General features: G+C 37.5%; 7 protein-coding genes and 1 pseudogene across 11 annotated transcripts in view; 4 read left to right on the forward strand and 4 right to left on the reverse strand.

The window, feature by feature from the left end:
* Positions 1-1,665, forward strand: part of LOC109724348 (sodium/hydrogen exchanger 2) — an 8,147-nt gene extending 6,482 nt beyond the window's left edge. The window contains exons 13-14 of the mRNA XM_020253141.1: positions 424-507; positions 957-1,665. Of these exons, the coding sequence (XP_020108730.1) occupies positions 424-507; positions 957-1,283 (411 nt within the window). The 3' untranslated portion in view covers positions 1,284-1,665. The remainder of the gene's footprint in view (positions 1-423; positions 508-956) is intronic.
* Positions 5,863-13,372, forward strand: LOC109724349 (tubby-like F-box protein 6). Of its 3 annotated transcripts, XR_002219897.1 has the most exons (7): positions 5,863-6,763; positions 8,238-8,325; positions 9,262-9,391; positions 9,822-10,001; positions 12,054-12,528; positions 12,705-12,872; positions 12,962-13,372. XR_002219897.1 is itself a non-coding variant. In XM_020253143.1 (6 exons), exons 1-5 carry the CDS (start codon positions 6,407-6,409, stop codon positions 12,520-12,522), a joined length of 1,224 nt encoding a protein of 407 aa, XP_020108732.1. In that variant the 5' UTR covers positions 5,863-6,406; the 3' UTR covers positions 12,523-12,528; positions 12,949-13,372. The 3 variants fall into 3 exon arrangements, 2 of the variants coding, with proteins under 2 accessions (XP_020108732.1, XP_020108731.1); XM_020253143.1 differs by lacking the exon at positions 12,705-12,872 and having other exon boundaries at positions 12,949-13,372; XM_020253142.1 differs by lacking the exon at positions 12,705-12,872 and having other exon boundaries at positions 5,864-6,763.
* Positions 14,832-33,750, reverse strand: LOC109723945 (inactive beta-amylase 9-like). Of its 3 annotated transcripts, none has more exons than XM_020252479.1 (5): positions 33,620-33,750; positions 19,042-19,328; positions 17,677-17,916; positions 16,691-16,945; positions 14,832-16,103 (listed from the first exon to the last, which is right to left on the reverse strand). In XM_020252479.1, the coding sequence occupies exons 2-5, from the start codon at positions 19,270-19,272 to the stop codon at positions 15,207-15,209; spliced, it is 1,623 nt and encodes a 540-aa protein (XP_020108068.1). In that variant the 5' UTR covers positions 19,273-19,328; positions 33,620-33,750; the 3' UTR covers positions 14,832-15,206. The 3 variants fall into 3 exon arrangements, with proteins under 3 accessions (XP_020108068.1, XP_020108067.1, XP_020108069.1); XM_020252478.1 differs by having other exon boundaries at positions 19,042-19,327; positions 33,552-33,750; XM_020252480.1 differs by lacking the exons at positions 16,691-16,945; positions 33,620-33,750 and having other exon boundaries at positions 17,422-17,916; positions 19,042-19,481.
* LOC109723776 lies at positions 25,017-37,604 on the reverse strand (annotated as a pseudogene).
* On the reverse strand, positions 29,999-33,571 carry LOC109723946 (inactive beta-amylase 9-like). The gene is made up of 3 exons (XM_020252481.1): positions 33,316-33,571; positions 31,705-32,199; positions 29,999-31,134 (listed from the first exon to the last, which is right to left on the reverse strand). Exons 1-3 carry the CDS (start codon positions 33,538-33,540, stop codon positions 30,238-30,240), a joined length of 1,617 nt encoding a protein of 538 aa, XP_020108070.1. The 5' UTR covers positions 33,541-33,571; the 3' UTR covers positions 29,999-30,237.
* On the forward strand, positions 43,903-47,731 carry LOC109723831. Its single transcript, XM_020252319.1, has 2 exons — positions 43,903-45,168; positions 46,888-47,731. Exons 1-2 carry the CDS (start codon positions 44,041-44,043, stop codon positions 47,584-47,586), a joined length of 1,827 nt encoding a protein of 608 aa, XP_020107908.1. The 5' UTR covers positions 43,903-44,040; the 3' UTR covers positions 47,587-47,731.
* LOC109724479 (divinyl chlorophyllide a 8-vinyl-reductase, chloroplastic) lies at positions 48,117-49,765 on the forward strand. The gene has a single exon (XM_020253320.1). The coding sequence runs from the start codon at positions 48,267-48,269 to the stop codon at positions 49,500-49,502; it is 1,236 nt and encodes a 411-aa protein (XP_020108909.1). The 5' UTR covers positions 48,117-48,266; the 3' UTR covers positions 49,503-49,765.
* The window catches only part of LOC109724145 (zinc finger protein CONSTANS-LIKE 13-like), a 13,287-nt gene continuing 376 nt past the window's right edge, over positions 58,055-70,965 (reverse strand). Inside the window, exons 1-4 of the mRNA XM_020252860.1 lie at positions 67,427-70,965; positions 59,449-59,661; positions 59,040-59,329; positions 58,055-58,487 (exon numbers count right to left, since the gene is read on the reverse strand). The exon at positions 67,427-70,965 is cut by the window's right edge and continues 376 nt beyond it. Of these exons, the coding sequence (XP_020108449.1) occupies positions 58,385-58,487; positions 59,040-59,329; positions 59,449-59,661; positions 67,427-67,579 (759 nt within the window). The 5' untranslated portion in view covers positions 67,580-70,965 and the 3' untranslated portion in view covers positions 58,055-58,384. The remainder of the gene's footprint in view (positions 58,488-59,039; positions 59,330-59,448; positions 59,662-67,426) is intronic.

Genomic DNA, 70,965 nt, shown 5'->3' on the forward strand with positions numbered 1-70,965 from the left:
CGTAGTTAGAATAGGATAATGATAGGTCATCTACATTTCCAAAACTTACGATAATTTTATCTTAAAGCAAATCACAGTTTGATGAATATGAAAGTCAACCGCGTTCATCGTCACTACATATCTTCCTGGAAACTTACGGATCGTGTAGACAACATCAAGAAACTGTGTTATGGCTGATATAAATCTGGAGTTATTTTCCCAGTTCAGAAATTGAAAGATGTCCAAGCAAAACCATTTGAAAGACTTTCTTTTTTTGTTTCTTTTTAACTGGGAAATTTCTTATATTTGGTGCACTTATCCTTCAGAAGGTGCTCTTTTACGACCATTTTTTCATCACGTTTTGTTGACTGATTTCACTCTTCGTTCAGAAATACCTAATCATTTTCTTCTTTTGATAATTGACATGCTGGTTTACACTTGCAGTTTACAAGATCAGGGCATACGCAACTGCGTGGCAATGCAATCATGATCACTAGTACGATTACAGTTGTTCTTTTTAGCACGATGGTAAGATATCTCATACCAGCAGATATTTCTTAGCAGTGAATATATGATTTGTTAACTTCGTTTCTGTTGCAAGGTTGCGTAACTCGCTATTTTTCTGTAAACACCAACATTGAAGTCCTATATGTCATGCTGACCTTTAGCAAGTAGCTAATGTAACAGGAAAAAAAAAAAAAGATTTCAAACTATTTAATCACTTAAAATGTTTGGAAAATTTGCATTTATACCACTCAAAAGACCTATAATTTCATAGATGCCCTCCGAAAGTCGATATCATAAATCCATTTTTTGTATGAGAAATACCCTCAATTATTTTAATTCCCCGTATAAATTAATTAGTTCCCTTTAGGAAAGAGCACCTTTGTAATAAATTCTGTTTACATTGGCATGCATCTGTGATTTTGCGGGGAAAATTTATAATTATCCTAACAATTTTAATGCTGCCGCCTTAGGTGTTTGGATTGTTGACAAAACCTCTGATAAGGCTTCTTTTGCCTGCCTCTTCACGGAACTGCGTGATCTCCGAGCCCACAACACCGAAGTCCCTCCTCTCCCCTCTCCTCGGCCCTGAGCAGGGCGGATGGGAAGCCGAAACCGGCGGCCATTCCATAACTCGGCCTTCCAGCCTGCGAATGCTCCTCACCAAGCCGAGTCGCACTGTCCACTACTACTGGCGCAAGTTCGACGACGCGTTCATGCGGCCAGTATTTGGCGGGCGGGGTTTCGTTCCGCATGTGCCAGGATCGCCCCATGAAGACACACTTAACGGGTGGCGATAAGCCACCGGAGAAACCGAAAAGAAAAGAACCAGAACAAAAAGAAGAGCATGGAAAGAAAACAAAATTCGGGTTTCTTAGATTCGGTTGCGGCTGCTTCTAATAGTGTTTAGGTAGTGCTTTTGTTGTAGCACAAGTTGTGGTTGGATTGTTGTTGTATCTTCTACCTCAGGATATGTAAATTATTTTTCTTTGTGTGTGAGCTTCTTGAGTGAGCTAACATATTTGTAAATTTTTGTAGCATTTAGCGCCGGATTTTTATCTCAATTACAAGCTTGTATGTCTTAGGGCCTTTTCAGTTGAATCTGTAATCTTTCTCAGAATATATATATATCAAGCATGAAATCACAAATAAATCAGAGGAAACTTTTGGGCCTTTTCTTCAGTGTGTGGTACTGTGGTTGTTTATTTAGTTTTGATTCAGGAAATGTGCATGTAGATCCTTGAGGTGGTGTTGATATGTTGTAGCAACTTTTATTGGGTACCATATTTTGGTGAACAGGGGAAAATGTACAGAAACCCCTCCAACTTTAGCTCTTTTGTAAACAGACTCTCGAACTTTTAATTTTGATAATTAGACTCCAAAAACTTTATCAAATAGTTCAAAGGAACCATCATTACGCGGTTGTTCTGGTACTATATATATATAAATATTTTTTAAGAGATAGGTAGCACGTTATCCGCTTTATTTATTTCATTTAGAAATAAACTTAACTAGAAATGTGAATCAACTAGGATTCGAACTTGGGTCTCGGATATCAACCACCAAGCCCTTTGCCACTTGCTCTAGGGATGGTCGGTTCTGGTACTATATTTTGCATACAATCTTGTAAAGCTTCAAAATATAAACAAATTTATTTCTTGTATTCTAACATACAGAAAATAAAGAAAGTCACAAAAAACTAAGATTTATCTTATTCTTCAATACTAACACTTTTTTTTTTGAGGAAAAGATAGCACGCTACTCGCTTTATCATAGAGGAAGTGAATTAGGTTACAGGGATGAGGCATCTGAGGCCTCAAAAAAAAAAAAAAAAAAAAAAAAAAAAAAAAAAAAAACTAACTAGATGTGGTGGAGCTAATTTACAGGCCGGAGATGTTCCCAGAGCTTCGTTAGGGACTTCAACTTGCTGGCACCTAGCAGGGAGTTCGGCCGGTCGTTTCGAAAGATCATCCCATTTTTGGCTTCCCAGATGACCCACCAGCATGCTACGAGAGTTGAAAGCCTGATAGTTAATAACTGCGGTCTATTTTTGCTCGACCACCTGTCCCATGCAGAAGTAATATCATTTCCTAAGTCCTCGGGCAGGACATCCTCTACACCACTCACTAAGAGGTATTTGGCAAACAAATGGTCTACAGTTTCTTATTCGGATCTGCACAACACACAAGCCAAGTCTCCAGTCCATCCTCTCTTTAGGAGATTATCTGCAGTAGGGATCCTCTTCTTGAGGATGAGCCAGGAGAACACTTTGGCTTTACGAGGAATACGAAGATTCCAGATCTTGCAAGAACGGTCGTTCCTCGTACCACCGTCACACAGCATGGAGTAGGCCGATTTTACCCTGAAGTGCCCATAAGTACTGGAGGGTAGAGGGTCACGTCGCTTCCTAAAATCTTGCTCCAATTCCAACCGTCACTCTCGCTCGCCCAACATTCCCCGACTTTGATATTCTTGTGGTCCGTTTTATCGTAGGCTTCCGGAAATGATTGGTGTAAAGTGGTCTCCCCACACCAGTGATTTGTCCAGAAGTCTACGGAACTCCACACTCTATCTTCAATACTAACACTTAATTCTCAAAACGGGAAGAGAAAAATTCTAACAATTTTAAGCCTCTTAATTTTATGTACAAGACATATCACTAAAACGACCGTATAATTAATAACTTCAATTGAGAAGAGGATAACCAAAATTAAAAGTCTAGCTCTTTGTAAATTTTTCCCAGAACAATAGTTGCTGATGAATTATAAGTTCTGCTTATTTTGTGTAGGCAGATAAAAATAGTATATATATTACTGTTTCTTTGTTATTATTATTTTATCACATCATTATTGTCACCTTAGTTGTAGGTGATGCTTTTCATATTTATCTGTTATGGAAAAACACTTCAATGGCCTAGGATTTGCTTCATGTCATATCCATATTTAGATATTCAGGTGTGCTTTAGAGAGCTCCACCTAATCCCAGATGCTTCTAGAATTATAGTTACTTTTTTTTTTTTTTTTTTTTTTTTTTAAGGTTCAATGATTGAAATGATTTACTCATTTTAGACAAACTAGGATCTAGTTTTCTCAATAATTTCATAATCAAATTGCAAATTTTGGTATAAGATTTTTTTTCTTTTTTTTTTTCATGGTTGACAAAAGTATTTTGTAGCGTGTTTAGCCCTATCTGATAGATTATTTTTTAAAAATAATAATTGAAAATTCTGCTATTTGATCTATATGCTTGTTTTAGAAAAGGTAAACTTGAAATATCACTCATGTGATTTCGCACTTTCTCACTTTAATACCTTGTGGTTTAAAGTGTATCAAGTTAGTGTCCTCTGGTTTCATTTTTATCTTTTCGTCAGCTTCTCCTTCTCCGTTAATATTTCGTTAAACTATATACAGAAAAACTTCAGATACGCCATCTAGGTTTATCGAATATTCACTTTAGTACCTTTTAGTTTTAACTTTGTCACTGATTTAACGAAAAAATTTAGTAGAATTAAAAAGATAAAAATAAAATCACATGACACTAAATGGATACAGTTTAAACCACAAGATACTAATATGAGAAAGTGTGAAACCACAGGAGTGGTATTCGAAGTTTTTTCTTTCGGAAAAGAAGAACCTCATAATATCTCTCTCAAAAAAAAAAAAAAACAACCTATTTGGCTAAACTAGATCTCCTAAAAAATTATTCCAAAAAAAATATAGATTTTGTATTAAATATGTAAACCATTTCTTGTTATAGCTAAATATGGAATCTTGAAGTTGGAATATCTGTTTTGAAACCATAAAACTTATTTGAACTTCTCATCAGTATTTTACAAAACAAAATAACCAATTTTTTTTTTTTGGAAATCCACAAAATCACCATTATAACCCTAATATTTTAATCAAATAAAAATTTTGTACATTAAAAAATATAGGAGTGGACAGTAAATTGCTGACAATCCTTTTATCCAAAGTATTTGCTCGGAAGCAAAAAGAAAAAAANCAAAAAAAAAAAAAAAAAAAAATCTCTTTTCAAACACATTAAATTATACAAAATTAAATTATAAAATGCGGCGTTACCAACCGAGGCCTAAAGTATCAATTAGAGAAAAAAAAAGAAAAAAAAGAGGAGGATCAAGTACATAGTAGAAAAAAAAACTTTGCTTGTTTTTATACACATTTGCTTGATCCAATTAATTAGTTAAAAAGAAACACAACAATGCTTAAAAATTAAAAAATAAAAAGGCATCTAATGTAGTGCTTGGACATGTGGGTGGACTTCTTGTTGACCCTCCCACCCAAATTAATTAGATTTTGTTTAGATAACAATAATTATTCATTAAGACATTCTCTTTGGTCTAAATTATACTTTTTGATCCTCAATCTATGATGAGATTCGGTTATTAAATGTTAATTTATTATAATTTTTTATTCAAATTTTATAAATTTTATAATAAGGTCTCATAGCACAATTTAATTGAGAAGTTATTGATATAAAGATAATATAATATTTTATTTGTTATTATCTCATCAGTCATAATATTACCATATCACTTTTGTATTAATATACATATTTTTTTTAAGGAATAACACCTTAAAATGATTTTTTTTATTAATTAAGAGATGACACGGTAATATTTAGTCAAATAAATTATAACAATTTAAAAAATTCGAATAAAAAATTATAATAAATTAAAGTTCAAGGGCTTTATTAATAATTTCTTAATATGATATCACGTCACTAATCACATTAATATTAAATTATTTTCATATTAATGGCGAATTCATATTTAGTAGAATTTGATTGCGATAATTCCAAAAATTAGAGCAAAAATTATAAATTAAAGTTTGAGGACCAAAGGTCACAATCCACATAGTTTGAAGGCCAAAAGTATAATTTTGCTTTCTCACTGTCTCAGTGCTCTTTAATTGCGACATTAATTAATTAATTAATTTTTAAACCAATACTTCTCATTAATCTTTTATCTCCCCACTATTCTTTTTCCACACACCCCCTTCTTCTATTCTGAATTTGCAAGTCACTATATTTATTATTATTATTTGGTTAACATATTTAAGACCCATCAACTTTTTTTTGATACTCTCTCTAATTTACAAAATTTTTATTCGAGTTATTATTGCAGTAACATAATTTTTTTTTTTTTGAATTTAATATTTTGTTAGCTATTGGTTGTTGATCATTCTAGTTTAATTTGATGCGGTTATTAGTATAATAATAATAATAATTTTTACTTTATTTAATACAAATTACTTTATTTAATAAATTAAAAAAATTAAGGAGGCGTCAATTGAAAAGAAAATAAAGTTGAGGGGTCTACAGACATTTTTAGCCTAAAAGGAAAAGAGAAAAGGAAAAAATGGATTCGTCTCCTCTTTCCCATCCCATCGTTGTTGTCCGAGCAAACGAAAAAGAAACCCTAATTTTTTTCCCGACTTTTCCTTTATAAACAAACCCTAAATTTCGCATCTCCTTTCTCTCTCTCTCTCTCTCTCTCTCTCTAGAAATTTCCCTTTATCTACTACTCAATTTGGGATTTGGGAACTTCTAAATCCTCTCAATCACTTATCCTCTCCCATAACTCCCTAAGTTTTCCTTTTATTTTTTTGATAAATGGTAGGAGAAATTGGAGGAATTGGGGGAATTGGGGTGGATTAGGGCTCAAAATTGCTTGTTTTGGGCGTAAATCGAAGCTTAGAAGCGATGGTGAAGGTAACAGTGGTGATGTCCGTGTCATTTTTAGGGTAAAGATGGGAGCTTTTTTCCAAAGTTTCAGATCCATGGCTAATATCCCCCAAATTTGGGTGTTTTCCGAATGTGGCGGTAGCACCTGATTCATTTGTAGGTACAGGGATTTGATTCTAGTGTTTGGGAGTGTTGGGAGGTTTGGGAATCGAATCGTGAAATGTCGTTTAGGAGTATAATTCAGGATATGAGGGATGAGATTGGGAATATCTCGAGGAAGGGGATCGAGGTGAAGATCGGGTACGGGTTGCGATCGCGGTCGCATCGGGCGGTGGTGGCGAATGCGCCGCCGCCGCCGCCTGTAGATGCCCTGGGGCAGAGCTGCTGGGCGAGCATGCCGCCGGAGCTCCTCCGTGACGTGCTGGTGAGAATTGAGGAATCGGAGGGCGCGTGGCCGCCCCGCAGGGATGTGGCAGCGTGCGCGGGGGTTTGCCGGAGCTGGCGCGATATCATGAAGGAGATTGTGAAGACCCCCGAGGTCTCCGGGAAGTTGACCTTCCCCATCTCCTTGAAGCAGGTTAGGGTTTGGGAGACCTCCTCTTTTCTCTGAGTTGCGCAATTTATTATTATCATCATCTTATTATTGTATTTGATGTCGAAATAGGTTCGCATGATTAAATAAGGAAATTTAGAATAAATGCTTGCTATGATATGCAAAATAATGACCTTATAATGTTTCTGATGTGATACTGCCACAATTTACCAAATTCCTTCGTTAGGAAGAGAATATGTTGAGTGTTTTAATTATTAAAGTAAAATTGTTGGTTATTTACCAAAAGGCTATGTTTATTAAATTAAAATGAATTTTGTAAAGAATATAAGATAGATTTAATGCCTATGTATCACGGACACTTCTATAAACCTCACGTGTTCGTGTCAGCCTCGTGTACGACATGGACATCCCATGGACGTGCATTTAGCGCAGGTCCTTGGCGCATCCAAATTAATATATATACTATCTATATATGAGAGTTGTGCTTTGGTTGCTCCTGTAAAACACAAGACTTGTGCTCTTGGTAAATTTTTTTACCGTTAGATCTATGTCCTTTGATCATTGTTACCCGTTAGATAATATCTATTCAAACAACCACCCACGTCAACCCTAGGGGCCCACATCATCCAACCGCACAATCCCTTAAAACAAGGTACTAAAAACTTACAAGCCCATGAACTTGATACTATTTAAAAAGCATAGGACTCAAGTTCTATCCAATATGATAAATATATACTATACTATATTATAAATATATGTATAATCTACACTTTTATATTAGTATTATTAACGTGAGTTCCATCTACCATTTTACCTTCTTTTTTTTGTGCATATATAATGTAAGATAATAAATATTTTGGCTTTTTGATGAATGCATGCAATTGTATGGTGGAGAATTTCTTTCTTTAAAATATATGAACTATCAATGAGAATTTTATTAACTTTCATTCGTATGAGAAATATAACAATATTAGCAAAATTAATATTTTAGATATAATAAATATACTATTACAATAATAATAATATTTTATTAGTGTTCATGTTGGGTCCTGTCCTAATTTTCGGAAGTTGCCTAATCGCCGTGTCCGTGTCGTGTCTTGTCCCATGTCCATGTCCATGACACCTAGTTAAATGCTTTCCCCAAGAAATGTAAAAGTCAGAAAAAGATTCTCGAATTTCAAAATAGTTTTGAATTGTTTGAATCTTTACGTTTCTTTATTAACGCTTCGCATCGGCATGATATTTCAATCTGAAAATGGTAACCCAAATATGCAACTTCAGGTACTTGTCAATAGTTTATCTTCATGCGGACATCTTGTGCTTGGTCTTCCTGCTCCCCTAGCTCTGTGTACAGTCGAATGTTTTCAAATAAAGATAGGTCTCGGTCATATCTAGATTTAGATGTATTCTCAGTTTGTCACACAGTATGAATTTGTAACTATCATATTACGTCAATATATTCACTACATGTTTCTGAATCTTTTTTTGGGATGTGCAGCCTGGGCCTAGGGACTTTCCACTCCAGTGTTTCATAAAAAGGAACCGAGCTACACAAACATACTATCTTTACCTTGGTCTGACCCAAGGTATGACCCTAATTTTCTCTTTAATAATTCATTTTCTTAACTAAGCCTGAGCTATAGTCATATCTTTAAGTTTCATGCTTATTAGATTGTAGTTATAAGTATTCTATATTTATTACTTGTATTAGCAAGCTAGCATTGCAAATTCATAACTCTATTTGTACCAAAGTATCCATTTCAACATGATTTGATTTGGTTATGGTTATGAAATTGAGATTTGTAGTTGTGGAATCACTTTTGAGTCTTGACACAGGGAAAAGTTCCCAGAAGACTAAATAGAGTGTATTGGGGTTATCATTCCTTGAAAACTATGTGGCTTGTGCACAAAGATGTCTGATTATTGATGTAATATGAATAAAACAAAATGGCAAATAGGGAGTATCGTAAAGAGAGAGAATAATTTACACAGAAAATCTCAAATAGGGTAAATTTAATGGGAAACACAATGGAAAATAGGGGAATGCGAAGATGTATGTGGAATCTGCACTGAGTAGTTTTAAAGGTAAACTAATTTTCAGAAAATATTTCATCTAACATGTAGTAGTGATTTGTGGGATGCATTATTGGGAAACTGTATGCTTTAATTATATATTTTGTGAAAATATAACTATAAATATGTGCTTCAATGCATTGGACTAATGTGATCCTCAGAAACATATCTGAATTCAATACTAGTCAATGGAATAAATAACAACTTCAGTATCTGTGTTTCTCTTGCAACTATTCAAAAGAGATACTTCGATAAACAACCATCAGGTTATCATCATACTACGCTATAATACTAGATGATAATTCGCTATTGTTCAGAGAGGGCATTTGTTTATTTCAAGCCATCTTCATACCCTCCTCTTTCTCAAATGGGTATACATTTTCTTGCAGATTTTAGGATTGCAGTCTACAATTTTCCATGCTTACTGTTTTTCATAATTTCTTTTACAGCATTGACAGATGATGGCAAATTCCTTCTTGCTGCACGCAAGTGCCGACGTCCTACATGTACCGACTATCTCATTTCTCTTGATGTGGATGACATGTCGAAGGGAAGTAGTACTTACATTGGGAAGCTAAGGTTGGTTGTAGCTATTATTATATCTGTTGCTTTTGATTTCTGATGCCTTATTGAACTAGAAAGTTATTGACATATTTTTCTGATTCATGGTATAATCTATCATATGGTCTGCACTGTGATTGGACTTCTGTCGATATTTTTCCCTTTGCATTTTGTAATAACTATGCTAATTGGATTTTTTTTAATATTGGGAATAGAAGGAATGACATTGTTGCATATCCTCAGGTTACATATTACTTTAATTTCAGCTTACGCTTAGGAGCACCTAGAAACACTAGATTCCCCTACCTAGGACAACTTTGAAGGGTATTCGTTTCATTTATTAATCTGGAACTAAATATAGAAATATTTGCTGTATGTTTATTTCTTAAAAAGGTAATGCAAAGGGTGAGAAACTAACTTATTCGTCTTCCTTCTGATTTCTGAACAGATCGAACTTTTTTGGAACCAAATTTACAGTCTATGACGCTCAGCCTCCGTATGATGGAGCTATAATTGCAAAATGCCGGTCCACACGTGTGGTTGGTTCCAAGCAAGTCTCCCCTAGGATTCCAGCTGGAAACTACCCTGTCGCACACATTTCTTATGAGTTGAATGTGTTGGGTTCAAGGTATGGTTAACGTTTTTCTTTGTCTTCATACAGTCCATGGACTTCCGTTTTGTTTACTATGGGATTTGTTATACCAGCTCCTTAAAATGTGTATAACATCATATTGTGCTTGATTGTACATTTTCTCGGAATTGCATCTGTTTACTTATTTCATCATAGGCTTTTGATGCCGAAAATATATTCACTTTTTTCGTGCTTGATTGCACATTTCATTGCTCCGATCTCTGAATAGTTCCGTAAGGTTGCATACAAAATAGTTCCATAAGGTTGCATACAAACAGTAGAATAATGCATGTTCATATCTCTGTCTTTCTTTTTCAGTTATGTTTTAGCTTACTGCCGAAATTACTAAAATGTGTGCGGATGCTTGCCATTACCTACCAGTTAGTCTCTTGGCAGTTGATGGAAATCAGAAACCTTTGACTTGGCAATTATAAAAACTTTTGCATTAATTCTTCAAATTTAGAAATGAATATTGAATGTGAATTAATTATGCTAATGTAGGCATGTTTTAATTACTGTGATGTAGTCATGTAGCATTTATATAATAGTCTGGCTGTTCAATGGTAATTATATATAGTGAAGATGCTTGAATGATCGTTATAAGAGTCGAAGTAGGGCAGTACAAGTTGAGGAAGAAGAACCAGAGGCATAACTCAAGTCAGTACTGGTTGGCTTTCAAGTCGAAGTAGAAGTCGAAGGGAATTGGGCTGGCACAGTCAAATCAGTACACAATTTCCTTCTTTCAGAACGATTATGATTCCCCTTGCTTGTTTCCGTACTTCAATTCAGTAGGGCCTGGAAATGTGAAGTGAATTTGGAGTGTGCAAGAGCTGAGAAATAGCTTTATAAAGTGAGCGTCTCTAGATCTGAGATTTTTCAGGAAGAATTGTTTTGTTTGGTGGTTCAAAATAACAACGGAATGACTCATCGATGAGAATTTTTAGTGCGATGATTAGGTCCCTCTCCCAGAAAGAGAATAATCATACGCTGTTATTCGGGTTTGGTGGTCCTGTGTTTGCATCTTGGACCTACCTAATTGGCATTTGATTTGGGACTTATCACACACCCATCCCTCCCAAATTTTGGTGCTAACATATCATCATCTCGCTTTTAACCTCTCGCATTCTCAGCAAATTCTCAGTATAAGTAGGATCCAATTTCAAGCATCATAACCAACATGCTCTTAGCACAATTACAAACACCACAAATTTGTCCCAACTAGTGCCCTCTACGTACTTCAAATGTGGTCGCTAAATTTATTTGTTGCACCCGCAAACTCTTGAAAAAACATTAATTGTATGTTGTCACATAGGTTTCTTGGTTCTTCAGGCAAGATCGTATGATCCACATCTATGTCTAAACATAAAAGGGGGCTTGGCCTCGTGGATTTCATTTGCGAGTGCTGAGCTCTCATCTTTTTCCTGTTAAGAGCTCCCGTTATGTTCTCATTAGAGTTAAGATGATTGACTATGTTAAAGAGACAACTTCTATACAGCGATAAAATAGGTTAGGTCAAAAAGTTCCCAAGGTAAATAAAGCTAGGGAACCTTTGAAGCATTTATAAACCCAAAATTCTTAAACAAAAAAAGCCAAACAAATCAAAACAAATGATGGCTGGCTCATTTTTGTCCTGCATCATAGAGCATGGAAAATAGTTGCTCATGCATTGCTACGCTTTGTGATGTCTGTATATGTTTGTACACACTTTACTTGGACATGAGCTTCACAGAAGCAAAGATGCATGCACAAACATATACACTCTTAACTGATTTTGGAGATAATCAATCTGGCGCTTAGAAGTGATGGAGGTGTGTATTTCATTGTATTATGAAGTCAGTTCTTATCTTTTTATCTGCAAAACTACCAAATTACAAATTGGAAACCTAATCAATTTGTTATTCGATGCATTAATTAACTTTCTCGCCATCATATTTATTTGCAGTAACTTTTTTGTTATTATGTACTTTAAACCCCTAATCTTGCAAAGATCTGCACTACAATTCAACAGAGTGATAATATTGTAATCTATATTTTCGCTTCATGAAACAGAGGTCCTAGAAGGATGCACTGCGTGGTGGACTCAATCCCAGCCTCTGCAATCGAACCGGGAGGTTCGGCGCCGACACAAACAGAGTTCCCTCTTAACAGTCTCGACTCTTTCCCCTCTATTCCATTCTTCCGATCCAAGTCAGCCCGCATAGAAAACTTACCATCGCCATTTTCCGGTCAAAAGGAGGCGAAATTAGTTCTGAAGAACAAAGCTCCGAGGTGGCACGAGCAACTTCAATGCTGGTGTCTTAATTTCAGGGGAAGGGTGACGGTTGCTTCCGTAAAGAATTTCCAGTTGGTGGCCTCGGAAGAGAACGGCCCTGCTAGTCAGGAGGAGGAGAAGGTGATCCTCCAGTTCGGAAAGGTGGGGAAGGACTTGTTCACCATGGATTACCGCTATCCCATATCGGCATTTCAGGCATTCGCTCTCTGCCTCAGTAGTTTTGACACCAAAATAGCCTGTGAATAAATTGAGGTATAATTCTTCTCGTTTCCTTGAAATCCGTAGATCACAAACTGCAATGCTGTGCTTACTCGAATCGTATTGGTTTTCTCACATAGTTTTATTTGTGTTATATTAACAGTCTCAATCACCCTTCTGTTCTGTTATTGCTATAGCATTATTGCATGCATTAACATCGTTTTCTGCAGGACTTCATCGTGGCAACAATCATCAACACCAAAAATGTCTTTTCGGTTTTTCTCATCATGTTTTGTTGGCTGAAAACCCAGGTGTAAAGTCAGAAAATGATTTCAGAAGTTTTTTCATGTCTCAGGGATTATTTAGCTGTGGGATTATTATAGACACTTTGTTCTGATGTAAATGGTTTTTCTCCTTATCGATTTGTACAAAGCGCTCAGTATTAGAAGAATATTTTTATCTCATTTTGAGTAGTTTTTGTCCTCAGGTGCTTCGAAATGCTGGGCCATCTAAATAAACCTCAGATGCGAATCGACGGCTTTAGGTCTTTTGCGGAAATGGAAGAGTTTGTCCAGCTTAAGCTCTTGTATCTGTAGAATTCAGTGTATGGTGTACATAAACTGTTCTCAAATTGTGCTAATTCCCGGTTGTGCTCCACAGCCTCTTCTGTGTCATTCATCTGTGGGAAAAGCGAACATTGGATTTAATTTACTAAGCTTAACTTGTTTCTAGTGAGATCGCGCCATTGAATTCGATGACATTTTTGTTCTTTTTTTATTTAATTGTGGTGGAGGTGCTGTTTTAACTTGCTTGTAATTCTGTGTACATTTGCTGTGTTGTAATCAGATGGTTCAGATTTATTGAAGGCTCTTGATTTGAGGAGTGTGACTGTAATAAATATGATGAATTTGTATATTTTCTTATGGTCACATTGTTAACGGCGAACAAGTAGCGCTTCGGCCCGTAAACTTTAATTTTGTATGATATCTGGCTCAAATTTCTTAAATTATTATAATTAAGTCTCATAATTCAATTTCCTTGATTAGACACTGATATGTTACTCATGTAGCAGTGATGTCGTATGTTAGTTATTGCTGCGTCGTTAGTAATAACGCTATCACATCACTTTCGCATTATTGATGCATCAATTTTCAATAACTTAATGAGGATGTGGGATTTAATTGTAACAATTTAAAAAATTTGAGCTAGAAATTATAAGAAATTAAAGCTCGGGGAGCAAAGAAAAGTGTAATTTAGCCTGTATTTGAATGTTCGCAGTTGTAATTTTGGAGAGCTCAAAACAATTTTAATTGATATCCTGAAATAGTTTCGAGTGAAACTTTGGTTCTTGTATGTTTGTTACTGGTGTTGCTTTTCAAATGTTTCTGGCTAAAGAAGATTCAAATTTTGTTTTCTTCTGTAGGTAAATATTATTATCTCGTTAAGCGTTTAAGGATTTTGATGAAATCATTTGAGAGATGCAAATTTCCTACTTTCACCAACACATGTAGATTTTGAAAAATAAGGTAAACTCAATTTGATTCTTTGGTCCTAACAATGTTGAAGTTATAGTAAGCAAAATTCATTGGAAAAAGCCATTCCTCTCCCCTGTTTCTCAGTTATTTTTACAACTATTGCTTGAAGTAGTGTATTCTCTATTTTCGCATGATAGGTTTTCGGTTCGAATTATCCCGTAATCAGGAATGGGTGAATGGGCAGATGTATGCAGTCTGCTGTTATCTTAGAAGACACTAATGCATGAACACGCACTCCGTTTTTTCCGTCTTTTACATTAGTAAGGTCTAGGTAGATTTTTTTGCATACAAATTAGCAATCTTATAATTGAAATCTCTGCAGTTGAAGCTCCGACTCTACATGAACTTTTCAATTTTCTACCTAGCCAACTCATTCTGTCGAATTAATATAAATATAAAAGTAAAAAATAAAAATAAAAATAAAGAATAAAGAAATAATATATAATGCGTCTGTTGTGACATGTGTGATCTAATTTCATAAGAAGCTTAATCAGTCACGTGGTGCTGTGCGATACGCACCTGACATGATTACTATGAAACGCTTCTTATGAAGCGGGACTACAGGATAGTCTCATCAGATACCTGATGACATTTTACAAGACGCATATTATTACATGCTTCTATCCTACGTAGAGGCGGAGTTTGGAGATGCGGATGTGCTTACAACTTTTGGAAGTCTACATGCTTTTCTGGCAGAGCAATAGAAAACAGCTTTTCAGCTAATAAGTTGCTTCTTGTTTCTGACATTTGGAGATGAGCAGTGATCAATCTAAAACCTTTTCAACTTCAATAAAGTGATTGTATGAGCAATAGCAAGAACCATTAACTAAACAATAGTAGCCATTTGAGAGCTTCAATAGGTTCTTTCCAACTGAAATTTGTACAAAAAAGACCCCTTTTGAATTACACATGTGAAGTAGCAGACTCTAAAAAGCAATAATCTTCGACGGCACGAAGGTGCGACATTCGGAGACTCCGAAGAAACAGCATCCGAAGTATGAAAATATGATAATCACAATTACAACATGTGCCTCAAAAAAGAAAATATAAGCAACACAATACAAACTTATGATTCTACTTAAAATCTCTTAACTATGACTTATAAAAGCCTCTCTGGTGCTCTCCTCAATTCCACTGCTTACCAACAATACACAATGACAATATTTACAGTAGACAATAGGCCATGAATTGATTGCCTCAGACCGCCTGCATCTCCCGCTCCTTTTGCGATGCCGAACCGGCCGAAGGCGACAACATGCCCTTCTCGTTACTCGGCAAGTCGTCCGAATCCATCTCTTCGTGAACCATGCTCCTCATGAATGCTGTGAACTGTGGCCAGTGCTCAGGCGAGAAGAACTCCGCGCCCATCCGGTTGTAGGTGAAAGATTTCACTTTCGAGTTACCTGCAGAGATATTCGCTTTGATTTGGTCGAATCCCCCTGCGGGCGCCCTAACCAGCGACGAATTCTCCCCCAGTACCTTCACCCCGTGCTTCCCGCACGAACCGACTATCTCAGAGAGTAGAGATTCCGGGCTACATCGCAGCTCCCGCGGTTGCTCTCGATCTAAGAGGTCCATTCCGGGAATTACCATCGCACAAGAATTCCTCGCGAACATCTTCGCGACCGCGTCGTACCCATTGCGGCCGTCGGTGTTGTAGAACCCAGCTGTCAGCTCGGCTGGGTGCGACCGGGTGCCACGCCACCAGTGTAGCAGCGGCACTTTGCCAGATATTTCTACCGGCAGTTCACCGAAAATGTTAGATGCAATCGAAAGAATGCGATCCCCGTGGTTCACGAGCTGCTGCGAGTACCACGAGAGGAAGAAGTCGGCATATGGCGTCTCCCACGAGCCGCCGTGGTCTCTGAAGAAGTTGGCGGAATCCGGTGATTGGTTGTATCCGGGTGCGTCGTGGGGGCCCGAGAGGCCCCACAACGGCTGGCCCGATTGCTCAGCGTGCTGTTTTAGTTGCGCGAGCATGTACTTGTCGTAGCATTGGAATTCACCGACGCCGGTGAACTGGTGGCCTCCGGTCGCTGGCGGGAACGACGGGTACCGGAGCTCGCCGTTGGGCCCGAGGCTGACAGTAATGCCCTGAAGATCAATGGATACGAACATATGAGAACCAAGAACGACCCATTTCAGATGAAACACACTGTTATTCTACAACAAATAGCATTTCGGAAGCATGAATATCTTATTTGATATATTTCTTTTCTATTTACTCGAAGACTTTCTCAAATACAATTTTACCGTGTTTATATATACGATCGTTTAATCATCTTCTCTAAAACATGCTTAATCACTATAGAAGTTTACGTTCGTATAGGAACATGCAATAATCGGTAAATAAAGAATATGATTAGATATCTAAACTAACATAAAATATTCATCCTTCAAGTCATTTCCACGAAGTCACATTGTGTTATAGGTGAAATGCATTATACTAACAAGCAAGGATTGCCGACAACTTGCAAACAACTAAAGATATAATATAATCCTAAATAGTAATAGTGATATATGGCTAGGAGATTGATTCTAGTCCGTTTCAAGGACTCGTTTCATTATTTTTTTTAAATTATTTATTTCAAGTACGAGAAAAAAATATACTGAACAACGTATTCATGCATGCAAATAAACTTCCAGACATGTCATGAAACAACAAGGGAGAGCAGCAATACCGTAATGGTGGAGCCGAAGAAATCCGCAAAGGCCGACCGGAAGCTCCGGAAGAAGTCCTCAAAGGCCTCAACCGGCTTCCTGCCGCCGAGGACGGGCAATTCGTCGACCGCGAACGAGAGGTACTCTTCATGGTGCCGCCCGTATCGATCGGTGAAGAGAATATCGGGGTCGGCGGCGGCGGCGCGGGCGACCCACTCGGGGAGGGGGACTCCAGGGCGGCGGTGGGAGCCGTGGAGGCAAAGGGTGGCACGGACNTCTATTTACTCATAGATTTTGTCTACAATTTTACAGTGTGTGTATATATATATATATATATAATCATTTAATCATTTTCTCTAAAATATGCTTAATCACTCTAGAAGTTTACATTTGTATAGGAACATGCAATAATCGGTAAATAAAGAATATGATTAGATATCTAAACTAACATAAAATATTCATCCTTCAAGTCATTTCCACAAAGTGACATTGTGTTACAGGGGAAATGCATTATACTAACAAGCAAGGATCGCCGAGAACTTACAAACAACAAAAGATATAATATAATCCCAAATAGCAATAGTGATACATAGCTAGGAGATTGATTCTAGTCCGTTTCAAGGACTCGTTTCATTATTTTTTAAAAAATTATTTATTTCAAGTACGAGGAAAAGATATGCTGAACAACGTATTCATGCATGCAAACAAACTTCCAGACATGTCATGAAACAACAAGGGAGAGCAGCAATACCGTAATGGTGGAGCCGAAGAAATCCGCAAAGGCCGACCGGAAGCTTCGGAAGAAGTCCTCAAAGGCCTCCACCGGCCTCCTGCCGCCGAGGACGGGCAATTCGTCGACCGCGAACGAGAGGTACTCCTCATGGTGCCGCCCATATCGGTCGGTGAAGAGAATATCGGGGTCGGCGGCGGCAGCGCGGGCGACCCACTCGGGGAGGGGGACTCCAGGGCGGCGGTGGGAGCCGTGGAGGCAAAGGGTGGCACGGATGCGGAGTCCGGCAGCGCGGGCCATCTCGACGAGGGCCGCGTGGCTGGCCCAGTCGAATTGGGCCGGGTCAGAATCGGGCTGGGCCGCGGCCCAGAAGATGGGGAGCTCGACGCCGTAGGCGCCCAGAAGCTTCAGGGCCCGCAGGCCCGCCGCGATGGCCTTGGCGTGGTTCACGCCGCCGTGGGCCGATGCCACGTCCATGGGCAGGCCCACGAAGAGCTCAACCGGACCGGTCAGGGCCTAGAAAGAAAAAACCGAACCAAAATAAATAACCAGAATAGTGAGAGAAACTGTGGAAGATCGGGAAATAGGAAACCAAAGTTTATAGAAAGTGTATCTTGACTCTTTTTATTACACATAGAAATAAACATCATTTAATCAAATATCATCACAAAATAAAGAACAAAATTTTGGGTAAACTTCAATTTGCTCTTTTGTGGTATAGCGTATTTTCACTTTGCCTTATCGTGATTCAAAAAACTATACTTAATTATTCTGTGATTTAGCTTTTATTTCAACAAAAAACTATCGTCAAATAAAACAGTAAAGTAATTTTTTTTAAAAAAAACCACAATGACAATACAGATCCTCATAGTGAAATAAAAATAAATATATAGAATTATTAAGTGTAGCATTTTTAACTACGGGATGGTAAAGTAAAAAAATATGCTATATGACAAAATAATTAATTGTAACTTTTTAAACCATCATTTAAATTTAACATTCTCATATTATATAAATTACCATTCAACATTAAAAAGTATGATATCGGTTTGTAATATATCCTATCTTCTGACCATATACTATCTGCTGCGTTAGAATCAAACAATATTTGCCAAGTTTTTTCCACGGCAATTTTTATCAGACGCATAAAAAATAAATAATAAAAATTAGAGATCTGGTTACAAAAATTTATAGTTAGGAACTAGGTAAATAAATGTAAGGGACCAATTTTGTAATTACCTATACTCCATTAACATAATTGCTAACAAATTTCTTTTTTCTTTTTTGTCGGTAAAAGTGTATGGAGACCCCTCAACATTTCGACCCTATTTTTAAATCATTAATTTAATCACTCTATTAGTTATTAACCATTAACTAATTTAACTTGCTAGAAAATAATTAAAACTATTAAATTAGTGAAATTATCAATAGATTTGATAAAATTTCTAAATCATTTTAACTAAAATCATTCAGTTCCAAAAAAAACTTAAAAATTAAAAAGAGCCTCAATAAAATAATAGTTGAGAGCGCAATTTCAGAACGTAATTACAACAAACCGAGAATTAAAATTTATCCGAAATATCCAAATTTAAAGTTAATTATTTTTTTAAAAAAAAGAAGGCATATAGGGATTATTATTACCGAGTTCGTCTTACGCGGTGACTCGTTCGTCTCCTTCACCAACGCCGCACGGAAACCCCCGGCCCCGACTCGGATCGCCCGATTCCTCCGCATCGCCGCGTCGAACCCGACTCGCCAGATCCCCGACCCCACTCGGACCGATTCGCCGAACCCGAGTCTCCTCGCCGGAAACGCCCCGCCCTTCGCCGCCGCCGCCGCCGCCGCCTTTGGCCCCGTCAACACCGCCTCCATGGATCGATCGATCGATTCCGAAAAGGAAATCAAATGTGAGAGAGAGAGAGAGAGAGAGAGAGAGAGAGAGGGATTCGATTAGGGTTTTGATCGCTCTCGATCTGGGGATTTGGAGGGAGGAGAACGAGGGAGTCGATTAGGGTTTGATCGATTTCGAATTTGGGGATTTTTTGGTAATGGATGAATGGGGAGGAGGAAGAAGAGGGAGAGTGGGGATAAATAGCGGAGGGGCAACAAGGACAAAAATTGGGTAAAATTGAATGGAGACCCCTCAACTATGGGAAACTTTGAAAAAGGCCCCTCAAACTTTGTTTCAGACCCGCTTAATTTTTTTTGATTTTTAAAAATTAAATAATTTTAATCCAAAAGGGTAAAATATCACTAAATTTAATCAATTTAATTTACATTTAACAAATACAACCAAATTAAATTAATGACTAAATAATTCATACGGTCATTAAATTTTGTTCAAAAATAAAAGCAGAGGGGCTTATCTCAAAAGACATTATAGTTAAGGGGATTTCATGCAATTGTTATCGCCACATGGCACTCTTATCCACAGCTAAGAGTGTAAACGAGCCGAATACGAGCGAGCTGGGTCGTAAACGAGCTGAACACGAGCTAACTCGTTAATCGGCTTGTTTGAGCCGAACACAAGCTGACTCATGAGCTGACCAACGAATAATAAATTAAAAAGAATTAGATTAAATATATATAAAAAATAAATTTATAAAATTCTATCTATTAGACTTTGATCGCTTTACGTATAAATAAATTTTTTTATAATTAAACTCGTATTTATATTTTTATTTTATTAAAAATTAAATAATAAAAATATATATTATATAAAATTATTTATTTATATATAAAAATATAAATTAAATAAATTATATAAATATAAAATATATATATTCTGGTTGTTATCGAGCCTAACACGAGCAAGCTGATCCCAACTCGCGTTCGGCTCGTTTATTAAACAAGCTAAAAAATTCAGTTCGTGGTCGACTCGTTTACTAAACGAGTGATTCGATCTCGAACTCGTTTCGAGCGAAATATGAACTTGCTCGCGAACAGCGAGCTGAATTGCCACACATACTCACAGCCGCAAATAAATCGAACGGCTACTGGTTTAATTTAAATCCCAACCAGCTGTTTTCTTCTCGTCCACAAATGCTCGCCCTTCGACCTCCCACTCTAAACTAACGCCATGGCATTTTCGCGAAATTACGGTCCGTACCACGTAACCCGTGGAGGATAAGAAGGGACTTTTTGGTAATTTCGTGGTTATGAGGAGCGCGTCATTTGTATTTTGAGGATAAGAAGGGGCTTTTTGGTAATTTCGTAGTTACGAGGAGCACGTCATTTGTATTTTTTTACGGATAAAGAAATGGAGATTAGCTGAGCGCCGCGTGGCAGACGGTTCGGGTGGAGGAGGACGAAGATTCCGATCGGTTTTGGACGCACACGCGTGCCACGTGGCATACCGACACGTGTCCTGCACTTTATCCCCGGACTACGTGGCGAGGCACCGGCGCGTTTTATCGCTGTTGTGTGTTCGAGCCTCGTTGTGGATTGATCCTGGAGACAGGGGAACGTGATGCTGTGGTGTAGGTTTGCCACGTGGAGTAATATGATTGGTGGTGACGTCATCAGGAACTATTGGCGATTGGTACGCGAAGGTATGGCGTGTTGGGTTACAAAGTGGAAAAATTCTAGGAGGCAACGGGTATATTGGTGACGTTGCGTAACAAAATAATCAAATGTCTCCTTTCGGGAATATATGTTCTATCATGATTATAAAAATATATTTTTATTATATACTTTTATTTAAAAAGAAGAAATATGATTGACTTGTTATTGATGACATGGTGCAAATATGACTGTGTAGAATTCCTCAAAAGTGGGCCCGGTTAGTACACGTCAGATCAGATTATACTAAAAAGCTAAATTATTTGGGTTAAATTTCACCGTTAGTGCCCCAACTTTAATCTGTATTTTATTTTGGTGCTCGAAACATTCAAATTGGATTAGATCATATTTTAAATTAGGCCAAATTGCATAAAAAATTCACTAGTTTTGCGCTTTTGCAAAATTAAACCATCTTTTTCGATTTTGCAGATTCGGACCGAATTTTTAGTAAACTGAACAAAATACACTTATATATTTTTCTCTTTTCTTTTTTTTTTCTCACGTTCTTTTTTTTTTCCGCTGAAGAAGGCGACGGAGGCGAAGGCGGAAATGGCCACCATCGTCTCTGCACCTCACGCCCTCACCCCTACCCTCGCCAGTGCACCCCTCGCCTTACTCGCTTCCGATCCAGCCGAAGCCACGCTGCAATTTTTTTTTTTTTTCCTCTCCAACCCTCCTCCACTGCCTTCGCCTCCCTCCGCAATAATAACAAGGACGGTAACGTGTCCTCTTCCTTCGCCTTCGCCCTCCACCTTCATTGCAGCAAATTTTTTACCCGCCAAACAAACCCGCCGTCCCCACTACCGCTGTTGCGCGAGGAAGAGAAAGTGCTTCTCGGGGCTGAGAAGCTCGCCGGCCAGGGAAGGGGCACGCGGCCGGCCCACCCACTTATTCCAGAGGTCGGCGGCGAGCGCGGCCTCGACGGTGTCGGAGGCGAGAAAGGCCAGAAATGTATAGAAGAATTTTTGGATTAGCACTTTTCTTTGTTTAAAACAAAAAAAAACTAAAAGGCCAAAAATTAGAGAATAATAAAGAAAACCAGAGAAGAAGGAAGTGCAAAATGAATTTGCACTGTTAAAATTCAATTGTACTATTTTAAAAGAACGTTGCACTATTATGGACGTAAGTTGCATTCTTTTAAATCTAAACTGCACCCTTTAAGATAAAAGTTACACTTTTTAATCGAAAATTACACTCTTTGAGAGATATTTACACTGTTTCTACGCTTGTTACACTCTTTAAGAGAAGATATTTATATTTTTTTTTCCTCTTGTTGTACTATTTCTCATGTTAAAGATGCAGTTTACACATTAACATATCAAAGAAGAAATAATGCAATAAAAGAAAAAATAGTGCAACAAAAAAAAATAGTGTAAATATCTCCTCTTAAAAGTGCAACAAGAGGAGAAACAGTGTAAATATTTCTCAAAAAGTGCAACTTTCGTTTAAAGAGTGTAATTTTCATCTTAAAGGGCAGTTTACATTTAAAAAAGTGCAACTTACGTCCATAATAGTGCAACGTTCTTTTAACACAGTGCAATTTAATTTTAATAGTACTAATTCATTTTCTTCTTCATTCTTCTCTGGTTTTCTTTATTATTCTCTAGTTTTTGGCATTTTAGTTATTTTTTTTATTTTAAACAAACAAAAGTGCTAATCCAGAGATACTCCCGTGCATTGTTCGCCCTTCTAGCCTCCGACACCGTCGAGGCCGCGCTCGTTGCCGCCCTCTGGGGTAGGCGGGTGGGCCGCGTGCCCCTTCCCTCGCCGACGAGCTTCTCGGTCCGAGAAGTGCTTTCTCTTTATCGTCGACGGCGGTGGCAAGAACGTGAGTTCCCAGAAGTGGGTTTGGTAGGTGTAAAATCCGCTGCAATGGAGGTAGAGGGTGAAGGCGGAGGAAGAGGACGCGTTTCCATTCTCGTTATCGTCGCAGAGGGCCGCGGAGGCAGTGGAAAAGGGTCAGAAAAAAAGAGGATCGTAGAGCGAGCTCGGCGGGGTCAGAGACGAGTAGGGCGAGGGGTGCGCGGGCGAGGGTTAGGGGAGAGTGTAAGGAAGTGAATTCTCGAAATTCGAGAGTTGAACTTTACTCAGAATAGACTAATTGTCGAGTGGGTATGCTTCGGAAAGGCCGAAGAAGTCAAAAACTCAAAAAGTGCATTGCAACGGACCTCGAAGAGCAAACTGGTGAAAATCTGCACTTGGCAGATTTTTGCTCTCGGGGATCGGTCTCTGGTATGAGGGACTGGTTCCCGTAAGCATTGTGTGCGGCAGAAAATCTCTGCGCACAAGTATTGCTCTCGGGAACCGGTCCCTGGCGGGAGAGACCGGTCCCCGTACGCGCAGCTAGCGAAGAGAAGGAAAATTTGGCTAAGTTCTGAGAGTTCTGCTCTCGGGAATCGGTCCCTGGCTGGACAGACCGGTCCCCGTACGTGTAGGAAGCTGGGCACAACCCTCTGCCCGCATGGGAGGCTCTCGGGGACCGGTCCCTTTAGGGACAGACTGGTCCCTGAGCACGAAATTTGCCCAGTCTGGGCAATATGAGAGAAGCAAAGTTGAGGGGCTTGGATGCAATTGTTGCATTAGTGAGGGGTATAGAGAGGAGATCACTCTCTCTCCCTCTCATTTTCTCACCCAACCAAATATATCTGTCTCCCTCTCTCTCTCTAAGCTCTCTCTCCTTCTCTCTTGAAGTGAAGAAGGAAAAGAAGGAGAAGAAGGTGGAGAAGAAGGAGAAGTAAGCTTGGATAAGGGCTTTGGTCATCTCCCTTTTCCTCTCCTCACCATTGGAGCTAGCTTAGAGGTAAGCTTCCAAGCTCATTAATGGTAGAAAACTAGGGTTTGAATTTTTAGCTTTAGAAATGGTTTAATTAGGATTCTAGCATACTTAATAGTTGATTAATGCTAGAATCTAGAATTTTGTTGGAGAATATTATATAGATGCAAACCTAGGGCTCCAAATTGGGGCTTTGCTTATTAGTGAGGTTTGATTGCGATTGATGGCATCTAAACCTAATTGTTAGGTGTCTAAACGCGTTGGCGAAGACGGATTGAGCATTCGTCGAGCTGGTGAAAAGTTATCGGCAAAACAAGACCGATTGGACTTCGTTTTCACCTAAGAGGTCGACGCGACGTTGAAGCAAGTGCCGAATAGCGTTCTTAGAGCCTTGACATCGTGGAAATGTGGGTGGTGTCATCCCGAAGCAACTGGGTTCCTCTCCATATCTTAGTATATCATGATCTCGCATCTCTTGCATGTTGCATTGTAGGGTTGCATTGTTTTCCATTCCTTATGCTTTGTAATTGATACTAGTGTAGTTACCCCGCGCGATGCGGCGGATAAATATTGTTGTAGTAAAATTTTTTCTTCGTCAAGACTTGAAGATATATAATGATTAAAAAAAAAATCTAAAAATACCTCATAAGTTTGCGAAAAAAAAAAGCAACACATCCTATCAGTGCATAAATTCCTAAATAAAGAGGGCTTAAAGCAATTTAATCAGCTTACGTACAATAGGCAAAAAGGAAGAAGCATTTGAAACTTAAAACCAACCAATATAACTGCAATGATACATAGACAAATCAAAACGTTCCTACTCAATATATATATATATATATATATATATATATATATATATATATATATATATATATATATATATATATAGCATGTGGTCTAGGCTCAATGATAAATAAAAAAATTACCATTTTACAGCATAAAAAGTTCAGATTCAGTAAACTACGGATGAACAGAAATAACAGAAACATAGCCGAATTAGCAAAGGAAGGTTTTAGCTTTGACCGATAAATTGATTGGTTGAAAATTTGTTCGAACCGAAGTAATGATAGACTAATACGATAATTTGATATTAATTGAATGTATAATCAGCTTAAAAAGTCAGATTACTATGACAACTTGAACAAAATTCAACCTTGACATCATCAGATTGGCACCGACCAATAAAAATGCATTGATACATAGATAAATCAAAAAGTTCCAAATGAAGTATTTTAAAATGGCAAAGGTATGACAGCTAAAAAATGTTAAAGTGCAGAGATATAAAAGCAAATTCTATTGTATTAGTAAGATACACACTTCAAGAATGTCTGAGAGATCCAAAATTGGACTATTAACAAAACACCTTGAGAGAATGAGATCTACATGATCAAGTTCCACAGAGAAGCTCTTTTTACAGTTTCAAGTGAGCGGTTTGAAAGCATTATGATTAGCAGCATTAAGATGTTAAAAAAAAAGAAAAATGTTGTGACCTCTTCAACTATAGGCTATTTTTATAATTGTGAGGAGCATCAAAAAAGGGATCTTTTTTCACCTCCAAAACATTCGGTTTCGTTATAAAGAGGAACCACGATCGTGACGACGCAATCGGCGAGCATGGTAATGATGAACCAGGCGTTCGCAAGCATGAAGGCATATGGGTTAATCAACAAATATTATATTATCAAAGCACTCTAAATCGATGTTTATACTTAGATGGTGTTTTGATTTAATTGTGTGCAGGTTATATTGGTCAAGCATAATCCGATTATTCGATTAGCAGACTTAGTTAACAAAAGTTATACATAAAACCAAAGAGATATATAATCATTAAGATCAACTAAAATAGTTACCTTTATTCCATTAGCATGCCACCTTCTAAGAGCCTCAGGAACATCATCATAAACAACCCCCTGCAGTTTCTTGTTCTAAAATCTTGTCCTCTATATATGGCCCTGCATGTCAGCATGAAAATAAGACATCTCTAACAGCTGTCAGCTATGTTCTACTGAGACCAAGTTACATTTGCTACTACCTGCAGTTGTTTAAGTGATGTGATTTTTCGATCTGCTTTGATCATGGCTTCGACATTAGCGACTAAGGAATTGATCACTTCCTCTTTTCCAGCATCATCGGGTGGAATTGGAACTGCCCCCGAAACCCCTCGCTTCAAGTCGTCCTCAACCTGTCGAAAATCAGGCCATAAACACAAAAAATGATGAAAAGTAAGGAGATTATTTATCAATTTATGAGCTCCTATTGATTCTCCAACATGGAGTTGATATGTCAGAATCTAAATACTCAACAGAGAATTAAGAATTCGCAGCATTTGACACAAAAATCATAGCTCACAACTTCGATTCAGAAAAAACATGAAGCACAATCAGGTCGTAAACACAAAAAATGATGAAAAGTAAGGAGATTACTTATCAATTTATGCGCTCCAATCGATTCTGCAACATGGACCTGATATTAGAAATAATACGTAATTATATCAAAATTGATGATGAAACAAATTCGCAAACTTGCATAATTTGGCTAGTTCAAACTATTGATGGTCATTAAAAAAAATTTAAAAACGAAACTCTTAAGGGTGATGAGAGAAACTAAAATGATAAATTATTAAATAGGGATATATACAATCCAAGGACAAAAACTTGCTGAAAGTTGCAAAACCAACAGAAGTTGGGTTCATTGCAAGAATGTTGAGTAAAGTAACATGTTTGTAGAGTTATACATGACCAAAATAAATCAAATAGGATTAGTATTATTTGTTGCAAAGATAATATAAAAGAAATTCAATACATATATACAATTTATTTTGCAAACAAATCATATGCGAAAGCATTGTGATATATAGCATGCGGTCCAGGGCCAATGATAAATCAAAAAATTACCACTCCACAGCACTAAAAAATTCAGATTTAGCAAACTGTGGATGAACATGAAAAAACAAATAGAAATATACAGCTAATCCGCACGCCTATATAGCTTCTTACCATTATGCATCGTGTACAGTTCTTCTCTAGTTAGGAATTGTATAGTTGGTCCAAAGTAATTATATGTTATAAATATATTTTAACTGTTTTGTAAAAATAAGAGTTTAAAAACCAGTATATAGTGCAAAAATGAATTAAAAATTCAATCACCATTTGAGCACCTTGCAGGGTGTCCTGACGAAGAAGAGCATATTAAAAAACAAAACAAAACAAAACAAAACCTAACCTTTTTAGAAATTAAATACACACAAAACTCTGAAAATTCATATATATATTCAACTATATGCCATTTTTATAATTGTGAGGAGCAACAAAAAAGGGATTTTGATAAAATTGTTTAAATTCTACAACCGAATAGCAAAAGAGGAACATCAAAAGAGGGAGCTTTTTCCTTTTCTCACCTCGGAACCGCTCGGCCTCTTGATTGTAATCGAGAAGCTTCTGCTCGATTCGCTTCCCGGAGGTGAAATCGAAGCCCGCGGAGGTGAAATCGAAGGCCGCGGAGGTCTCGCTACCAAATCTGAGATGGAAAAAATCAGAAAGAGAGAAATTGGGTTTTTTTTTTTGCAAATAAAATTTTTACAGAGGCATACTATATAGGCAACAGTAAGGGACCACGGAGGATGAATCCGAGCAATTTTCGCGACCGAAGGGAATGAATAAGCCGAAACGAAGCGCCGCCAACAGGAACGACGCGACCGGAAGAAGGGACGACCATGAACTCGGCCCAACACTCCATCCAGAGAGGGAATAGGAGTCGGAGCGGCATCTAGGGGGCGAACGAAACGAAGCGTCGCCAAAGGGAACGGACGCGACGCCAAGAAGTCCAGCCATGAACCCAGCCCAACAATCCGTCCAGAGAGGGAACATGAGTCGGAGCGGCACCTAGAGGAGCGAGCGAAGGAGCCGAGGGTGGAAGACGAAGCAAGGAATATTAAATGGGCACTAATTACATAATAGAGTGCCTTAAGATGACAGGTAGGGTCCACAGAAAATTAGATTAAGCTAATGTTGCCACGTGGACAAAAGGAAACGGGGATTCATTAGAGTTTATAGATTATAGTGTGAGTTCAATGCTTGGTATTATGGATAGATAAGAATTGGGTCATGACATTGAATCCTATAGTGCCGAGGAAATGAGATGGACTCGATGGTTCCTAGTGACATAATGAGTGGCATGTGGTTGACAAATGAACAGAACGAGTGGCATGTAACTTAGTGTAAAGTGATAAAAGAGGTTTGTGAACTTAGGGATAGATGGACTCCCTAGTGATGACTCGTTGAACAAGAATATATGTAGTTAAACACTTACACATGGACATTGAGATAGGTGGATTCCCGAGTGATTTCTAGCCCTAATTGATAGGGTATCCTCGAATTGAGAGGATGGATCAAGTTCACAGTCTGTTTATACTTGTAGTGGTCGCGCCACACAAGTCGTCGTGCACTCCAAACTATGGTACGAGAGGGGCAGAGTTAATGTCACGCAGACAGTCCTGGGTTTGAGAGCGAGGTGAGTCTCCTTACCATACGGGATGGCGAGGTGAGTCGAGGGTGAACCCAAGGGATCGCCAAAGATTGGACAAACAAGAGAATATCACTGTTATTGAACATTTGCCGATCGGACATTGTAGTAGACATAGTGGCATGTTAGTAAACCATTTACTATATGATGCATGCATACATTACACATGATTTGGGCATAGTAGCATAGTTTTCTTACTATGTCATTTACAGTTTTCGTATCTATCTATCTATCTATCTGCTTTTGCCCACTCGGACCTAGTGGGGAGATCGGTGGAGTCTGCGGCCGAACCCACTTGGAACTATGGACAATAGTTCTCACCCCACTTTATTGCAGGGCCTAGTTCGAGCGCGCCGTGCGAGAACCGCGGCAAGGGTATAGCGCCCGAGCAGTAGTACATAGTAGCTTTCCTTTTTGCATTAGCATTACCCTATGTATTGAGAGACTCATGTAGGTGGGGATTGGAGAGCTATTGATGTATTTTGGGATAATCTAGTAAACCATGTATCCATTTTAGAAAAGATGTAAATATAAATTGAGGTAAATGAATGCATTGTGATGTAATAGCTAGTAGATCTCTCTTTCGTTCACTTGTATGCACATGTGACTCTTGCTCTTAGTTGTTGGCACTTGTGGTGCTCTTCGTTGATTGTGTATGTATATAATTTCTATTCCTGGGCAAATTCTTGTATACGATCTGATTGTTTAGCCTTGGGCGGACAGAGGAGGTGCTGTCCTTTCGGCGTCTGTTCGACGCCCCCGAACCGGACCAAATTGGTAGCAGTCTCGGGGCGTGACAGAGGGTGAGGGCGTGAGGTGCAGAGACGATGGGGGCCGTTTCCGCCTTCGCCTCCGTCGCCTTCTTCGGCGAGAAAAAAAAAATGAACGGGAGGAAAAAAAAAAAAAAAGAGAGAAAAATGTATAAGGTTATTTTGGTCAGTTTACTAAAAATCTGGTCCGAATTTGTAAAATCAAAAAAGGTGGCCCACTTTTGCAAAAGTGCAAAACTAATAAATTTTTTATACAAATTGGCCTTTAAATTATTAATAAAAATTTACTAGTGAAAATATATAAAATTTGTCTGTATTATGATTTGTTTTGATCCGACCTGTTTAATTATAAGATTTTTTTTCAGCTTATTTGATTCCAATCATTTGGTGACTTTATTATTACAAAATTTACACATGATGCTTGTTTTGATGGAACTATAGCCATATAAATCCCATCCATTAAAAAAATGTATATTTAAATTCGGGCCGGTTAATTTTTATTTTATTTTTTGCCTTCTTTTATTGCTCCATTTATGAAGGGTCGAGATAAAAGCAAAATTTTGATGAATCGGATCGATCAAATGAAAAAAATAGTCCCTCCTCTTCCACTCTATTTTCTTAACAAATCGTGGAAAATTCAAGACGGGATTTTTTGAAAAAATTTTAGCTTTTGCTTACTGCCAATTCGAGGCGAATCAGGATGAGAGTTCCATCAGCCCGAATTCATTTGCCTCCCTCGCTTTGTTAATTTGAATGTCGAATTCATTTGCCTCCCTCGCTTTGTTAATTTGAATGTAATTACAAATGTCGTAGTTGGAAATATATGCGGCTAAAAATACAGAAAATACTATAAATAATTTTATTTTCGTCCTCAAATTTTGGTTGTATGTAATTCTAAAAGAACCATAATTGTAATATCACTAAGTAGAATGTTCGATTTAATTTATTTAGATCCGACTATGACAATTGAAACTGTATACAGAGACTTGATTACACTAATTAAAATTGTGTCAAAATTGACAGCTAGATAGAGTAACTTTTCAACAAGACATAAGCTTAACTATATTGGGAGTAATTTTATGATTCTACTTAAAATCTCTTAACTATGACTTAAAAAGAGCCTCTCTGGTGCTCTTCTCAATTCCACTGCTTACCAACAATTCACAATGACAATATTTACAGTAGACAAAAGGCCATGTATTGATTGCCTCAGACCGCCTGCATCTCCCGCTCCTTTTGCGATGCCGAACCGGCCGAAGGCGACAACATGCCCTTCTCGTTACTCGGCAAGTCGTCCGAATCCATCTCTTCGTGAACCATGCTCCTCATGAATGCTGTGAACTGTGGCCAGTGCTCCGGCGAGAAGAACTCCGCGCCCATCCGGTTGTAGGTGAAAGATTTCACTTTCGAGTTACCTGCAGAGATATTCGCTTTGATTTGGTCGAATCCCCCTGCGGGCGCCCTAACCAGCGACGAATTCTCCCCCAGTACCTTCACCCCGTGCTTCCCGCACGAACCGACTATCTCAGAGAGTAGAGATTCCGGGCTACATTGCAGCTCCCGCGGTTGCTCTCGATCTAAGAGGTCCATTCCGGGAATTACCATCGCACACGAATTCCTCGCGAACATCTTCGCGACCGCATCGTACCCATTGCGGCCGTCGGTGTTGTAGAACCCAGCTGTCAGCTCGGCTGGGTGCGACCGGGTGCCACGCCACCAGTGCAGCAGCGGCACTTTGCCAGATATTTCTACCGGCAGTTCACCGAAAATGTTAGATGCAATCGAAAGAATACGATCCCCGTGGTTCACGAGCTGCTGCGAGTACCATGAGAGGAAGAAGTTGGCGTATGGCGTCTCCCACGAGCCGCCGTGGTCTCTGAAGAAGTTGGTGGAATCCGGTGATTGGTTGTATCCGGGTGCGTCGTGGGGGCCCGAGAGGCCCCACAACGGCTGGCCCGATTGCTCGGCGTGCTGTTTTAGTTGCGCGAGCATGTACTTGTCGTAGCATTGGAATTCACCGACGCCGGTGAACTGGTGGCCTCCGGTCGCTGGCGGGAACGACGGGTACCGGAGCTCGCCGTTGGGCCCGAGGCTGACAGTAATGCCCTGAAGATCAACGGATACAAACATATGAGAACGAAGAACGACCCATTTCAGATGAAACACACTGTTATTCTACAACAACTAGCATTTCGGAAGCATGAATATCTTATTTGATATATTTCTTTTGTATATACTCGCAGATTTTGTCTACAATTTTACGGTGTATATATATACAATCGTTTAATCATTTTCTCTAAAATATGCTTAACCACTCTAGAAGTTTACGTTCGTATAGGAACATGCAATAATCAGTAAATAAAGAATATGATTAGATATCTAAACTAACATAAAATATTCATCCTTCAAGACATTGTGTTACAGGTGAAATGCATTATACAAACAAGCAAGGATCGCCGAGAACTTACAAACAACTAAAGATACAATATAATCCTAAATAGTAACAGTGATATATGGCTAGGTGATTGATTCTAGTCCGTTTCAAGGACTCGTTTCATTATTTTTTTAAAATTATTTATTTCAAGTACGACGAAAAGAAATGCTGAACAACGTATTCATGCATGCAAATAAACTTCCAAACATGTCATGAAACAACAAGGGAGAGAGCAGCAATACCGTAATGGTGGAGCCGAAGAAATCCGCAAAGGCTGACCGGAAGCTCCGGAAGAAGTCCTCAAAGGCCTCAACCGGCTTCCTGCCGCCGAGGACGGGCAATTCGTCGACCGCGAACGATAGGTACTCCTCATGGTGCCGCCCGTACCGGTCGGTGAAGAGAATATCGGGGTCTGCGGTGGCGGCGCGGGCCACCCACTCGGGGAGGGGGACTCCAGGGCGGCGGTGGGAGCCGTGGAGGCAGAGGGTGGCACGGACGCGGAGCCCGGCAGCGCGGGCCATCTCGACGACGGCCGCATGGCTGGCCCAGTCGAATTGGGCCTGGTCAGAACCGGGCTGGGCCACGGCCCAGAAGATGGGGAGCTCGACGCCGCAGGCGCCCAGAAGCTTCAGGGCCCGCAGGCCCGCTGCGATGGCCTTGGCGTGGTTCACGCCGCCGCGGGCCAACGCCACGTCCATGGGCAGGCCCACGAACAGCTCAACCGGACCGGTCTGAGCCTAGAAAGAAAAAACCGAACCGAAATAAATAACCAGAATAGCGAGAGAAAATCGGGAAATAGGAAACCAAAGTTCACAGAAAGTGTATCTTGACTCTTTTTATTACACATAGAAATAAACATCATTTAATCAAATATCATCACAAAATAAAGAATAAAATTTTGGGTAAATTTCAATTTGCCTCTTTGTGGTGTAGCGCATTTTCACTTTCTCTTCTCGTGATTCAAAAAATCCAAAAAGCTAAACTTAATTATTATGTGATTTAGCTTTTATTTCAACACAACTATCATCAAATAGAACAGTAAAGTAAATTTTTTAAAAAAAACCACAAAGCGAAACTCTGTTTAACAATATAGATCCTTATAGTGAAATAAAAATAAAGATATAGATTTATTAAGTGTAGCTTGTTTAACTACAGGATGGTAAAGTACAAAAATATGCTATATGACAAAATAATTAATTGTAACTTTTTAAACCATCATTTAAATTTAACATTCTCATATTATATAAATTACCATTCAACATTAAAAAGTATGATCGGTTTGTAATATATCCTATCTTCTGACCATATACTATCTGCTGCGTTAGAATCAAACAATATTTGCCAAGTTTTTTGCACGGCAATTTTTATCAGACGCATAAAAAATAAATAATAAAAATTAGAGATCTGGTTACAAAAATTTATAGTTAGGAACTAGGTAAATGTAAGGGACCAATTTTGTAATTACCTATACACCATTAACATAATTGCTAACAAATTTCTTTTTTCTTTTTTGTCGGTAAAAGTGTATGGAGACCCCTCAACATTTCGACCCTATTTTTAAATTATTAATTTAATCACTCTATTAGTTATTAACCATTAACTAATTTAACTTGCTAGAAAATAATTAGTGAAATTATCAATAGATTTGATAAAATTTCTAAATCATTTTAACTAAAATCATTCATTTCCAAAAAAAACTTAAAAATTAAAAAGAGCCTCAATAAAATAATAGTTGAGAGCGCAATTTCAGAACGTAATTACAACAAACCGAGAATTAAAATTTATCCGAAAAATCCAATTTTAAAATTAATTTTTTGTTTAAAAAAAAGAAGGCATATAGGGATTATTATTACCGAGTTCGTCTTACGCGGCGACTCGTTCGTCTTCTTCACCAACTCCGCACGGAAACCCCCGGTCCCGACTCGGATCGCCCGATTCCTCCGCATCGCCGCGTCGAACCCGACTCGCCCGATCCCCGACCCGACTCGGACCGATTCGCCGAACCCGAGTCTCCTCGCCGGAAACGCCCCGCCCTTCGCCGCCGCCGCCACCTTTGGCCCTGTCAACACCGCCTCCATGGATCGATCGATCGATTCCGAAAAGGAAATCAAATGGAAGAGAGAGAGAGAGAGAGAGAGAGAGAGAGAGAGAGAGAGAGAGGGGGATTCGATTAGGGTTTTGATCGCTCTCGATCTGGGGATTTGGAGGGAGGAGAACGAGGGAGTCGATTAGGGTTTGATCGATTTCGAATTTGGGGATTTTTTTGGTAATGGATGAATGGGGAGGAAGAAGAGGGATGGTGGGTATAAATAGAGGAGGGGCAAAAAGGACAAAAAAAATTGGGTAAAAATGAATGGAGCCCCCTCAACTATAGGCAATTGTGAAAAGACACCACAAATTCTGTTTCAGGCCCGCTTAATTTTTTAGATTTCTAAAAATTAAATAATTTTAGCCCAAAAGGTTAAAACATCACTAAATTTAATCAATTTAATTTACATTTAACAAATATAACCGAATTAAATTAATGACTAATAATTCATACAGTCATTAAATTTTGTTCAAAAAATAAAAGCAGAGGGGCTTATCTCAAAGAACATTATAGTTAAGGGGATTTCATGCAATTGTTATCGCCACGTGGCACTCTTATCCACATCCGCAAATAAATCGAACGGTAACTGGTTGTTTTCTTGGTCTACAAATGCTCGCCCTTCGACCTCCCACAGTCCCACTCCAAACTAATGCCACGGTTCGTGCCACGTAAACGGTCGAGGATAAGAAGGGGCTTTTTGGTAATTTCGTAGTTACGGGGAGCACTTTTTTTTTTTAGGGATAACGAAACGGGGATTAGCTCAGCGCGACATGGCAGGCGTTTCGGGTGGAGGAGTACGAAGATTCCCATAAGTTTTGGACCCACACGCGCCACGTGGCAACCGACACGTCTCCTGCACTTTATCCACGGACTACGTGGTAGGGATGTGAGTGGCTACGAATACCTAAAGTTTTATCCGATTTTAATAAAACGGATATATTCAATGCAAAATAAATACGAATTCAGGTATGAATATACAAAATAAAAATACTACCAATATGAATTCGGATATAAATTTTGACTGTACCCGATCCGAACTCGAATCCGAACTCAAATCCAATCTGAACCCGAATTTATTTTGTATTATATATAATATTTATATATAAAATTTAATATTATATTTGAATTTGTATTTTAAAATTTTAGATTTAATATAATATATTTTGAAACATTAAATAAAAAAATAATTATTTCAGATTCAAATTTTCGGATTCAGGTTCGGATTTCGAATTTTTAGCCGGGTTCGAGTCTCGGGTTTGGAGTCTGGTTCGGATTCGGGTTTTTGAAAATCCGCTCCGAATTCGACCTGTTGACATCTCTACTACGTGGCGAGGTACCGGGCCGTTCTATCGCTGTTGTGTGCTCGAGCGCTGTTGTGGATCGTCCCTGGAGACAGGGGAACGTGACGCTGTGGTGTAGGTTTGCCACGTGGAGTAATATAGTGACGTCATCAGGAACTATTGGCGATTGGTACGCGAAGGTATAGCGTGTTGGGGTTTCAAAGTGGGCCCGGTTAGTACACGTCAGATCAGATTATACTAAAAAACTAAATTATTTAGGTTAAATTTCACCATTAGTGCCCCAACTTTAATCCGTATTTTATTTTGGTGCTCAAAACATTCAAATTGGATAGATCATATTTTAAATTATTAATAAATATTCACTAGTGAAAATATATAATTTTTTTTCTGTATTATGATTCGTTCTTATCCGACTATTTAATTTTTAAGAATATTAATTTTGATTTTTTTTTCAGTTTGTACGATTCAAATCATTTGATAATTTTATTATTATAAAATTTACACATGACGCAAATTTTGACATAACTATAGCCATATAAATCACATTCATTAAAAAAATGTATATTTTAATTCAGGGCCAGTTAATTTTTATTTTATTTTTTGCCATCTTTTATTGCTCCTTTATGATGGGTCGAGATAAAAGCATATTTTTGACGAATCGGATCGATCAAAGGAAGAAAATGATCTCTCATCTCCCGGTCTATTTCCTTAACAAATTGTGGAAAATTCAAGACGGAATTTTTTATTTTTATTTTTAGCTTTCGCTGACTGTCAATTCGAGGCAAATCAGAATGAGAGTTCCATCAATCCGAATTCATTTGCATCCCTCGCTTTGTTGATTTGAATGTAATTATAAATGTAGTAGTTAAAGATATATGCAGTTAAAAATACAAATATACTATAAATAATTTTATTTTCGTCCTCAAATTTTGGTTGTATGTAGTTCTCAAAGCACCATAATTGTAATATCACTAAGTAGAATGTTTGATTTAATTTATTCAGATCCGACTATGATAATTGAAACTGTATAAAAAGACTTAATTACACTAATTAGAATTGTGTCAAAATTGGGAGCCAGATAAAGTAACTTTTAAACAAAGACATAAGCTTATCTAACTAATCATTTCTGTATAGAAAATATTATTTCTTTCTATATTGGGAGTAATTTTATCACTTTATGCATAAAATGATAAAAATCATAAATATAGTTCATAACTATATGTAACATTTGGGTCCTTTGGGGACCGTTGATTAATACCCCCGAGCTGTGGGAATAAGAGTTTATCTTATTTATTCAAATGTTATGAAAAAAAATTTTTTAATTTCGATATAATCCATTTAGAGAGAGAACTAATAGTTCAATGACAGTTTCTCAATCCGAATCTGTAAAATAAAAAATCTTTAAATCTTTAAAATGTTAAAGATCGAAAAAAGGTATAATATTTAGGAGGAATTCAGTTGGAAAAAATTTCAATTCTTTTGGGTGGAATTACTAGTTGTTTACCTATAATTATAAAATGTTATTAATTAATGTATTATATATTAATTTATTTACTAATTAACTAGCTAATTAATTAATCACTTAATTTAATAAATTAATAAGTATTTAGTTAACTATTTGAGCAATTAATTTATTATATATAATTAATTAGCTAATTAAAAAATTAACTATTTGATGAGCTTGTTCACTAACTAATGTTCATATTAGTTAACCACTTAATATTGTAACTAATCTAGTTAATATTAACTAAGTATGCTAACTAATTAATTAATTTGTTAACTAATAAGCTAGCTTATTTTATAGTTAATTGATTGATGCGTTTCTTTATTATCTTATACAGTACTTATGGTTAATTAATTCTTTACGAATTTCAATTATTCCAGCCTAGCTATCCAAAAGCTATTTCATATATTCTTAGGAATAATGTAACTTGTAAGCATTACGTTCATGCATTACTTCCATACCAAGGTTAGCACGATTGGAGATATCAGCCCAAGTGTTTTTTTTTCGCTTCGTTTATTTCATTTAGAAATAAACTTAGCTAGAAATGTGAATCAATTATGTTTCGAACATGGGACCTCGGATACCAACCACCAAGCCTTTTGCCACTTGCTCTAGGGACAGTCAGTAATATCAGCCCAAGTGTTGATAACAGATCCTGAATATCAACTAATAAGTTGAAATCGAAACAATCTAGGTTGAAAAACATAGTACTAATACCTAAAACAATGAACCAGAAACCTACTACAGGCCAAGCAGCCAAGAAGAAGCGTGAAGAACAAGAATTGTTGAAACTGGCATATTAGAAGATTAATCAGGCAAAATAACCATGAGCAATCTATAAGCTTAGTAGACTTATTTTCAGTAGTTTTCTTAATCAAACTAGAGGTTACCAAGGAACCATGCATAGCACTGAATAGGGAGCCGCCGAATACACCAGCTACACCTAACATGAGAAATAGATGCGTATGGATATTGTGTTTTACTTGGAATACAATCATAAAGTTGAAAGTACTAGAGATTCCTAAAGGCATACCATGAGAGAAACTTTCTTGGCCAATAGCGCAGATCAAGAAAAGGAGTTGAATATGCAACAGCAATCCAAGAATGCATACCCAGACAAAAACTAAGTTCCTATTCACGACGCGTGTGACAACAAGCTACACTAAGCAAAAAGTGTAGAACAATTAGCTTATAAGGACTGCCATTGTGTAACTACTCATCAACAGATACTGCTGGCCAGATGTTGTAAAATCAGCCAAACATAATACTTAGCTAGTTCGTGCATATCTTTTCTCAAAAAAAAAAAAAAAAAGCTAGTTCGTGCATATCCTTAAAATTATATCAGTACCATGAATAAAAAATAATTATTTATTTTCGAACCAAACGATACCATAGTGGGGAGGGGTGAAGTGATTTTCGGCCATAAATCCTACTTTTTTTTTGTTTGGTTTAAAACTCAATTTTTTTCAAATACTGTAAACTAATTTCGGCCCACCTGAGGAATGAAAAAAAATAATAAAATATTTATGATAGAAAGTTTTAGCTTTTACATCATTCATTTCCTGCGAAACAAATAATAACACCGAAGGAATTTTAACTCCACAACTACAAAAAAAAACAACAACAAAAAATAATTTTCATATGAACTCTAGTTCACGCGAAAGTTTGCTTCAGTCTAAAGTTTACTTTTGGTAAAACAAATAGGCCTTAGGTGTCGTTTGGTTTGATATAATTATAAATATAGTATATTCGAAAATACATACAGTTGGAAATGCAGCAATCATAATTACATGCATTTTATTTTGTTATATGTAGTAGAAAATGCTGGTATAAATATTTTATTTGGTTGCATGAGGTTGAAAAGTATATTTATGAATTTCTATTATTTTACATATGCTAAGAAAAAATAGCTATTTTATTTTTGTTTAAAATTATTTTCCAAGAGCCGCAGTTGAACCTCCTTGTACAGTTACAAACTAACTTACAATTACAGTATTAAATTCAAATACATTAAAATAAACGTCAGATTTAGAATTGCAGTGCAGTTATAACTACGTGCAACTAAATAGCCACTTAGGCAGCATTTTTGGTTCAGGAACGAGAGGGGAATAAGCCCTTGTTCCTCTCTCTCTTCCCAAACGTAAATTTTCGTATCTGAAATTAGTAGTTCAGTCTCTAGAATAAGCTGGTATAATTCCGTATAAGACCGAAATTCTTTTTCCACTCTTTTCCTTGAAACAGGCTTATTTCCAAGTAGAAATAAGGTTAATTAAAGTTTGAATTTAATTTTAATTATAGTATTAAATTATTAATTAATCTAATTAATATATTTTAATTATTATCCATTGCTTTAATAATAAAATAATTAATTAGCTTATTACTTTTAAATAATTAGCTAATTAATTATTAATAATTTAACGTGTTTACCTATAAACTAATATTTATATTGATCAACTATTAATATTTTTATTAATCTAATTAATTTTTTTACTAGTTATCTAACTAAAATAATTTACTAATTAATTAAAAAGTTAAAATATTTTTTTATATTTAATCAATTAATTAATATACTTTCATTATATAATACAATATTTATAGCTAATAAATTTATTAATTTATTAAATTACTTTTAATTAATATTTTGATGTTAATTAATTAGATAAAATATTTTAAATTTAAAATCATAACTCTTATTACTCACGTTCCAATCTGAGAATCCAAACAATATTTACGTTTTTTCGAGGAAGAACCCAATTTTTTTTCAAAAACAAAATTGGTATAGTTTAAATTCTACTTATATCTAAAGTTGTAGTTATTTCTGAAATAAGCAGTTATTAGTTATACCCGAACCAAACGCAACCTTCGAATATTTTACTTGTACAGTATTCTCGACACAAAGGGGAAGAGTTTGGATGAACACTGTTTTTTTTTTTTGGGAAAACTTCAAAAACCCACCCTGTGGTTTCACACTTTTTCATTTAGTACCCTATGATTTAAAGTGTATCAAGTTAGTACCCTGTGGTTTCTCACTTTATCACTTTAGTATCCTGTGGTTTAAAATGTATCAAGCTAGTACCCTGTGGTTTCGCACTTTATCATTTTAGTACCCTGTGGTTTCACACTTTATCACTTTAGTACCCTGTGATTTAAAAAACTATAGGGTACTAACTTAATACAAAATTAAAACCATAGGGTACTAAAGTGATAAAGTGCAAAACCACAGGGTACTAACTTGATACACTTTAAACCACAGGATACTAAAATGATAAAGTGAGAAACCACAGGGTACTAACTTGATACATTTTAAACCACAGGGTACTAAAGTGAAAAAAATTGAAAACACAAGGGGGGTTTTTGAAGTTTTTCCTTTTTTTTTTGACAGATAGGTAGCATGCTACTTGATTCGTTTATTTCATTTAAAAATAAACTTAGCTGAAAATGTGAATCAACTAGGATTCGAACTGGGGATTTCGGATACTAACCACCAAACCTTTTGAGAGTTTGGATGCACACTGTTGATTGATTTCTAGGCTGCGTTTGATTAGGAAATATTTCCGTAAGAAGTTAGATAGATAGGTAGATAGATAGATAGATATCTACCAACTAATGCTATGGAATAAACCAAAGTAGTCGTCGTAATCGTCGTCGCCGGGAGCACGGGCGGCGCAGGCAAAGCAGCCCATTTTGGTTGTTTTCGCTGCGTGATGACTGATGAGAGGAGTGGCGTGACAGACTTCCCGACCTCTGGGTTTAGTCCGCCATCACCGGAACCGGCCAGCACACGGGGGGCCCCTGGTCACAGATTGCCGTCTTCCGTTCGAGTTTGATCTGATCTAATCCGTGTGAATTACACCTTTTGGTCCTCAAACTATGAGCGCGTGACATTTAGTATAATTTTTAATTTAAAATTTTTAAATTATTAAAATTTAGTCGCTCAAATTTTAATAAATTATTTATATAAAAGTGGTGTAATATTTTAATTATTAAGCTATATTATACAAAAAAATTATAAATATTTGCTTTTTTTATTTTTTCTTTCTAATTTTTAAAAATTTATATTTTATCTCATCAATATTTTAAGTTGTTATATTTAGCACCTCTCCGTCGGAATTCCATCACTCTTCCATAGGGGTGGAACTGAACCCGAGCCTAAACAAGGCCCGACCCGATGGGTCATGTCTGAGCCAGGTTTTGGGTATTAAAAATATAACTTTGGATTCGGACCGGGCTTAAAAATGTAGGCCCGAAAAAAATTGGGCTTATTTGGGCATGTCCAAGTCCGGCCCGAATCCGACCCAAAAGCCTGATATATTAATTATCAAAATAAAATATTTAATTTTATATATATATATATATATATATATATATATATATATATATATATATATATAAAATATTTATNTTATATAGAAATATATATACAATTCATTATATTTACAAGAATTTATATAAAATTAACACTAAAAAAAAATACTTATTAACCTGAACCCATGTGGGTGTCATCTATTAGCCCATTTGTGATAAAACTTAAGTGGAAAACTCTCCAACCAAAGAGCTCCCGAATAATGTTTCGCTGGAGAGCTTTCGATTTACTGTCAAGTGATAGTTTTATATTTATTCAAAGATTTGCTGAATATTTTTAGAAATTAAACTTAAAAAATAATTTTTTTAAGCTGCGTTTGGTTAGAGGAATATTTCAAAACAAAACGGAATATCTCTCTTTATCTGCCCAAACACAATGCAAAATGAGACAGCAAAATTATTCCGGACTTAACGGGTTGTTCCGAGAACAACCCGTTAAGTTTGTTCTCCCAAATATGGAGTAAAGGAAAGAGTTATAACTCTTATATTAAAATAAAAAAGAAAAATATGGTGACACGAATTAAGGCTCCTTACCGAGGCATCATTGGAAGCGCCACTCTGAAGGTTTTTCATTTTTTTCCTACTTATGGTTATTATGTATAATAAAAACGGGTGTAGAGAATTTGAATCCCCATCGAAACAGCTTATATCTTAAAAACTGGAAATTCAATGGGTCGGATTCGGAATAGATTTTTAAAAATCTGAACTCCGACCGAGCATNTTTTTTTTTTGAGAGAGATAGGTAGCATGCTACCGGATTTGTTTATTTTATTTAAAAATAAACTTAGCTGAAAATATGAATCTACTAGGATTCGAATTCGGAACCTCGAGTACTAACCACCAAGCCCTTTAAGAGTTTGGATGCACACTGTTGATTGATTTCTAGTCTACGTTTGATTAGGAAATATTTCCGTAAGAAGTTAGATAGATAGGCAGATAGATAGATAGATAGATATCTACCAACTAATGCTCTGGAGTAAACCAAAGTAGTCGTCGTAATCGTCGTCGCCGGGAGCACGGGCGGCGCAGGCACAGCAGCCCATTTTGGTTGTTTTCGCTGCGTGATGACTGATGGGAGGAGTGGCGTGACAGACTTCCCGACCCCTGGGTTTAGTCCGCCATCACCGGAACCGGCCAGCACATGGGGGGCCCCTGGTCACAGATTGCCGTCTTCCGTTCGAGTTTGATCTGATCTAATCCGTGTGAATTACACCTTTTGGTCCTCAAACTATGAGCGCGTGACATTTAGTATAATTTTTAATTTAAAATTTTTAAATTATTAAAATTTAGTCGCTCAAATTTTAATAAATTATTTATATAAAAGTGGTGTAATATTTTANATTGCATCAACAATTATAATACTTCTACCTCACTTCTATATTAATAATTTGAGTTTACTGTATAGTTTTTTATTTTACTATACAATCTTTTAATTTTATAAATTTGAGTTAGTCGATACCATGTTCACTTTTAAACTTAAATGCACCGTTTATCTTTACAGATTTAATTACTATATTTATGCAATTCTTATAAGTACAAATTCATTAAAAAAAGTAATTAGTTTAAAATTTTAAAATCAAAATGTCATTAACTAACTCAAACTAAAAAAAAAAAAAAAAATTAAATAGTAAAAAAAAGATGGGATAGTCAACTCAAAATTCTTCTTAGTTCATGTAAGTTTTCTAATTTTTTATCTATGAAATATAAAACTCGAATAAAGGTTTAGAGTAGCTTCCATCAGAGTAGCTGTCCTAATTAAAGGTTTAAATTCCCTATCAAACCCTATTTGCATACAAGGTCTTTTTTTTTTTTCTTTTTTTTTTTTTTTTTTTTTTTTTGCGAGATAGGTAGCACGCTCGCTATCCGCTTCGTTTATTTCATTTAGAAATAAACATAGCTAGAAATATGAATCAATTAGGATTCGAACTTGAAATTTCGAATACCAGCCACCAAGTCTATTGCCACTTGTTTTAGGAACGGTTGGTATGGTTATTAAAAAATTAGGCTAATTTTATAGGGGTCCATGTAAATATAATGAATTATAAATATATTTCTATAAAGTTCAACTTTTATATATTGTTTCCGTCAAAATTATAATGTTTTCAAATATGTCTGTGTTGTTAGGATCTGTTAGAAAAAATTAGTTAATTATAGGTAAAATACTTAACTCTATTAGTTAATGAGGTGAATTAACTTTTTTACCATCTTCAATTAAATATTAGAACGTTTGAAGGGACATATTTGTGATGGCAAAAATAGGGATATATTTGAAAATATTAGAATTTTTACAGAAACAACATATAAAAGTTAAACTTTATAGAAATATATTTGCAATTCACTATAATTACAGAAATTTATATAAAATTAACTCTAAAAATAATACTTATTACTCTTAACCCATGTGGGTGTCTTCTATTAGCCCATTCGTGGGATAAAACTTAAGCGGAGAACTCTCCAACCAGGGAGCTCCCGAATAATGTTTTACCAGAGAGTTTTTGATTTACTGTCACGTGATAGTTTTATGTTTATTCAAAGATTTGCTGAATGTTTTTAGAAATTAAACTTAAAAAATAACTTTAAACTTTAAAAGGAAAGAGTTATAACTCTTATATTAAAATAAAAAAGAAAAATATGGTGACACGAATTAAGGCTCCTTACCGAGGCATCATTGGAAGCGCCAGGTTTTTCATTTTTTTCCTACTAATGGTTATGTATAAAAACGGGTGTAGAGAATTTGAACCCCCATAGAAACAGCTTATATCTTAAAAACTGGAAATTCAATGGGTCGGATTCGGAATAGATTTTTAAAAATCTGAACTCGGACCGAGCATCAAACCTAGAATCATCCGAATTCGAATATGACGAATTTTAAAAATTTATATTCAAATCCGAATCCGATTAAAAATTTGAAATCCGAATCCGAAATAATTATTTCTTTTTATAATATTTTAAAACATATTACATTAAATTTAAAATTTTAAAAATACAAATTTAAATATAATATTATATATATATATATATATATTATAATATAAAATTAAAGAATTCGGATGGAGTACAATCAAAATTTATATTTTGAATTCAAATGTGCCAAATTTTTATTTTTTAATAGTCATATTTGAAATTATATTTATTTAATATCGAATAAATTTTTCCAGGAAGAATTTTAAACTGAGATAAAATTTTAGGTATCCGTATCCATGGACGTTCCTGTTCGAAACATTTGTTCAGTTTTGAATATTGAGAGTTCCCTCTTCGCCTCTTTTCCTCCTCGTCTCCTCACTCTATCTCCTCTCTCTCCCGCACCCTCAAAATCCCCAAAATGTCCAGGAAAATCGCCATTAATGGCGTCGCCAATGGCGTAGAGCCCATAGGTCGACGCCTCCGCTCCCGCCACACCCCTCTCCGGAGGTCCCCGCGGCTCCGATCCAAGAACCATGGCGAGGTCCCGATGGGAAACCGACCCAATTCGAAGAAGAAGCCTCGGGGAGCTTCTTCGGGGGAAACCCATCTCAAATCTCTCCCTTTCTCATTGGAAATCGAGGGGAAGCGTCCAGGATCCATCAAAACCGTATCTTGCGGCCGAAGAAGGTCTCTCAGGTTAGCTTCTACTCAATCTCCGCTTTCGGATTCCGAAGGAATGGTTGGTGGAAGGAAAACCCAAGTTGGATCTTCTTCGGAAAGCCGGAAGAGCCGTTCCGGAGTTCGTAGTTCAGCGAGCGATGATTCCGGTTGCCGAAGAAGATCCTTGAGGTCGGATTCCAAATCGATGTCGGGAGCCGATACGAGTTCGCGGCAACACCTTCCAACTGTTTGCGGTAATGCCTCTGAGAACAGGAGCAAGCGTTTATCCCCTAATTTGTGTCATCTCAAGGAGAAAGAGGAGAAATTGGCACCAATCCATATGGTTAAATGCTCTCGTGTTCAAGTGAATTCGACATATAAGTGTTGTGAAGGCTCGCAGGTTATCCGACGGTCGACGAGGCTTGCCTCAAGATTGGCGGAGTCTGAGAAGAAAGATGTTAACTTGGCGTCTTCTGGCGGCACCGATTGCTGTATGGGACTAAGAAGATCTCAAAGGTTAGGTTTTGGTTTACCGAAACGTAATTCGGATTGTGATGTAGCCTCGGGAAAGAGAAGAGTGAAAGGTAGTACTAAAGTTGTGAGCAAAGTTGAGACTAATGTAGATGGGTTGAGTAGTGAGCAGGATGCAGGAAAATGTGGAAAGGAAGTCAAAGGTAACCCCTTGGAGATTACAAAGAAGGAAGTGGGTGAAACGAAGAGTAAAAAGAGAGCGAGAAGTGTCAAAGCGGAGCCTGAGGTAGAGAGGAGCGAGACAGAGCAATGTTGCGGCCTTGAGGAATGGACAGAAGAGCAAGACACAGCATTGCAAAGGGCTTACTTATCGGCCAAGCCATCTCCACATTTTTGGAAGAAGGTCGCCAAAATGGTATCATTTTGAAACTCTTTTTTTTTTTTTTTTTTCCTTTCCCTTCTGTTCTCAGTTTGTGATGGTCATGTTACTTAATTTACGATGCCGCTATAGTTTTGCTGATATTATCTCAATTCTCATAGAAAATTACCTGTCTTACTTAGATCACAGTTAGATCTCATATCTTTCACAGTAAGCAACTAAACTACATGGTCTTAGAATTTCACCAACTTCGGCATTGAGCTGTTGAAACATTTAATTGAACTATTGTAGTCCTGGAAATCTTGATTCACCTTTTGTTTTCTTTCATGTTAATGAGAGAACATAGTTTTGGTTTTTCTGTATGATTTCTACTATAGTTGCCTTAGAGTCTTATCAGTTTCTTTTTCTTTCTCTTTAAGAAATTTATCGCTGGAATGGAATCTTGCAGGATTGTATGATTGGCGTTCTTGAGAAACAGAATTGCTAATATTTTTCTTTTTCTTTGAGAAATTTGTGGTTGGAATGGATTCTTACAAGATTGTAATGATTTGCACTCTTGAGAAACAGTAGTTAGACCAAAACCTTTAATTGTGGTGGACTTGCAAATAATGCTAGAATTTTATTTGTTTTAAGTTAGACTCTGGGGAATGACACTGTTTTTCACGGAATTTTTCAAATTTTTTAGATTGTATAAGATATGTACATTTAGTACTTTATCTTCCTGGTGCTCTGGTTGATAAATAGCATGCTTAAATGAGGAGAATTGATAGCTGGATCCTGTGTCATTTTGTGATTGCCGATACAAGCTTAAAGTCTATGTTGTGTTGATTAACTTTTTCCTCGTAAATAATACAAGTGCAACTGGTTATTAATTCATGGCTGTTAAAGACAACCAAACAGTCCTTTTTAGATGGTCTAATATGATTATTGCAGAACTGGAAATGCTTTGGGTGGGAATTTTTGTAATAATTTAACTATAGTTGCTAATGTGCAATAGTTTTCAACTATGTTGGTTATTGGCGGGTCATGACCATCTGTAACTCCAGCTGTTCTCTGTTTACAAGAAGTGTTATTGCATTAAAAGGGGGGGGAAAAGTTCATGCAAGATCTATCCATCTGAAAAGAAATCCTTTCTTTTCTGCTTGAAATTCGTTATTTCTTATTTGTATTATGTAAAATGCTAACATCCCTCATCTAATGTTAAGAAGTAGAACCAAGATTCCGTGCTTAACAAACACTGAAGGAGAAACATAGTAAAAGCACAGAAGAAAATGTGGAGGAGGAATTGTTGTGATGCTAATGTTAAATTAGGCCGGAAACTGCTAAGAATGAAATGCTATCATTTTATTTGAAGGGACAATAAATAATAAGCAGTTTTACAGAGAAGTTGCAGATCCCAATTGATTGCGACCCGGTTTTATTTTTGTAAACTATGCTAACGTAGGATAACTGTAAATGTGTTATCATTGGATAGCTTGTTGCGACATCCAAAAAGGCCCTAAACTTATTTTCCTGTAGGCATATTTCAGGGTCGCTACCTTGGTGAAATGCATGTATTTTTAAGCTTGCGTTCTATACTTCTGTTTCATCGAGTTCACCAACCCAGAAGCTCTATTGCATACTAGATATTCACACTTCTCATCAATGCATTTTATATTTCTTGCTACATTTCTTGTGCATGTGTTCCCAAACAAGTATTCGTGTGATATTCTCTTTCATAACTGTAACATGCTTTGGCATTCCAAATGTCTTTAGGTACCCGGAAAGTCTGCTGAGGAATGCTTCAACAGAATCCACGCCGATCTTGCGACCCCACCTCCAAATCAGCCTCGTTCAAGGTTGATTAAGATCCATAATTCCCCAACAGAAAATTTCAATATATTAGACTGCAATTATCCCGACCTCATTGAATCAAAGGTTAAAAGGCATAGGATCAAAAAGCAAAAGACCCATGTTACACAGAAGACTCTAAGACATTTACTCAAGAAGCGTAGCCTCGCAGATCAAGCTCAAGAGGCCGACCATTTCTCGGTTCTTGAGACCTCACCGAGCCCATTACAGCTTGACTTTCCCGAACTTAAGTCTCCTGAAATATCTAGCACTATTTTAAGGTCCTCGTCATCAACGCACAAGAAGAAGACCAAGTCCAGGTTCAGGCCTGGCCAAGTGGATCCAAGCCCTGAGGTGCTTAAGAGGATCAAGAACGTTGCGCTGCACGAGAAGTACATCGACCAACTACATTGCCGTGAAGCAAAGAGAAGGACTCATGCTAAGGGGAAGTTCATATCTCCTTTGTCTAATAAAGATGAGGCCGGCGTTATTCTGAAAGCTGCGCGGAATGCTCTAATCTCTGAAGCCAGTAATGCGATTGGCCAGTTTAAGCACATGCAGGCCAACCCAACTGATGATTATGCAGAATTTGAATCTGGTACTGATGATGATGTTGATGATTAATCTTCTGATGATCATGACTAAGCATGTTACATTTCATTGCAAAAATTGGTTGATTCTTTTTACTTCTGGCAAAGATTGTTGTCGTCGCCGTTTGCTGTAAATAGTCTGAAGCAGATGATCAAGGTGGCTGTTTTGTTTGGCAACATTTCTGGTATTGAATATCAGCTAATCCCTGGCTCTACAATCCACCCTTCAACTAGATACCTTTGTTGTATTCGGATTGCATTTTTCTTCATTTTATTAACTAGTTCAATTTGCAAATTACATGGGATTGATTTGGTTGAGGGTTATTCTGTAAAAGCGTTTTTGAATATAAATGCGCATTAGTGTAACTAATAAAACAAATCCTAGTTTTTGGATGAGTTGCCTTATGTGATTTACACCAAAGTTGTGTGTGTACATTTTCTCTTTTTTAAAATATTTCTGACTTTGTAAATGAAAAAACAGTATAAATGGTTGTATAGGATCATAGGAACATATATTTTTAAAATTTAAACAATTTAAATTTAAATTAATTGGGAACCATTCATCATGCCACCATATGAGACCTGTGCTCAGATTTCACATGCCACAATCACCACAAAATCCACACTACCAAGAAAATCTCCTCTGCTTCACTCTCCTTCTCCTTCTCCATCTCCATCTCCCTCCTCAAAACCCTAACCCTACCACCATCCAAAATGTCCCTCTCCTCCCCCAACCCTCTTCTCCTCCACCACCACCATTCCCACCTCTCCTCCCTCCCCCCTCTCCCCTCCTCCTCCTCCATCCCCAACCTCAAACCAAGAAGAAGAATCAAAACCCTAACCCTCTCCCTCCACTCCTCTACCTCCTCCCCCATCCCCACCCCAAACCCTAACCCCACTATCCCCACCCCTTCCCCTTCCTTACGGTCCAAAAACCCTAGCGACGTCACCGTCCTCGTCACCGGCGCCACCGGCTACATCGGCCGATTCGTCGTCCGCGAGCTCCTCCGCCGCGGCTTCGCCGTCGTCGCCGTCGCCCGCGAGCGCAGCGGCATCCGCGGCCGCGACGGCCCCGACCGCACCCTCTCCCTGCTCTCCGGCGCCTCCGTCGTCTTCTCCGACGTCGCCGACCCCGCCGCCCTCGACCGCTCCCTCTCCGCCCTCGGCCGCCGCGTCGACGCCGTCGTCTGCTGCCTCGCCAGCCGCTCCGGCGGCGTGCGCGACTCGTGGAAGATCGACTACGCCGCCGCGCGCAACACCCTCCTCTCCGCCCGCCGACTCGGCGCCGCGCACTTCGTCCTACTCTCCGCCATCTGCGTCCAAAAGCCGCTCCTCGAATTCCAGCGCGCCAAGCTCAAATTCGAATCCGAGCTCCAGTCCCTCGCCGCCGCCGACGAGAATTTCACCTTCAGCATCGTCCGCCCCACCGCCTTCTTCAAGAGCCTGGGCGGGCAGGTCGAGACCGTCAAGGGCGGCAAGCCCTATGTCATGTTCGGCGACGGAAGGCTGTGCGCGTGCAAGCCCATCAGCGAGGAGGATCTCGCCTCGTTCATCGTCGATTGCGTTCTCGATGAGGATAAGATCAACAAGATCCTGCCGATCGGAGGGCCTGGAAAGGCGCTGACGCCGTTGGAGCAGGGGGAGATGCTGTTCCGCTTATTGGGCCGAGAGCCGAAGTTCTTGAAGGTGCCGATTGGGATAATGGATTTCGCGATCAACGTGTTCGATGTTTTGTCGAAGGTGTTCCCGTCATTGGAGGATGCGGCGGAGTTTGGGAGGATAGGAAGGTATTACGCCGCGGAGAGTATGCTAGTGCTCGATCCGGAGACAGGGGAGTATAGCGCGGAGAAGACGCCGAGCTATGGGAAGGATACATTGGAGGATTTCTTTGCGAGGGTGATAAAGGAAGGAATGGCGGGGCAGGAATTGGGGGAGCAAACCATCTTCTAGGGTTACCCACGGCGATGAGAGGTGGCAAAGGTGAGTTCTTGCTAATCAATTTGTTGATACTTGGATCAAATTCTTGTTCTTTTGGCAAATTTAATTGTACAATATGTGCATTAGAATGGCTTAAAATTATGAAACAAATTTTGCACTGCAGTACATGCGAATGTAAATCCTGAGCTAATTTGTAATCTACTGTATATTTTAGCATGATTTTTGTGAGACCTCTCTTTTGTGGAAATAGGAAAAAGATGTGGTGGTTACATTTATTCTCTCTTTTATATTTTTTTATTATCTGCAAGAATCATCATACTCTTAGTTTTTTTCATATTGATGGTGGCCATCCATCACCAGTATTCATTCTGTCGGCATTGGAGATCAGCGTTAGGTTTAAGATTGTTATTAAGTGGGCATGGATCTGCAGATTATCATTTTAGGATTGGGGAAGAAAATAGGAGTCGCCACGGGAAGATGTTCTAAATAAAACTATGGTAAGAGAAAAGATGAAATATATAGTAGTAACCATGTGTGTCAAGTTCATCCTAAATGGATCCACCCTAGTCTAACTAATTTATACATCTCAAATTCGCGTACTCGACAAACACGTCTTCACGTAGAATTTTATGTAGGGAGTGTGTTTGACATGACACAGTTTGGACATGATACCGACTTTGGATTGTTTCCTTGGCTGCAAGATCTAAGATCTTCCAAATAAGCTAAGGAATGCCTTGGCGTCTGGTTTATGCATTTCGGATTCAATGCTTGGAGGAGAGCACAAATACTCTGCGCAACAGTGTCTTGGCTTCTAGCTTGGCTTCTGGCACAAATGCATAAACTAGTATGAAACAGAAATGCCTCGGCTTCTGGCTTTCCGCTTGGCTTCTGACACTTGACAAACCAGTATTTGGCTCTCGGCAATCTCCCTCTAGAGTTCCGCCACAACGGCAATAAAATATCAATTACTCCTATCATCCTAGGGTTGAGAAGAAGATCATTCAAGCAGTGGAAGAAGGGGGCTACCGAATGTGCCTGAGTGCAAGACTTATGATGCGGATCTTAACAAAATGCCCTTATGATTCCACATCATCTTTCGGGGGCAGATTATGAAGGCTCGCCTCGAAATTTTTCTTGTTCATCATTTGGCCATGGAGGTGCTTCCTTCTTATTTCTAAATCTCCTTGTTATTTTAATCTTATTCTCTTATCTTGTAGTGTCACAAGGTGGTAAGATCGACATTACAAGGCTCAATGCTGAGGGTCACCTTCTTTAGCGGCTTAGAATGTAGTCCATCAGAGCCGGTCGGATGTTTATTAAATTCCTGATATGGTCTTAGTGATAAGTTTTTAGTTATATAAGCCCCGACAAAGCATTGAGAGTTGATTTACCCAGTTGTAGAACTGCAAGCCTTTTGCATCGTAGAGATTCCTCAGCTGGCAAGACTCTGACGGGAATCTTAAACTATTTGGGGCCTTCCTTTCTGGAGAATGTTTCCGCCTCCGCTTGACGGTCCTTGCTGTTCATGCTGTAGAAGGATAACAGGTCCTTGCTGTTCAAGCTGTAGAAGGATAACAGTCGTCGTTCCTTCTCTTCATTCGATATTCTTAGGAAGATCTCTAGTGCACGATCTAGATTACAATGGGATAAGTTGGGGTTGCCAGTTGCGGTAGTTGATTTTTGTAGCTTCGAAGGAAGAAGATGATGAAAACCCTAAATGCTAATTTGTTCGGAGGTCCAGTGGAATTTGCATACCGTTTTCAGCTGGTTCTTCTAAATGCGATGAAGGGTAGTGCACTAATTAGGGCACCTTTGGAATGGATTTTTGTGGATTATATCAATGCCATGTGGATTAATAGGAAGTGTCCCTGATGGCCGCGTTTATGCTTTAGGATACGCAATAGGTATGAGGGGCATGTAGATCCAAAGTAACCTAGGAGTCCAAAAATGTAAAAACTTATAAACGTGAAATGACAAAAACCAAATGGAAAAATGTACTGTAAAAATGCTCACTTTTTGTGATTTGTAGTTTTGTACATATATAAATTTGGTAGTAGATTTTATAAATCATATGTACAATATGAATTGAATTCTTTTGTCAAGTATTGTGTGTGTGTACGAGTTGTACAGATATACCACCTACACGTAATAATTTCTCACCGAGGCAACATTAATGTGAGAGGGAGAAGAAATATTGCCTATACCGGGCATGTATACGGCACTCTTGAAATTTTATTATAGGAATTTTAAAATTATAATCGAATTTATTGGGGATTCTTTGTTACATTCAAACAACTTATAGTATCAAATATGATAAATTTTACATGTTGATTTTCTATAAATCAAACAATAGTACTTTAATTTATTGTTTTTTCTTTTTGTACTATTGATGCATTGATAATAGGTATTTAACATTTGCGATCATTCATACAAAGGTTATTTAAATAGTATAAATCATATCAATGAAATAAAATTAATGAGATGTTTGTGATATTTGTGATACATTGGTTGCAGTTAAAGTTTCTCAGAGAATGAGAGGCTGAATCGGAGAAAAGTTTGGAATATTTCAATTCTCCTCTCGAAATATAAGTTGTAGGAGAAAGTTTCTTCCAATTTGGCGACAGGAATGAGTCCAAAATTTTGGTAGATTAACCATTAGTATTAAAATTTACAGAATAAGTATTAGATATAAATAGATTTGAGATCATACATATGTTCTCAAAGTTAAGCAGAAGATGTATTTGGGCCATTAAAATACTATTCTGAAACATATGAAATTGAGATAGATTGCTTTCTTAACTTACCATTAGAAAGATAATTAGGATAACAATAATAATATGTGATTTTCATATAAGTTTTAGAGTAAAAAAAAATCCACTAGCTGTAAAATTGATTGCTTTTTAGAAATGTAGATGATACTGTGATGGGCAAAATATGAAAGTATATCATAAAGATAAATATGTTGAATTTTTTAAATTATTTTATTAATAAAAAATGAAATAAAAATTAACTATAATAAATGTAAATTAAAAATTATATTAGAATAAGTTGTTTGCTAGTTGAATTGTTTGCACCCTTCCAATTTCATATTTTTCGGTGCATACGATTGATATAGTTGACTTACAAAATGTTTTTTTAAAAAATTATAACACTTGATTTCTTACTAACTATATAGAGAAATTAATTGAGAAATTAATTTGCCATTATACTGCTAGCGGCGTTGTAGGTTCGAATCCTACTTGGGGAGATTTGATTAATTCTTAATTAAAGAATGAAGAATTGAATTAAAGGAATCGCTTTGACCGTTAGGAGTAGGTAACCCGTTCCCTATCTTTGTTTCTTTGTTTCTATTGCATTCTGTCTCATCGTATTGCATTCAGTTCTACGATATTTGAGCATCGCCGTCAATACCTCGGCGTAGATTCAGGATAATCCTTTGTAAATAACCAATCCTAATTACTTGTTCATTTTCAAAATTACAGTAGCACTAAAAATGGTTCGTTCTATTCCATATCTCTGTGGGGAAAAGGATTCATCAACAATGAATAAAAAGGTTTCTTTTGAATAATATATCGAAAATGGAACATGACCATATGATACAATAACTATCGGTAGAAACATCCTAGATGCGAATTCATATTTCGATATATTATTCAAAAGAAACCTTTTTATTCATTGTTGATGAATCCTTTTCCCCACAGAGATATGGAATAGAACGAACCATTTTTAGTGCTACTGTAATTTTGAAAATGAACACGTAAATACCCATCAAAGGTAAGTAAATATACCCGAAACATATAAAATGCGGTAAATCCTGCTGTGAAAGAAGCTATTACTGCGAAAATTGGTGAATACAACCAACTATCATTAAGAATTTCATCTTTGGACCAAAAACAAGCAAGAGGTGGAATACCACAAAGAGAAAGTGTACNATGTTGTATTTTCCGGTACATCATTATGGATTGGATTAGTCTTTTTGGTAGCTATTCTTAATTCTCTCATTTCTTAAACTTATTTGGTATTTCCCCGATCCAAAAACAAAAATGTCACTCCTTCAAATAAATTAGAATTGTGTGAGATATTAAGATTCAATCCGAGTTCTGAAAAAAATTCTATTTCAATGTTATTAATTAGATTTAATAAATAAGATTATCTTAATTTATCTTAATTGGAATCTTACTTTACTATAGTATCTGAAGTATACTATATAAGTTTACTTTTCACTATACTATCTAAGTATCTAGCCCTACACAAATATAATTCAGCCGCATATATGTCATATGTGTAGGGGTGTAAAACGGGCCGGACGACACATGGGCCGCCCGGCCCGGCACGGTACTGGCACGGTACTGTAGCACCCATGCCGGGCCGGACCGGCCAGAAGCTCTGGGCCGTACTGGGCCGTGCCAGCCGGCCCCGGACCCCATGGCCCAAGCCAGTTTGCCTTGGGCTGCCTTGGACCATGTGATCTGAGCTCCTGGCCTCCCCAGGAGCTCTCCTCCCAAGTTCTGCCGAGCTTGGGAGGTTAAATGGACTAAAATATTTGGACCAAAATCTATCTTTTTTTAAAAAAAAATAATAAAAATTTATTTATTTTTTTAAAAAAATTAAATATTTACTTTAGTATAATTATTTTTATAATTTTTAATTATTTTAATCAAAATATTAATTTAAATGAAAATATTGAATGTTTATATTTTTAAATTTTTTTAAAAAATTTTAAAATAAATATTTTATTAAGCCGGCCGGAACCATGGCCCGGCCCGGCATGGCCCGTGCCTTCCGGGCCGAAGGGCAGTGCTGGGCCAGTGGACAGACAATTTGGGCCCGGCACGGCCCGTCCCGAAATTAAATCTGGGCTGGGCCGGGCCGGCCCCTAGCCCGTTTCGGCCGGAAAAATGTGGGCCGTGCCAGTCCGGCACGGCTCACATTACATCCCTATATATATATATATATATGTGTCGACACATACGTACAAACTATTTGACTTTTCAGAATTTCCTCTAATATCTCACATCTAATTTCGTAAAACATATGGCTAATAAGTAACAAAACAACAGTCTAAAAAACTTATTTATGGTTCTTAACTCAAGTCACGGTCTAACTTTTGTAATACTTTATCAAGATAATAAGGTTTATGAGCAACAATTAGCAGCTAATACCTTATTCTTGATTGCGAGAAGAAGACACTTCCAATTAGAAAATGTTGAACAACAAGTAATACCATACAAGGTTAACTGATACTTCTTCCTTACCTTGTTTATTATTGTTTAAGGAGGTATTCATGTGGAAAAGTTAGTATTCGGTGGGATATGTTTTGTAGATTATTTCCGCTTTCCTTTACCACAGTTTTTACTGCTTTCCTTCTAAACATTTATTTGTTTTTCTCTTATCAAAAGTAAGAAGAAACAAAGAAGTTTCAACTTGTATGAATGTAATTAATCGTATGATTGAATGTTGTGTGATGATTTATACTTCTTCGCCAAAGACTTTTTTTTTTTTTCCTTCGCTCTTTCTAGAATTGATTGGGCACACAGTAGACACTTGTGGGAGCATTCTTTAGTTGTGAATGTGCACTCAAGTTATGTGAGGTTTTTTTTAAGTGGCTTGAACAATTCGTACTGTGTGAGCCCAAGAATGAGAAGTTTTGAGTGCGGCCATATCATGAATTTGTCATGATTCTAAATATTCTTACTATTCATTTGGAATCTTTGAAAGTATTACATGAATCTAAAACTAGACATGAAACGTGGAATTTTATTGGCAAAAGTTATTATGTGCAAGTTACAATTGAAGGATGAATCTAAAATTAGGGATAAGCTTTCAGACACTTTAGGCCATGACGGGAACGGGACAGTGGACAAGTATCCACACGCAGCATTGGACCATCCGATGACCGCCAGACGGTGCTTATACAATACGTCGATGACACAATATTCTTCTGTGAACCAAGAAAACGTTTTATGCACAATCTGCAGTTTCTCTGGAATATGTTCGAATGGGCCTCTGGGCTCAGAATCAATATGGAGAAATCGGAACTGCACTACTTGGGGCCTAACCCAAACAAGGCCGCAAGACTTGCGAACATTTTAGGCTGCCAAGTCAGGCGATTACCATTCCGCTATTTGGGTCTACCACTTCACAATAAACAACTCCGTAAGGAAGACTGGGCTGTCGTCATCAATCGCATTGAGGCAAGAATCGAAGGCTGGAAAGCTAAACTACTATCGCTAGGGGGAAGACTCACGCTTGCTAACTCGGTTCTCACCAACCTGCCGCTATTCTACTTTTCTATCTTTAAGGCGCCACAGTGGGTACTGAATCGGATTAAGGGACTCAGAAGAGCTTTTTTTTGGAAGGGGTGCTCCAAAATCACCGGTGGTGCGTGTCTTGTCAACTGGAAAATTGTTTGCAAAAGTAAAAAAAGAAGGGGGACTTGGAATCTTAAACTTAAAATCCATGAATCTGGCCCTATTAACGAAGTGGTGGTGGCGCTACTCTACTAATCCAGACCTCCTTTGGTGTAAATTGGTTAGATCTCTTTACTACGTCTGGCGAAAACCGCTACTTGAGGGTAGATGCTTTGTCCCGTATTCGCAGTGGTGGAAAAGCGTGCTCTGTTGTCGAGAAGTGTTTTCCTGCGAAGTAACCTTTGAGCTCGGCAACAGAAGAAATATCAGGATGTGGCACGACATCTGGGTCGGAGAAACCCCTCTTAATACCATATTCCCGGTCATCTTTCGAAACATCAGGAATAAGGAAGCTCGGATTTCTCAGTGCTGGAATCAGGACGGCTGGAGATGGCGCTATATCTGTCGAGGCTCCATGGCGGCCCTCTCTACGGATAAACGTGGACAGTTGTCGATGCTTAAAGACTTGCTCCAAGGCCACCGCCCAAGCAACAGACCGGACTTGATCAGATGGCGATGGACCTCCGACCAACTATTCACTATCAAATCCATTTACCAGTTCATCACGGATGCTGGGCTGCGTGTCCCGATGAATCAATATATTTGGAGCCTGAAAATTCCTGTTAAAATTAAAGTCTTCATTTGGCTTCTTCTTCGGAAGAGATTACCCACTGCTGACAGATTGCTGACCCGAGGCATGAACGTAAACCAAAACTGTGCTTTCTGCGCGGTCCTCACGGAAAGTTGCGACCATATTTTCAACGATTGCGTGTACGTTCAATTCCTTCTCTCAGTATAGGAGGATCAGACACAACTGACGTCAGCAGAGGAGATGTTCGAGATATCTGGGCCGGAACTACTGAAATCCTTGCTGGCTCTTCGAGAAAACAAGGCTTGATCCTCCTGGCTGCGACTTGGTGGGTAATCTGGACGGATAGAAACAACTATGTTTTCAGAGGAAACCCGCCCAATGCCACCAGGTCTCTTGAACGTGTCAAACAACTAATTAGCAATTGGACCACAATGCTCTGATGTCTCTTCTGTACCCCTTCCTCTGTTCCACTCTCTTTTGTTAACTTTACTCCTTTTGTTTTAATTTCTATTTTTGCCTTTTTGTCGGGTTTTCGGAGGCCTAAGCTGCTTCCAACTTGTATGCTCAGTTCATCTAACTTAATGAATGAAGCGGGTAGCTTGCTACCTATTTCTAAAAATAAAAAAATAAAAAATAAAAAAAAAACTTTCAGACACTTAAATATGTAAATCAGAATCAAACCCTTTTCCAAATATTCTGTTATCTCTATATTCCTATTTTTCCCAATTGTAGCAGGGCTACCTGGCCAAGTGGGGTCAGCTTCAAAGGCAAAACTGGAATTCCAATCTATTTAGACATGTCTCAAAACACCAATGCTACTTGCAGATCACCTTTCTGATGTATATCTTTCAAATTCATCATCCAATGGCCATCTTTTTGACAGTGGTCTTATTAATCTCTTGTTTTTTCAATTAAAAAAGTGAAAAAAAAAACCCTAAAGTGCTAATTAATCTAAACCCTAGGCAGCCATGGTGTAAGATTTACACAACTTACCTATACAAGAAGTTGAGCTATTATACTAGAAATAGTAGATGAATAATATTTAGGGAAAATTTCAAAAACTCCCCCTGCGGTTTCGTAGTTTCTCACTTTGCTACCATGTGGTTTAAAATGTATCAATTTGCCCCCCTGTGGTTTCTTTTTTCTCTTTTTCTTATTAATTTCATTATTTTTTTTTTCTTAAATCAGTGATAAAATTAAAATTAAAGGGTACTAAAGTGAATATTTGATAAATCTAGATGAGCATCTGAAGTTTTTTATATATAATTTAATAAAGTATTAACGAAAAAGCTACCAAAAAAATAAAAACGAAACCACAGAGGGACAATTTGATACATTTTAAACCACAGGATAGCAAAGTGAGAAACTATGAAACCATATGGGTTGTTTTTGAAGTTTTCCCTAATATTTACTGTAAACTTTTTAGCCTTTGTATTCATACCAGTACAATCACTAAACAGTCAACTCTTAACATTCAAAAGAAGAGCTAAAATGTTGATAATAAATATTATTTCGCTATTATTTGTGGTAAACATTTTTTTTCACAAAGGGAAAACCAATAATTAATTCCACACAACTCCAAAGTACTCCAATGTCATTATTTTTGGCATATCTTTAGCCTTCAGTATAATCTCTGTACCTCTGCTAGGTAAACTCAATTCTCACTTCATAGTTACAATAACAAAACTCCTTTATTAAGCTTTCTAACCAGCATCTTTCTTTGGTTTTTATATATACAACTAAAAGAGAGCATAATTACCCACTATATTAAAACACAAGCATGATATGAGGAAAACCTTGTGAACTAGTTTAGTAAGCATATATCCTGAAAATATAATAAGTATATTTAGGATTACGCAGTAATGAGTTCTTCTGTATCCTTTCTGCTTCACCTAATTATTGTCCGCTTGATTCATCTTCGCAAAGCGTCCCTTGATCCTCAGCCTGCTATCGGCGCGTGCTTTACGTGATTCGTACCGGATGAGCTTTTCGTACCTGTAATTGATTAAAAAAAAAAGAAATCAATACACACTTAGAAATTACAAATAGCGAGTACCTATTTGGCCTGGCTTTATAAATAACTTCTTTTCTTTAGAAAGCAGAAGCTTCACCAACAAATTCGTCTTGAGGTTTTGTTGTGACGAGAAGCTAAAATAAGCTTTTGCGTCCGATTAAAACATTTCTCCTCGACTTCTTTCACAGTACGACGCTGAAGAGATGGTTTTAATGGCGAAACTATTATTGCTTCTTAGTGAAACATTTCTCCACGACTTCTTTCATAGTACGACGCCGAAGAGATAGTTTTAATGGAGAAGCTAAAATAAGCTTTTGCATCCGATTAAAACATTTCTCCTTGACTTTTTTCACAGTACGACGCCGAAGAGATGGTTTTAATGGAGAAACTATTATTTCTTCTTTGTGTAGCATTACTCAAACATCACTTCTACGAATGTTCCAGCAGGGCCGAACATGCCGAACATGCCCTGGGAAAAGAGCAAGAGAGCAAGATAGAATGAGATGTAGAGGAGAAGAAAAATCTTTACTCACCGCCTCGTCTTTCTCTTCTCCTTATACCGCGAGATTACAGAGCCGCGATCAGGGCAAGGTAGATCATGTCGAACTCTACTCGGCAAAATTTGAGCAATTTTTCCACCGGCAGCTTGTCCACTGGTGTCGCTGCCGACAGCTCCATTGCTTGTACCTGCACATATGTCTGAGATCTCGACAAGCGACGACACGGTTCCTTCTGCGGATTTGAGAGGGTATTGCTCATATGGAAACTGCATGGACAATGTCTCAGTAGGATTTTGATACTCTTCGAGATTCCACTTTGAATCCTGCAGAAAATGAGAAAAGAAAAAAAAAAATACAATCAATTCATATCTCATGTCTCAGAATATTTGTGTACCTTACTTAACTTCAAAACGTTCAATAAGAAGAGAAAAGTGAATCAAACCTCATAAATAGGTACAACTATGTTCGTAATATCGCCACCAATATCGGGACCTGCATAACCCTGTTGAAATGCATGCTCCGACGCCCATGACTGAAACTCCGCGACTGGTTCTAACTCCTCAGAAACTGTACTGATAACGGCCTCGGACATGGTGAGTTCCTGAAGCTGCCGAAGAATCTCTTCTCTGCGCTTTCCGCAAGTCGAGTCCCAGTTCTTATGCAAGAAGAAGGTTAAAGAGATTTCATTTGTCGGATGACACACAAAAGATGTTTATGAAGTTGCGTCTATGATTGAAAATTTTTAGAACACCTCAAGAACACATGAACCCTATATGAAAAACTAAAAGAACAAAAGCATCGAGGAAGCTAATTCTAGTAAGTAGAATGAAATACAGCATCTCAAAGAAGGCAAAAAAAAAAAAAAGAGGACAAATGTGCTGCCATAAAGAAACAGTGCTACAAGTGACAGAATTACTTTATACTTCTTCGTCACTCATTCAATGTCTCAGAAGAAATAGAGATAAGAGATTGGGATAGAGATATATGACCATTAGCGCATACTCCTTAGATCTTAACTAGCTATGAACCCGTGCTCTGCAGCGGGTATAATTTGTAAGTTTTTAATTGTTTTTGTAGAATACAATACATGCTATATTATTATATAAAATCACTTTATAGAGTCGAAACTCGAAACCCATAACTCCCCCAAATCCCACCCAGATGCCTTATCATTAGGATACAAGTGACTTAGCGACCTGTCAACAACATCATATACTTCAATCAAATTATACATCACAATCTTAACTTTAAATCAAGATGCTATTATATTCTTATCACGTGATAGTCACGTACTGACGAAGACAACAACAATGGTCACAAATGTAGAGCTTCTTTTTTGTTGATTGAATTATTTGACATAGAACTTTTTTTTTGTTGGGAGAATTAGGGGTATAAGCTCTACCGCGTACCGCCCTATCAACACAAAATTCTGTCAAAATTTTACCCCAAACAAACTTCTGACTTCGACTTTCCAACACATTTTCTCTTTTTTAAGAGACTTGGTAGCTTGAACCTCTTACAACACTACTTAAGAGTCTCTCTACCTAGGACTCAAACCTTTGACCCCATCACATCCCATCGGATGTCTAAGACATTAGTGATTTGATGACTTATCAACACCCTCGAGAACTTAAATGTAATACACTGAACTTTTGCAACTTGCGGAGTTCGAGTGTGTCGAATGAAGTGTGGTGCTATCCTACATATTCTAAAAAGCTTGGACAAGTTTTTGGACAAGTTAGAGGGTGACTGGAAAGCTAAAAGCAAGAAAGTGCATTGATCTGGTGAATTCAGTAGTTTTCTGCTTGGTGTACCGGTACAGCCATTATGATGTACCGGTACACATGGTAAAACGTGGCAGCAAGGGTCTTTTGATCATTTCACATCTTGATCCTATCTAGTTGGCCCCAGCTCGACTTCTGGGGCTCAGGGGATGTAGCTGGAGCTCAGAGCAAGCTTCCTTCATCTTCTTCTCTCTCTCTCTCTCTAGGATTTTTCTCTCTCTACATAAAAGTCGCCGTTTTGCGCCGTTTTCGCGCCGCGCTCGTTGCTCGCTGATTGGAGGACTCAAGGGAAGTCTTTGGAACGTGGGGAGAGGGAATTTTGCTGAGTTTTCTGTGAGGTTACTACCTGAGAAGCTGGTTGAAAGCTTGAGAGAGGTAATTAACTTGATTTTCTCTCTAGTTTATGATTTAGTGTCGACTCTTGAGCCGTTTTGGTATTGTTGCTTCTAACTGAATTAGAAGGTGTTTACAGCAGTAAAGAAGGGTTATTTTGGCTACTAATTATCCATCTAAACTCAGAGATATGTTGCTTTAAAGCTTATTAAGGATAATTAGTGAGTTCTAACTCAATTTCGGAACTATACGCGGTTTAATCGGGTAATTGACGCAGTTTCGTATGATCTCTTCGCAGCAGGTCTTTGAGCCTCTTTGAGCTGAACTTGTACTCTTAGAAGCTGGTTTGGAAGCTGTTCTAACTAAGGGTAAGCAGGAATTTCTGTTAGAAATTCAATTTCGCAAGAATTGAACTATATAAGCTCATATATAAGCATCCTGACGCCGTTTTGGTATTGTTCGTAGCGAGAGGATATTTGACCTTTGGGCCGTCTTCGTTTGGCATTGGAGGGCCTTCCGGAAGCTTAACGTGAGGTAATGAACTGAGCCAAAACAGGAAATTAAGCTTCCACTTCGTATTAATTGAGAATTTACCGAAATTGACTTCTTATGTAATCGCTTCGATGCGCATTTCGTGCTTCGTTTGCAGCAGGGCTGAGGCCTAGTGGAGTTGATTTCGGGACCCTTGTATTCTGATTTGGAACCTAGTACGAGGTGGGTTTGACCTAATCAGAGCAAGTGAAGCTCCCCTATGTTCTATATGTATGGAATTGATATAGTTGGGCGATATTGGCACAATATGGTTGTTTGGAACTTCTTTGCCATAACATTGAATAGAACCTCTATGAAGTAGAGAGAATTCATGCATAATTGTACTTATGCTTATGTTTATGTTTATCTTTAGTTAAGTTAAATAACTTTGTCATGTGACTATGTTGATAGTGCCATGATAGTGGAAAGATTCTAATGCCATATATTAACTAGCATTACTCTCACATGTTTGTTAATCTAGTGGATACTAGTTGTTGTCAATATTGGTTATATTGAAATTCCGATCAAAGGATCGAGAGCGAGAATATTGTGAGCTAAATTGTGATAGTTGAGACATGTTGGATTGTGGACCTTGCTTGCTTGCCATCGTGCTCATTTGCACATGCTTGTGAGGGTAGCTCCCTACAAGCCGGCACTCCGGAGTTGGCCTACGCGACAGTTGCTCGCCCGTGCGGGATTGGGTGCCGAAGTGGATTGCCGTGGAGAGTGTACACTACCACGGGGCCATTAGGCGCGGCGCAAGCTGGACTACCTTGAGTAGATCCCTGTGAATGAAAGGAAAGTGCTAAAGAAAATTGGACAGTAATGAATGATTACCTGTTACAGTGTACAGTAGTTACTTACACATTTATACTTATGTTCATGCTTATAGTAGTTGCTACGCTTCTATTATTCAGTTGATTCATTACTGTTGAGACTATGATTATATGTTGCTTACATGCTCATTACCTGTTAGCATTGCATAATTATATATATCATGTAATTACTGCTTTTACTTTCATTCAGTACATCATGAGCCTAGTGGTGTAATTCGCCGAGGCTGGCGGCTTACCCACTGGGAACTATTGTTTATAGTTCTCACGCCCTTTTGGTGGTTGTTTTTACAGAGCCTTCTACAGGAGAGGTTAGGGATCGTGGCAAGGGAGTCGCGTCTAGCTAGACATTGCTAGGAGCATGCTAGTCGATCACCTTGCTACTCAGGCTACAGCCGAGGGTGATATCCCTATGTATAGAGAGACTACCATTGTATCTACTTTTGTATACCCGTGATGTATATGTACTATTGGGACCAGACTCTATAGTTGTGATACTTTCTCTTTTAGTTGAGATTTTGGTCTGTACACTCTTTGTTCTTTATTTGATACATATTTCGACTTGTACATTGCTCTGATATCAGGATAGGATTTTCCTTGTTCTACTTCCTATCGACTTGCTTCTTGTAGACGCCTTATATACTGCAGGTGTATGGCGGGTCTGTGCACGTGCCGGATATGCTTCCGCTGGTATCCGGGCGTGACATTAAACTATATTACACATTACCACCTTTAGTTTAAACTTAAGATGCCATTATAAAATTTCAATAATTTTCGTATCATGTGACTGAAAACAGTTACAACATTTGACACAGATATCAAATAGGAGGTTGCTTGAACTGTTTCACATGGATTTTTTTTTTTTTTTTTTTTTTTTTTTTTTTGTGGATAGGGTGTAGAATCTGTCCCATACAACTCTAGCCAACTCAAATTTCTATCAAGATTTTACCTAAACAATCTTCTAACTATAAAATTTCAACATTTCTTTTCCTTTTTTTCTTAAGAACATCGGAGTTCGGCCCTACCTAAAGTCTCCCTCCTTCAGGGACTTGAATACTTAACTCCTTCATATCCCACCAAAGTGCCTTATCATTAGGATACTAGTGGCTTACTGACTTGTCAACACTCTCATATATACCAGCCATATTATATATCACTACCTTAACTTTAAACTCAAAATGCTACTACAAAACTCCCACAAAACATTTTCCTAACAAGTAGCAGTCACATCGCATGCTTACTGAAGATAGCTAAAATACTTAACACAAACATCAAATAAGAATAAGAGGCTATAATTGATATCCAACCCAAATTTTCAGTCAAGATTTCACTCAAACAAACTTCTGACTTAAACTTTTCAACACTTTTTTTGTTTCGTGTGTGTGTGTGTGTGTGTGTGTGTGTGTGTTTGTGTGTTTAAGAGAATCAGAAGCTTGACCCTATACAACTTTGACCCCGCCATATCCCACAGGTGCCTAATCATTGTGATATAGTGATTTGGAAACTTATCAACATCCTCCTGAATTTCAGCTAGATTATACATCACCACCTTACTTTAAACTTAAGATGCTATTATAAAACTTTAACAAAATATTTTTTTCTATCACACAACAATTATATGTTGATTGAAAACTGCTACAATATTTGAATACAAAAAGGAGGTTGATTGAACTATTTAACACGGATTTTTTTTTTTTTTGTGGTAAGAATAGGGGTAGAACCTCTGCCTTATGCAACTCTACCCAATTCAAATTCTATAAAGATTTCACCTAGAAAAACTTCTAACTGTGACTTTTCAACACACATTGAGAGTTTGACCCCTTACAATCCTACCTAAAGTCTTTTACTCTAGGACTCAAACCCTAAACTCCACATCCCACTAAGGTGTCTTATCATTGGGATACCAGTAGCTTTGCAACTTGTCAACACCCTCATAAATTTTAGTCGTATTACATATCACCCTCTTGACTTCAAACTTAAAATGATATTACAAAATTTTGACAAATATTTTTTCTGACACATGACAGCCACATGCTGATTGAAGATAGCTAAAATATTTCACACACACATTGCAAAACAATAGGAGGTTGATTGAATCATTTTCCTGTTTTTTTATTTTGTTCACGGAAGCTTTGCCGCGTGCAATCCTACCCAACCCAAATTTTGGTCAAGATTTCACTCAAACAAACTACTAATTTGACTGTTCAAAACTCTTTTTTCAGAGAATTAGGAGCTTGACACTCTACGACCCTACTCGGAGCCAAATCTCAACGGTTGCGCCTGATTATTCGGATATTAGTGATTTGGTGACTTATCAATATCCTCCTGAATTTCAGCTAAATTATACATCGCCATCTGACTTCGACCTTCAATACCTTTTTTTTCTTTTTTTCTTTTTATATTTGCAGTTTAACCCTCTACAATCCTACCCAGAGTCTCTCCAATCAAGACTCAACCCTCAACTCTCTCACATCCCACCAAGGTGCCTTATCACTAGGATACTAGCAGTTTGTTGACTTGTCAACACACTCGTGAATTATAGCCAAATGACATATCACCACCTTAACTTTAAACTCAATATGCTCTTAGAAAACTTTGACAATTTTTTGTTTCCTTTCACGTGTCAGTCGCATGTTGATTAAAAATAGCTATAATATTTGACATACGCATCGAATGGCAACAAGAGGTTGATTGAATTGTTTTAGATGGATTTTTCTTTTTTCTAAAAAAATCGGGGGAAGAAGCTATGCCACGTGTAATTCTACTCAACCCAAATTATTCTTAAGATCTCACTCAAACAAACTTCTAACATCGACTTTTCGACACTTTTTTTAGAGAGAATTGGGAACTTGACAGTCCATGATCCTACCCAGAGTCTTTCTACCAAGACTCAAAACTTTGACCCCCACCTCATCCCACCCAAGTGCCTTATCATTGGGAGGCTAGTGTTTTGGCTACTAATCAACATTCTCAATAACTTAAGCTAGATTATCATCACCATTTTAACTTTAAACTCAAGGTGCTACTATAAAACTTCAAAAATATATTTTTCTTGTCATGTGACAGCCACATGCTAACAAAAGATACCTATAATATTTGACACAACTATCGAATAGTAGGTTGATTGAATAGTTTTACATGAATTTTTATTTTATTTATTTATTTATTTTGAGAATTGGGGGTAGAAGCTCTATCCTATACAGCCAGCCATATCTAACTTAAATTCTGTAAAGATTTCACCCAAACAAACTTCAATATTCGACTTCTCAACACATTTTCTTTTCTTCTTTTTTTCCCCTTTTTTTTAGAGAATCAGTAGCTTAACCCTTTACAACCCTATCTAGAGTTTCTGTGCCCGAACTCAAACTATTAACCTGCCACATCTCAGGTGCCTTACCACTGGGATAATAGTGATTTGGCGACTTGCCAACATCTTCGTGAACTTCAGCTAGATTATACATCATTACCTTAACTTTAAACACAAACTTTTGCAAAATATTTTTCCTGCCACATGGAAGTCAAGTGCTAACCAAAGGCAGCTACAATATTTGACAGAAACATAGAATAGGAGGTTGATTGAATTGTTTCACAAGGATTTCTATTTTTTTTTTTTTTCCTTTTTTGAAAATTGAGGGTAGAAGTTGTACCTTGTCCAACCCTACCAACTCAAATTACTCTCTAAATTTCACCCAAACAAACTTCAAACTTCGACTTTTCAACACATTTTTTCCTTTTTTTTAAAAGAATCAGGAGCTTGGCCTTTTACAACCCTATTTGTAGTCTCTCCACTCAGGACTCAATCCCTTAGCTCCCCCACATCACACCCAGGTGCCTTAACATTCGGATACTAATGATTTCACGACTAATCAACACCATCATAAATTTCAGCTAGATTATACATCAGCATCTTAACTTTGAACTCAAAATATTATAATAAAATTTCGACAAAACATTTTTCCTATCACGTGACCGTAACATGCTAATTAAAGGCAACTACAATATTTGACACAAACATTGAATATAAGGTTGATTGAATTGTTCCACATAGGTCATATTTGTTTAATAAGAATCTAGAAATAGAAGCTTTGTCTCGTACAAATCTCCACCGAATTCAAATTTTGGTCAAAATTTCACCCAGAACAAACTTCTAACTTTGACTTTTCAACATATATATTTTTTTCTTTCTTATTTCTCTCATTCTTTTAGAGAATCTACAACCCTATTTGGAGTCTCTCCACCCAGAAATCAAACCTTAATCACATCCCAACCAGATGCCTCCTCATTGGAATACTAGCGATTTGACGACTTGTCAACACTCTCATAAACTTCAACTAAATTATGCATCACCATCTTAGCTTTAGCCTCAAAATACTATTATAAAACTTAGGTAAATATTTTTCCTATCAAGTGACAGTCACATGCTAGCAGGAGACAACTACAATATTTGACACAAATATCGAATAGGAGGTTGATTAAATTGTTTCGCAATGACATCTTCTTTTCTTTTCTTTTTTTTGAGAATCAGGTGGTAGAAACTTTTACCCCTTATAACCCTCAAGTTTCTATCAAGATTTCACAGAAATAAACTTCTAACGTTGAATTTTCAATACTTTTTTTTTTTGAGAGGGAGAATGAGGAGTTCTATTCCTTACAAACCTATCCAGTGTCTCTCCACCCAGGACTCGAAACTCAATATCTGACAGAAAAATAGAATCAAATCTTGATTGAATTGTTTAACATGAGGGTTGATTGAATTGTTTCGCATAGAAATAAATTAATTTCGACTTTCACTCTTCGTACAACTATTTGCAATCTACTTCTTTTTCTACCAAAATTTGACATAGCATGCAAAATATTTAATAGTGTGAAAAAACAACAACAACAACAACAACAACAACAACAACAACAAAGAGGAGAGAACAAATAAAAGAATCACTACCTTAGGCAAAGGTGGAGTGCCCAGAGCCTGAAACCCATGAGAGGAAGTAGTAGGCACAATCAGATCCTCCAAGCTAAACACCGGCGCCGCCTCCGCCGCCGCTGCCCCCGCCGCCCTCCCCACCTCCTTCTCGTCCCCTCCGACCCCGAGCATCGCCGCCAGCTCTGCCGCCGAGGGGCATCCGGAGTAGCTCTCCACCGCCCGGCGCTCGACGGCGCTATCGAGGAGCGGAAGAATTCAGTTCGGAATATCAAATTAAAGTAGATCACTTCCTTTATTTTCAGCTCTGTTTGCACGTCAGAATAAAATATAACATGGAAGATTTTTTTGCTCATGTGATTGAAATTTAGGAGTTTGATTTTTCATTTTTATTCTGAAAAACTAGTCTGAAAACCGAATAGTAAACATTTGATCTCACTTCTCATCACTTAGAGACACTACATGCTTCTTGAGTAGATAGAAGAACACAAGCAAACTGGGACGGGCTCGTGTTTGCTTTTTTATTAAATGAGCCGAACACAAGCTAGTTTGATTGAAAAATTCGGCGTGTATTCGACCATAGGTTTAATGGCGAAGATGCTTATGTCACAGGCAATTTCCCTACCTTACCCTTTCCTTATTTATCATCTCACAGGCAATTTCCATACCTTTACCTTTGGTTTTCATAAAAATATTCAAAATAGATCCTCTAAGGACTCTCCAACAATTAATACTCAGATTAGACCAGACCATCAGAATCCAAACAGAGTCACTTGACAAAATAACACGAAATCTTGATTATATTAAAAACCAAAATACTTTAATAGAACAAAAGATTTCTTTGATAGACTACAGATTAAGCCAACTAGAAGCAAGACCCCAAAAGATAGAACAAAAGCTACTCACAATTGAACAAGATTTACATTCAAGTCTTCAACCTATTTTTACCTTTTCCCCTTTCTGTTAAATTTAGTGAGATAAAGAGTTTTAGAAATATAAAAAACAACCGAAAAAATTTTATTCGTAATTTCTAGAAGGAAGTACCAGACGGGACCTACACCAAAATTTGAGACAACTTATTTTTCCACCACGGAGACGTCACATTCCAATACCATGGCCAGCCGCAGTTTTGAAAAAATCCAGATGCCGCTGCGGTTTTCAGAAACCTATAATACTGAAAATTTTCCTAGACATAGTATCTCTACAGCCCCAGAAGAACAAATTTACCCATATGGTCGAAATTGTCTTCTTCATCGTCTGAAGAGGGACCTTTGTCAATTTCTTTTTCATAGACTATATTACTTTCTATGGAGTAAATAGTTTCAGCATCTGATAGATATTCATCTACTCTTAGTAACGTTTCACCAGTAACAGAGACCTCAAGCATCCCCCGGCTCAAGGTATTATATCTCTATCTCAATCTCCCTCTCCTCCTCCTCCTCCAAAGTATCCTCCTATAATAACGGTAACACCGAGTTTGGTCTTTCCTCATAGAAGGGAGTACCAGACGGAACCTACACCAAAATTTGAGACAACTTATTTTTCCACCACGGAGATTTTAAATTTGAACTTCATCCTATTTCTATCTCTAATTAAGATATCCTTTACTGCCTATTTTTACCTCTTCCCCTTTCTGTTCTACTGCGAGTTTAAAATTAAACTACACTTCTCAGACATATATTTATCTATCCCTATTAAATTAGGATTTAACTGCGACCGTTTTCACCTACAAATACATTTTAATTTGAGTTTTTAAGCCCCCAGGTACAAGTTAAAAAAAAAAAAAAAAAATTTCACGTGACTGTCACATCCTATAATTAGCACTAATTACACCACTTAATTTTCAGACCAGAAAAAATCCTGAAAAATCCTAAAAAATTTGGTGAGATGTGATACATAATGTGGTTGCATTGAGGATAAATCTAAGAAAAGTTTCCTTTTCTTTCCTCTATCTTGAGATAAAGAGTTTTAGAAATATAAAAAACAACCGAAAAAATTTTTATCGTAATTTCTAGAAGGGAGTACCAGACGGGAACATGTCTGAAAATATAAACCGACTCGAAACTATAAAAATAAACTTCTTTGTTATACATGCAACAGCCCGAACCATCCTTGACTATCAAATATACATTATAGAAGACATTAGTGAGATAACCTTTTTATCTCACTAAAACTACAACTTAATTTTCTGGTCTGAAAATTAAGTGGTGTAATTAGTGCTAATTATAGGATGTGACAGTCACGTGAATTTTTTTTTTTTTTTTAACTTGTACCTTGGGGGCCAGATTATGTAATATATTAAAAAGTAACCTCCAAAGATTTGCTTATCCATTTAGGCTAATTAGGAATGGGTCTAGGATTTTATCACAATTTTGTCTCCTTATTTTTATATTTCTAAAACTCTTTATCTCAGTAAATTTTCGATGATGCAATTTTCCTAAGACTTGGACTTATGATGAAATTTAATTTTCTAATGTGGATAATACCACTTAAGACATAGTGTCGGTGCACAAGACCCTCTTGGCGTACAGTTTTCAGAGAACCCCGCTCGTCTACTCTTAGTAACGTTTCACCAGTATCTTCTATAAGTGTTGAGTCTCGATTTTTCATATTTTGTCTTTTTGGACAAGCATTTGCCCCCGAAATCCTACCACTATATTACCAGACGAACAAAAATGTTTAATTGACAACTTATGGTTATGTTACCAACCGAAAAAAATTTTATCGTAATTTCTAGAAGGGAGTACCAGACGGGACCTACACCAAAATTTGAGACGACTTATTTTTCCACCACGGAGATTTTAAATTTGAACTCATCAACATAGACAAGAACAAAATCACGATACTCATTAAAAATTGAGTCCATTTTTCTTTGGAAAATTGAAGGTGCATTTTTAAGGCCAAAAGGCATAACGAGCCATTCGAAATGTCCTTCTGGGCAGGTGAAAGCTGTCTATTCACGTGCCCACTCCAAATCCATGCACCAGCTCGTGCACCAAGTCCACCGTAATTCTCAAGAGCCCCACCAAATGATTCCATCCACAGCAAAACCTTCTCCGCCCTGGTTTTTTTTTTGAAAAACTATGGGCCCCGCGTCATCATGACCGTCCTATAGCCTTTATATTGGGGGATTGAGTTTTTCGAAAATCTTCTTGGCTATCTGTAAGATTGATCTCTGTACTATTGAGTATATACAACGCTTTTACAGAATGAATATTCATTATCTTTTAATTGTTTAGTGATTTGAATATTAGCACATTTTTCTTGTAGTATATTCATTATGAATTTTACTCTTTGTCCTATGGACCATTTTGTACCGCGGCGGCATCTGGATTTCTTCAAAACCGCGGCTGGCCATGGTATTGGAATGTGACGTCATGATGACGCGGGGCCCATAGTTTTTCTTCAAAGGCTAAATATCCTCTGCGATGAACTAAGAACAAAAGATCAAAACAACCTCCAACGAATTGCTATTTTAGAACAGCAGATCAGAGACCTAAGCATCCCCCGGCTCAAGGTATTATATCTCTATCTCAATCTCCCTCTCCTCCTCCTCCTCC

This window comes from Ananas comosus, linkage group 18 (genome assembly GCF_001540865.1).
Source record: "Ananas comosus cultivar F153 linkage group 18, ASM154086v1, whole genome shotgun sequence".
NCBI lineage: Eukaryota > Viridiplantae > Streptophyta > Magnoliopsida > Poales > Bromeliaceae > Ananas > Ananas comosus.

Coding starts and splice junctions, on each gene's coding strand:
- LOC109724349 (XM_020253143.1), top strand. CDS start 6,407: ATGTCGTTTAGGAGTATAATTCAGGATATGAGGGATGAGATTGGGAAT. Junction 8,326..9,261: donor TTACCTTGGTCTGACCCAAG/GTATGACCCTAA, acceptor TTTCTTTTACAG/CATTGACAGATGATGGCAAA. Junction 10,002..12,053: donor TTGAATGTGTTGGGTTCAAG/GTATGGTTAACG, acceptor TTCATGAAACAG/AGGTCCTAGAAGGATGCACT.
- LOC109723945 (XM_020252479.1), bottom strand. CDS start 19,272: ATGGAGGCGGTGTTGACGGGGCCAAAGGCGGCGGCGGCGGCGGCGGCG. Junction 17,917..19,041: donor CACCGCGTAAGACGAACTCG/GTAATAATAATC, acceptor TTTTCTTTCTAG/GCCCTGACCGGTCCGGTTGA. Junction 16,104..16,690: donor TCTTCGGCTCCACCATTACG/GTATTGCTGCTC, acceptor ATTGATCTTCAG/GGCATTACTGTCAGCCTCGG.
- LOC109723946 (XM_020252481.1), bottom strand. CDS start 33,540: ATGGAGGCGGTGTTGACAGGGCCAAAGGTGGCGGCGGCGGCGAAGGGC. Junction 32,200..33,315: donor CGCCGCGTAAGACGAACTCG/GTAATAATAATC, acceptor TTTTCTTTCTAG/GCTCAGACCGGTCCGGTTGA. Junction 31,135..31,704: donor TCTTCGGCTCCACCATTACG/GTATTGCTGCTC, acceptor GTTGATCTTCAG/GGCATTACTGTCAGCCTCGG.
- LOC109723831 (XM_020252319.1), top strand. CDS start 44,041: ATGTCCAGGAAAATCGCCATTAATGGCGTCGCCAATGGCGTAGAGCCC. Junction 45,169..46,887: donor GGAAGAAGGTCGCCAAAATG/GTATCATTTTGA, acceptor AAATGTCTTTAG/GTACCCGGAAAGTCTGCTGA.
- LOC109724479 (XM_020253320.1), top strand. CDS start 48,267: ATGTCCCTCTCCTCCCCCAACCCTCTTCTCCTCCACCACCACCATTCC.